This window comes from Meles meles, chromosome 2 (genome assembly GCF_922984935.1).
Source record: "Meles meles chromosome 2, mMelMel3.1 paternal haplotype, whole genome shotgun sequence".
Lineage (NCBI taxonomy): Eukaryota > Metazoa > Chordata > Mammalia > Carnivora > Mustelidae > Meles > Meles meles.
In genome coordinates, this window is record NC_060067.1 from 165,179,760 (window position 1) to 165,249,368 (window position 69,609).

Here is a 69,609-nt window from a genome sequence, read left to right on the forward strand (position 1 = left end):
CAGCATGAAGGAGGCAGACAGCACAATCCACTTCAGGAACTTAATAGCAGAACGTCCTTCCCTGAGACCTGGGCAGGGCATGCACAAGGACCTACTTTGCCCATCCTCAGACCCCTACCAGCAGCCCAGGGGAATTCACTCTGGCCTGCTGATGATTATTGACAGTACATTCTGTCCATGGACAATGCAGCGAGGGCTTGAGACACGCAATGAATGCAGTCCGTTCCCTGCCCTCCGGCAGCTCCCAACTCAAAGGAGAGAGAGGACATCAGATCTATTTTACAGATGAAGAAACTGAAACCATATGTGATAGCATTGAGACACTCATGCGTTCTTCCTCTCAGTCATTCATTCAGAAAATTTTCCTTGAGTCCACATGAGCTGTCGGCCCCGTGCTAAGTGCCGTAGACTGATAGAAAAGTCAGGCGCGTTCCGCCCAGCGATGGGACACCAGCACAGACAGGGATAAATAAATGGAACACTCTGGAATTTGTATTTTGGTTGCACATTGGGGCCTTGTGATTTTATCTGTGTAGCTTCAGTTTGATCATATAAATGCCATTCAGAGGGGGAAATGAGAAAATGCCATGGGGTGTGTTTGCGTGTGTGTGTGTCTGCGTGTGTGTGTGTGTGTGTGTTTGTGTGTGTCTGGGGACACACAAAGGCCACTGAAATTGCTGCCTCAGATCTCAGGGAGTTGAGGGGAGAGGGATGACTGGAGAATGATGTGGGAAAAGACAGTCCAAGCCAGTGTAAGTGGTGGGGAGGCACCTGCGAGAGGAGGGGAGACAGTCTAGCTCAGAGCCTGGGCTGGGGTCCAACCTGCACCAGGATGGTCCAGCACACAGACCACGGACGGTCAAGTAGATCTGCCACTGACTAGCCACGGGATCTTGAGGAAATGGCTAATCTCTCCAAATCTCAGCTTCCTGATCTGCAAAATGAGGAAAAATCTGCGTATCTCTCAAGGGTGTACAGGCTTCACTGTGACGATTCACTTAAATATCACTGGCACGTTCTAGGAGCTCAGTAAGCTACTGTCATTCGTCAGCATCAGCATCGATATCAAAAGTGTCCCATGGGAAAGGAGTTAGGAGAAGGTGAAAATGAATGAACAAGGGGATTTTTCTGGTCAGGGCAGGCCTGAGCGGAGAGAAGGCTCCTCCCTATCTCCCTGGGGGTTTCAAGCACCTGGGGGAGAGACTCGCATCGTGGACCGGAACTTCAGGGCCCAGGCTGCATGAGGCTGGGACGGAGAAGGCTGCATCTGACAACAAGTGAGTGGCTGGGGCCCCGGAGGCCCCCCATCTGGGGTGGGGCCCTGGGGCCCTTGAATAGTCAAGGACAGCAGTTATCAGTCCCGTCTTCCCACAACCCCACAAGGAGGCTCCTCAGAGGGAGATAAGCTCAACCCACCCATCTCCTCCCAAAGAGCAGGTACTTTTTAGTTTTAAGTAATTGTATGTTTCTTTTCTATTTACACAAATGCTTGTCTTTGGAAAGGGTAAGAAAAGTAAAAGTAACATTTTACAACAATCCTGAGCCTCACTATTGAAACAGTCACTCTTCTGCAGTCCAGATTACTTTCAGCACTTTATTTTTTGCCTTTAAAAAAAAAACAAACAATAGAGTTGCAATCAGCATGTAATTCTATTCTGATTTCCCACTTAACATTACTTGGGAAGCTTTTGTTACTACAGACTTTATATACACAATTTCAAGTCTGCCTTTGGTTTTTTTGTTTTGTTTTGTTTTTTTAAAGATTTTATTTATTTATTTGACAGACAGAGATCACAAGTAGGCAGAGAGGCAGGCAGAGAGAGGGAGGAAGAAGCAGGCTGTCCGCAGAGCAGAGAGCCCGATGCGGGGCTCGATCCCAGAACCCTGGGATCATGACCTGAGCCGAAGGCAGAGGCTTTAACCCACTGAGCCACCCAGGCGCCCCTGCCTTTGGTTTTAAGTAGATGATGTGTTTTTATCTAATCACGCCTGCATTGTTAGACTGTTTCCAATGTCATACTTCTATAAATAACATTCATGTCTTTGCAATTATCATATGATCTCCCTGATATGAGGAAGTGGAGATGCAACGTGGGGGGTTTGGGGGGTAGGAAAAGAATAAATGAAACAAGATGGGATCTGGAGGGAGACAAACCATGAGAGATGGTTTAATGTCACAAAACAAACTGAGGGTGGCAGGGGGAGGGGGTAGGGAGAGGGTGGTGGGGTTATGGACATTGGGGAAGGTATATGCTATGGTGAGTGCTGTGAAGTGTGTAAACCTGGCGATTCACAGACCTGTACCCCTGGAGCTAATAATACCTTATATGTTAATAAAAAAATTAAAAATTAAAAAAAATTCACGTCTTTGTAGGCAGCATATTCTGTAACTTGAATTATTTTCTCAAATTGAGTCCTCCAAGTACCATTCATATAGTTAAAGGGCATAAACATTTCAAAAGCCTTTAATGTTTTGGGTATCTCCCTATGTTTCCCATTTTTTTAAAACAGTATATGTAATACATACTTGTGTAAAAATGTTAAAACCTAGAGCTAAATAAAATGAGTGGAAAAAATCATAAATAATCCTACTGCCCCCAAATAACCACTTCTGACACTTTTGTATACTTTCTTCCATGTTGCTCAGGGATCATTTTTTAAAATAAAATCATTATTTTCATGTATTTCTCCACATCATTAGGAATCTGTCTACTACATGAATTGTAATTGCTGCAAAATGGCCCTTTAGGTAACTATGTCATAATTTCTTTTTTTTTTTTTTAAGATTTTATTTATTTATTTGACAGAGAGATCACAAGTAGGCAGAGGCAGGCAGAGGGAGAGAGGGAAGCAGGCTCCCCACTGAGCATAGAGCCCAATGTGGGACTCGATCCCAGGACCCTGAGATCATGACCTGAGCCAAAAGCAGAGGCTTAACCCACTGAGCCACCCAGCTGCTCCACTATGTCATAATTTCTATCTTATTGGTGGTTAACAGGATTTCCCCCGATGTCTAACTATTATAAATAACACTCAAGTGGATGATAAAAGACCACTGCCTTCCTGAGAAGGACCCTACCCTGTGGGAGTCTCAAGCACTTGTATACTTCAAGAGATTCACTCATCCAACACCCTGCAGCTAGACGCAAGACCATGATACCCTCGCCTTACAGATCGAAGATACTGCACACAGAACATTGGAGTGGCCTTCGCAAGTTCATAGATCTGGGAAGCAGCAGAGATGAGAATGGAAACCTAATGTGTCGGGTCCAATGTGCCTTCTGCACATGGATCAATTTGCTTGTATTCATTATTCTGAAACCTTCTTGTTTTTTGAGCAACTTGAGAGCAAGGTGTGCATCAGACGATCATGTGCTAAGGGAAGTCTAATGAAGATTGACTTTTGTTCCCAGCAGCCTAGGGACGGTCTCTACTGGTGTGTCACAGATGTCTATTCTTGACTTTATCCTATTCAGCACTTTTTAAAGATTTTATTTATTTGCTAGAGAGGGAGAGAGAATACAAGCAGTTGGAGGGGCAGAGGGAGAGGGAGAAGCAGACTTCCCACTGAGCAGGGAGCCCAACATGGGACGCAATCCCAGGACTTTGGGATCATGACCTGAGCCAAAGGCAGACATCCAATCAACTGAGCCACCCTGGTGCCCTATCTTGTTCAGCATTTTAATGAAAATGGAGAAAGCAGGCTTATCCAAATTTCAGGTAACCTATAACTAAGATGCTGAGTGACAAGAGCAAGATTCCAAACTCAGTGGACCCAAAGGATGGACCCAACTCTTCCTATGAGGAAGAAGTATAAAGTTTTTTTTTAAAGATTTTATTTATTTATTTGACAGACAGAGATCACAAGTAGGCAGAGAGGCAGGCAGAGAGAGAGAGGGGAAGAGAAGCAGGCTTCCCGCCGAGCACAGAACCCAATGCGGGGCTTGATCCAGGACTCTGGGACCATGACCTGAGCTGAAGGCAGAGGCTTTAACCCACTGAGCCACCCAGGTGCCCCAGGATTTTTTTTCTATCAAGAAAGGGAGGGGCAGGATGGAGAAGAGGAAACTACACAGAGAAAGGAGGAAAACTGACTTACTAGCATGTCTATGTTTGGAAATGCATTTAACTCCTCTAGCTTAGCTCTGACCAACGAGCAACTGTGGGAGCTGCCATGTTGCACAACTCCAGGACCCATTTACATATACTTCAGTGAGATGGCCTTGGATATGGTTCCCAAAAAGCAGCAATGGATTTAGCCTGTCCTAAGAGAACTGTAGGGTCATTAAAGAAATTTTCATGATACTTGTTAAAGACTATAAGGTCAGACTTTCTTCAATGGGGACTTCTACAATGGACTGTTGTAGTAGCGTTGAGAGCTTGGGCTCAACTCCAAATACAACAAGGACAAGCGAAGATTTATAGCCAAGGAGCAAAGGCAGTGGATGGAAAGTTACTAAGATGAAACATGAGGGGTAGAGAGTATTCGGGCTAAACCAACTTGACAGGATTATTGCAGGAGCCAGGCCAGAGTGGTAAGATATTGGGGTGAGGGAGCTAAGGGGGTAAGGAATTTGCCCAGAAATCAAGGGTGGGAGTTTTTGCTCAACTGACCCAGAATTCTTGCTAAAACTTGACTAAGCACAAACAAACACAGGAGCCCAAGATTCAGGGCCTTGTTGAGAAGGGAGTTCAGAATTGGTGATAAAAGGTCTGAGAAACATGTCATGCTTATCTTTCAAAAGACATTGATTGAGTACCTACTATGTGCCAGTTGAACAGTACAGATCACAAACTAAATTCCTGTCCCAAAGAATTTTACATTCTGGTGTGAAAATAGGGAGAGACTAAAAATAAGCTAGTATATGAAAACAAGAAGCAAGATAATTATAGTATGACAAATACTGTGAAAGAAATAAAGGAGGGGAAATGGTAGAGTTGGATACCATCTCTAGAGCAATTAGTGAGGCAGAGGACAACGGAGTATGGGTTGTCAGAGAGATAGAGGAATCTCAGAAAATGGGGGAGGGGCTGATTGTGTTAAGTGCTATGGGGATCACATAAGAGCAGAACAGAGAAGTAGCCACAGAATTTGGCAACATGGAAGTCATTTGTGGCCATAATCCCAGAGCAGCTTTGGCTGGGATATTGAGAATGGAAGCCCAGTTGGAGTGAGCTGATGAGATAACGGGAAGTGAGAAGCCCAGTTGGAGTGAGTTGATGAGATAATGGGAAGTGAGAAGTTTTGTTGTGATGGGGAGCAGAGAATGGGATGTAGCCAGTGGAGGATGTAGAGTGAAGGAAGGATGTACTTGAGAAGATGGAAGGTATGAGAACATAACGGTGTGCAGATGGGAAGGATCCAATAGAGGAAGGGCAAGTGACGGTCAGGAGAGAGGGAGGAGAGCCACATAATCTTTGAGATGGCAAGTGGAGATGGGTCCAGGACACGGGCGGAGGAGTCTGCCTTTGATAGGAGCAGGGAGACAGAATGCTTACAAGGGAAGCACTGTAACTGGAAATAAAATTTCCATATTTTCCATATTTTGGAAAATGGAAAATATGAGGTCAGCTGCCAGTAGGTTTGTAGGCTTGGTGGTAAGAAGATGTTCAATGCTTCCATTTTCTTAATGAAGAACGAGTCTGAAGTTGGGTGGAGCAGAACGCAGGTATAAGTAGGGAAAGTTATGAGATAAGTGTCTTGCAACTGATGGGGTAGGCACAGCAGGGTGCTGGACAGAACAGAGTGCCCCTGTGAGGTTCGTACAAGTCTCAGATACCGACTCTGGCTAAGTTAGGCCACAAATCTGTTGGAAGAATGGAGAGAATTCACATGATCATAGGAAAAGTCGAAGGACCAGAGTACCAGGAACTCCATAGCAAAAACTCATGGACAGCAGCTGTTGGGATGAGTGGGTTCCATCCACCCACTTTCAGATTCCAAGGAGAGAGCATGTAATTGGCCAGACTGAGACAAAGGACAATGATTTTTTCGCAAGTGTCACCAAGACTATGCTCGGTGGGAGAGGAATACTTCATCCAGCAAAACTGTGGTGTTATTACCTGAAAAAGAGGGAATTCTGGACAGACAAAATCAGATGACTGCTATGCAGTCATGAATCAAAGGATAACTAGTTAGTAGGATTGTGTGCTTTCTCCAGCAATATTTCTCTCTGGGGCAAGCTCAAATAAAGTGTGTCATTGGGATTGAACTAAGTAAGCTTTCTGGAATAAGGAACTTATTATAGTAATTAGAGCTTACACAACCGTGGGAGGAGCTGGGGAAATAAAAATCCAAATTTGGAGCTGAAGAATCAGAGAAAAGCCATGAACCAGCTCTGGCATTGTGGAATGAGTGGGCCTCTGGGAATTCTAGAAGCTAGCCACGTCTAGCTGCTGTATTGGGACCACAAAGGGGGCTGGTGTAGAAGTCTACGGATGATTGTTGGTTCTCCTCGGCTACTGTGTCTGTGAGTTCACACCAAAGTGTCTGGAGTGGGACTGGTGTTTTCTGGTCAACGATGCCCATAGGTGGGAAAAGAGAGCCAGACAGAGGAAGATCAAGTACAAACTGGAAACTATGGTCCTTCTGTGTCTGCCTCTTACCAACAACAAGCTTCAGTGCGTGGTGGCTGCTGTCCGACTTTGCCTCCCAAATCTTGCACAACCTCACTTTTGACCAACTCTAACCCTGAACCATTCAGCCAAGGGATTCTGGGAAATATCTCCCAGAAGTAAGTCATTAATTAAAAAATACAACATGGTGAGTGTGATCAAAGGAAAGACCGACAAGGAATTTAGGATTTTTTCAGGGGAGTGATTATAATGATGGACAGAAGGATCCAGAATATGGGGGTCTTGGGAACTGGCAGCCTTAAGGTCAAAGAATTTTGTACCGGGGTCTGCTGGTTGGGTGAGCTGTAAGGATGAAAGATGATAGGAAGTGGGATGTGAATTTGAGATTTTGGACGTGTTGTGGTTATGGTGATAAGAAGGTCGAAGGTGGGCCAAGGTGATGAAGGCCCACATATTGGAGAACTCATTCCTGTGGCTGTTGAAGTGGATGAGAATGGCTGGGAGAGGGCCAGACGGAAGGTCAATGAGATAAGAGGTGAAGTCATCAGTGAGCAGTAAGGACAGGTGGACCCTGGGCTTGAACGAAGCTGGAGAGTTTGGAGTAGAAGGAAAAGAAGTGGTTTTTAAACAGCGCGATGGAGAGAGCAAGAAGAGCTCCTACCCACTCCCTGGCCCTGAGGTACCTACCTGAAGGTGAAGAGAAAAAAATGCACCCGTCTTCTGAGAGTGCTGCAGGGGAAGGAGTGTCCTGAAGGGGGCGCCAGATCTCGCCTACGGAACGGAGGTGACTGGCGCATTCACCGAAGAGGTGAGAATATACAGGGGAACCAGGAAAGCTCTCCACCTGTCTTCTAGAGGGTGCAGTGAAATGGCCTCCCAGAGCGGAGGGGTGGGAGGGCGCGTCAGGTTAGGAATTATATTACGACTTTGCAGTTTCAGGTGTCAGAAATCCAACTCAAATATAATTAAGCAGAAGAAAAGAGAAGTTAATTGCTCACCTACCTGATGTCCTGTGGGACTGCTGGCTTTAGTCGCCGATGCCTCAGGGACCCCAAACGTGGGCTCAGGGTGCTTCCTCTGCGTCGGCTACATTCTCAGGCAGCTTCTCCCCGCAGAGCAGTGAATGGCTGCCCTACAGGTGGACATGGTCTTCAGCCACTGCCTCCCTCCTGAGCACACCAGTGAAATCCCAACCCCAGCCATCCGCTGGGGTTAGTGGGGAGGAGTTCTGATTGGCCAGGCCCGCAGCCCCTGCCCGCTTAATGGTGCACAGCACTCACCAGAACCACATGTTGGCAAGTAAGGAAATGGTTCTTCAAAGGCAAGCTGCAATGTTGTCACCAAGAGGAGGAGGGCCCGGCACCGGGCCGGCAGAACAGGCGATGTCCATGTCAGGTGCACGCAGAGCAGGGTGGGGATGAGAGGGTGATACTGGATCGCTACAGAGGCTGGGATTTGGACGTCTGGTGGTCACCGAGGAAAGCGGGTGTGATGCAAGATGGGGTTGGCGGTGATGACTTGTTAGGGGCCCAGGGCTATCTTCAGAGCAGTCCGAGGGCACTGGAGTGGGGCGTTGGCCATCGCGCCATCTAGCGGCGCGCCGCGGCATAACCGGGATCCCCTCGGAACAAGATGGCCGCCCGGTGGTGGTTCCCTTGCTCTGTGCCAGGTAGTGCGTGGTCTAGGAGAGCCAACAGTCCCTTGAAAAAGTCGGAAAGCAGAGGGAAAGCTGGGGGAGAAAAAGCTGAGAAAGATGTGATTGACAGCAGCTCTTTCAATCTGAAGAACTGACCTCTGGAAGAGGGAGGAGACTTAATTTAAGGGGTCCCAGAGCCGAATCAGCACCAAGGTGTACAGATGAGGGAGAAGTTTTGATCTAATAATTACAATTAGAACTGTCTAATGAAGACAGGGCTTTCTTCCGAGGGCTGAATTCCCTGCCCCTAGACGTGTTTAAGCAATGATTTGAATGCCTCTAGCCAGAGATATTATGTAAAGGCTTCTATTTTGGGTATGAGATGAAACCAGAACACTTTTAAAGTAGCTTCCAGACTTAAATTCTGTGAGTTTATTCACACGAAGGAAGAGGAAGAAATCATCAGCCAAATGGTGCGTTGGCTAAATGTTGTCTTCAATATCCTCTCACTTCCTTTTTTTTTTTTTTTTTAATTCCTTTTTTCTCTCTACAGCACCTCCATCCCATCCCTAGAAGCTTGATGCTCTCCTGCTGTCTGTTGGATTCCCATCCAGCCTGGCCTTGTAGACACAATGTCCCTGCTGTAAAATTTGTCCTCCTTTCTCATCAAAATGTCCAACAATAATATGAATTGTAAACTAACACTGTGAAGGTCAGACTTTGAAAAGCTGAGCCTGTTGAGGAACTATAAACTTAATTATAAAGTCTGTACCATGAATTGTTAATCATTTCTTATATATTGGCTTCTGTGCTCACTTTTTTTTTTTTTTTAAGGTAGGCTCCATGCCCAGCGAGGAGCCCAACATGGGGCTTGAACTCCCAACCCTGAGATCAAGACCTGAGCTGAGATCAAGAGTCAGATGCTTCACCGACTGAGCCACCCAGGTGCCCCTGTGATTACTCTCAACTGTGCCTTGATTCATCTTGTCTGGTCTAATCAGACTGCTAGAAACTTCAGGCAAGAGATACAATCTTCTGAATCCTCCACAAAGCTTGGCATTTCAGTAATAGCAGATTAGTCTATTAAGGTGAGTGAGTTCTGGGGCGCCTGGGTGGCTCAATTGGTTAAGTGACTGCCTTTGGCTCAGATCATGTTCCTAGAGTCCTGGGATCGAGCCTCTCATTGGGCTCCCTGCTCTTCCGGGAGCCTGCTACTCCTTCTTCCTCTGCCTGCCACTCGTCCTGCTCGTGCTCTTTCCCTATGATTGAATCCAGAGAATGAAGCAAAAACTGCCTCGTGTGGACAGGAGTGGCTCTGTCTTACTAAGGAGAACTCGGTGAGCGATCCTGTCCAGTCCTGTGATGGGCCCAGCTCCACGGAGGTGCCTCCTAACAAACGCCAAGTTTCTGGCCTCCTTGCTGCACAGGGAGAGCAGCGGCTCGGCTGCCATCTAGTGGTGAGTCTGCAGCCTCGTTGCAGGGCTTTGAGAAAGGATGCCAATATTGCTTTCACAGGCAAGGAGCTAAGGCTCAGTCCGTTGTTTTGGCTGAGTCTTGAATTTCAGGACCAGAGCCCATCAGACCATCGCCAAAGAAATTCACCCGCTGCCCACGTTGCCATCAGATCTATATCCTTGAACTCAGTGGACTCTCTCAGCCCACACCTTCACCTTCTTGGCTTTCCAGAAAGAAATTTGAATGCCTTTCTATACTCTCCTTTGTACTTCCATTGATGTTAGTGACAGGTGAAAAAAGCAGGACTCAGTTAATCTCTCCTTGCAGCTCCAAACACCGCCCCCCGCCCACACACACACAGGGTCATTCCTCAGAAAGCCTCTCTAAGGGAATTTTCCTAAACATGAGATTGAGGTGGAAAAAAATCAGCAGCAGGAGAAGGCCAAGCGATGAATAACACCAAGGAGGAAAATGCTGTTCTTGCAAAAGGAACCCCCATAAACAGAACCTAGCAAACAGGAGACTCCTCAGCTCTCTCTCGAGGTCCTGGCTACCTTTGGGTCCTCCCTCCAATTCTCCTGTCCTCTCTCTTTGCCTGGATGGCACATTCCAGTTCTGTGACCACCTTCCATAGGACAGACAGTTGTGCGGAGCCTGGACTTGGACCGGTGGGGAGACTGGCGGTTTCAATGGTCCAGAGCCGTGGATTTGGCTTTGGTATAAGAGATGCTGGAAGAATCTACACGGCATCCTAGAGGATTTTCTTGAATACACCCGGGTGAGGAAGAGTTCTCCCCGCTCATTTTGACTTTTGTCCTGATTCACCCAGTGTAATCATTCATGAATAATGTGATATGTTCTGTGAATATATATACTTTAATTTAAAAATGTATTTCCATTTGAGGTTTTCTGGTAGGCAGAATAACCCTCCCTCCAAAAATGTTCATCATTTTCATTCCCAGGACATATCAATGGCTAAGGAGACTTTGCATTTGTCATTAAGGTTAAGGACCTTGAGATGGGGAGAATATCTTGGATTACTGAGGTGGGCCCAATCTAATCCCATCAGCCCCTTAAAAGCAGAAAACCTTTCTAGGCTATGGTTAGAGAGAGAGAGAGAGAGAGAGAGAACAACATGAGGTAAGTTTGAGAGACTTGACACACAAGCTTTGAAGGCAGATAAAGAGGGCCACTATGAACCAAAGAGTGTGGGTGGCCTCTAGAACCTGGAGAAGGCAAGGACGTGGATCCTTCCCTAGAGCCTCCTCCAGAAAAGAATACAGCCCTATAGACATCTTGCTCTTAGCCCAGTGAGACTATGTCAGACCGCCTTCCAGACTTCTGCAAAGCTGGAAGGTAGTTTGCATTGTTGTCAGGCGCTATATTTGTGGTAACTTGTTTGAGGAGACATACAAGCTAACACATGTCTCCTTGGGATTTGAGATCTAGAGTCTCATTCAGCATCAAAGCACGAGCCGCCTGAAGCCAGCTGTCTCTTGGAGACTGTGCTCTGATATGGGCCAGGGTTTTGGGATTTTATTTCGGGACCTGGGGGAAAGGCTTCATTTCTGTTAATAACCTTTTCTTTTATTCAGAAACCAAAAGATCTACTCAGCCGCACCTAGTGGGCCTCCAACAAACATTTTCAGACTCTTCAAAGAGTTTTCAATTAGGGAGTTCTTGGGGATAGCTTCTGTACCCCTCATCATTGACTTGGCCACACTCAAGAAATAGACACGTGAATATATACTGGAGAGCAGGCGTACATGGATTGTCTCTCCCAGAAGCACTGGCTGCTTAAGAAGTCTTTACTGAGGGGCGCCTGGTGGCTCAGTTGGTTAAGCGTCTGCCTTTAGCTCAGGTCATGATCCCAGGGTCCTAGGATTGAGCCCCACTTCAGGCTCCCTGCTCAGCCCGAAGCCTGCTTCTCCCTCTCCCACTGCCCCTGCTTGTGTTCCTGCTCTTGTTGTCTGTCTCTCTGTCAAATAAATAAATAAATTCTTTTAAAAAAGGAAATATTTATTGAACCATAAAGTTGTCCAAAGCTCCTAAACACACAGTAATTCCATTCTTGGGAATTTTTTAATTTGAAACTGATTTCAAAAAAGCTAAATAAAATGTGCTTTAAAAATTTTATGATAAGGGGCGCCTGGGTGACTCAGTGGGTTAAGCCTCTGCCTTTGGCTCAGGTCATGATCTCAAGGTCCTGGGATTGAGGCCCGCATTGGGCTCTCTGCTCAGCAGGTAACCTGCTTCCCCCCCTCTCTCTGCCTGCCTCTCTGCCTACTTGTGATCTCTGTCTGTCAAATAAATAAATAAAATCTTTTTTAAAAATTTTATGATAAGATTATCTAAGAGTAAAAACATTGACAACTGAGGAAACATCAAAATTCCAACATAAGGAAAGCTTTTATGAAATTACTATCCCATGCTATTGTGGAAGCATTAAAGATTGTCATTAGTCATGCTATGAAATACAGGGGAACGCTCTTATGACACTAAATGGAAGCAGCATATTATGAAATAGTATTCATTCAATAACCTCTTATTGGCCCCAGGCTATATATCAGGGATTGTACCAAGCACTAAGCAATTAAGTGAAACCAAAGTAGATAATACTCATGGCCCTTGTGGACTGAGGTATGCCAATATTGCAAAAATGTAAAATGGTCGACACACATGGAAGGAGATATGTCAAAAAAAATGAAGCAAGGTGTTATGCTAGGGCACGGTATATATATGTTTATTAACCTTTTCAAATTATCTTTCCAGCTATAATCATTATATTAAAGGATGGGACAGGACGAAATGTATGCCACTGGACCTAAGTCTCGATGCAAAGCAAGAATGACAGCAGGCTCCTCAAGGAGGAAGTAAGGTCTGGATCTACTGTTTAAAAATACAATAAACAGGGACACCTGAGTGGCTCAGTGGGTTAAGCATCTGCCTTCAGCTCAGGTCACCATCCCAGGGTGCTGGGATCGAGTCCCACATCGGGCTCCCAGCTAAGCTGAGTCTGCTTCTCCCTCTGCCTCTGCCCCTCTCCCTGCCGGTACTCTCTTCATCTCTCTCTCAAATAAATAAAAATCTTTTAAAAAAAATACAGCAAACAACATCATGGCAGGTCAGGAGGCCAGGCTCTTTCCCACCAGGGGAGCAGGAATCCAGCTGTACACACACGTCCTTCCCAAAGGGGTCATCTGAGCCTGACCTGATCCCTCAGTTCTGTGTATTTGGGAAACTTTCACTATACCAGGCGCAGCTCTGAGGGACACCACCTGTCTCTACCTGTCTCCCCAGTGGCTGAGATGTTAACTGTGAAAGCAGATGCTGCATTCCCCATCATTTTTATGCCATTGTCTGTATCTGGCAGGCCACCTACACTGGGCTGAACGAGGAAAGTCAGGGTTGTTCATTTCTAAAGTGCCTTCTAAAGGCTGGGGCACTGGGAGCTGTTCCGGGCTCTGGCCAAGCAAGATGGATCCTGAGTAAGCACAGCTCTGACCATGACTATAATCTAAAGATGCTTTTCTGATGGCACAAGTCGGAAGACCACTTAGATGACTGAACAAGCGCAGAGCTCACGACAAAAGTGAAAGAGAGACTTGTTAGCAATGAACGTTAATTGCACAACATGGATGTGTAGGGCAGGGTGTGGTTAGGAAAAGCATTCATAGAGGTCTCTTCTTCTCTTTGGACTTAACTTCTCCTATCAAGCCCGAAGTTGCTTTTAAGTAAAATGAAAATGACAAGTGTTGGTGAGGATGTGGAGAAAATGGGACCCTTGTGCACTGTTGGTGGGAATGTTTCCTTATGGAAAACAGTAGGGAGGGTCCTCAAAAAATTAACAATAGAATTACTGTATGATCCAGCAATCCCACTTCTGAGTATATATCTAAAAGAACTGAAAGCAGTCTCAAAGCAGTGTCTGTACACTTGTGTTCGTAGCAGAATTACTCACAATAGCTAAAACGTGGTAGCGTCCCAAGTGTCCATCAGTAGATGAGTGGATAAACAAAATACGGTCCATCCATACAAAGGATATTACTCAGCCGGAGAAAAGGAAGGACATTCTGACACAGGCTACAACGTGGATAAACTCTGAGGACATTATGCTAAGTGAAATAGACCACTCCGCCTAAGAAAAATACCAAGGGACTCCCCTTATGTGAAGTATCTAGTGTAGACAAATGCACAGAAACAGGAAGTAAGGTGGTGGTTGCCAAGGGCTGGGGGAGGTGGGACTCAGCAGTTGTTACTTAATGGGTATAGAGTTTCAGTTTTGCAAAACAAAAATGTTCTGGCTATTGGTTACACAACAATGTGAAGATGTTTAACACTACTGAACTGTACACTAAATAATGGTTAAGGTGGTAAATCTTCCGTTGTATATATTTTCCACAATAAAAAAGGGGGGGGAAAGTCTTTCCTGTTCCTCACTCCGATTGCTCCCTTTGTGTCCTCCATCCTCTTTCATGCCACTTTTTTAAGGAGGCGATTCCTTCTGCGTTTGCCCTTCCAGAATGGACACAAACATCTATAGGAAGGGCAGAGTTCACGCACCTATTCAGAGATGCGGAAGATTACAAATCCAGATACCACACGAGTAAATAGCATGCTTGATCACCCTAACTTGGAAGATAGATCTTTGTAACAACAAAATGGGAATGTACTTAAAGCTGTGGTTTCTAGAACACTGGAAGTGGGCCAACTATCAAGGCTCTGGCTCTGTCCTCGGGCCAGGCTCTCCCCCTCTCCTCCAGCCATTTCCTTGCAGTGGGGCAGCCCGGGCCAGTGCACACTCTCGGGCCACAGCAGGGCCAGACAGTACCTTCTGGCAGTTTCTTTGCCACCAACAGGCTATGGCTTCCTGCAGGGGCCACAGAGCTGCACAGACTTAATGGAGTCAGGCCCATCGGCCCGCATCGGAAAACCCCTGCGCTTGCTTTCATATTCTGCCATCACTGACATAAAATTCTTGATAATTCATGAATTTTGAAATTCCTGCACTTTCACTTTGTCCTGAGTGACAAACCCCCCGGGAGAGCGCTAAGCCTCAGCCTTGGGATGGGGACACAAGGGGCTGAGGGACGCTCCCCCGGTCCTCATTTCCTTCCTGTCCACTCTCCCACCTCCCAAAGCCTAGAGGTAGTAGGTGCTTGCTTCTTCTGGACAATTCTATGAAATCTCTCTCTCTCTCTCTCTCTCTCTCTCTCTCTCTCTCTTTTTAACTCTCTTTTAGTTGTAAGCATGTTCTGTTAGGTAACAGTTCTTCATATTAAAATTTTCCTTTGGTATAACATGTATGGTTTCTGCCTCCTGTTTGTGTAGGGAGACAAACCGTAAACTGACAAAATAAGAAAATGGATGGTATTTCAGATAGTGATACGGGCTACAGAGAGAGAGGAAATCGGGAATGAGCAAAGAGTACAGGGTCGAAGGGTGACAGCTGGAGGGCAGAGAAGGCTTCACAGAGAAAGATGCTGTAAATTCGGCCCCAATTCCAGCTGAAATGATGAGACAATGTAAAAATAGGGTTCGACCTGCATCAATCAAGTGGAAAATTTTCTACCCAAGTCTGAAAACTCTAATGAATTCTCTGCTGGGCACACAAGGCGAGTCAGATCCAAATGTTGTGAGAAAAGATATCCAGCTTATCTCTGGGTCACCCAATGCTTTCTCTCCCTATCCTGTTCCCTCACTTCTGGGACTTTGAAGGGTGGTAAGCAGAGAACTGACCTGTTTTGCCAAACTCTGTGCATAAGGAAAATAATATCATTCATTCATTCTCCCATTCATTCATTCATCACTTAGCAAACGTGTTTCGAGCACCTCCTATCTGCCTAGCAGTGTACTAAACACTCTGGAGGGTATAAAGTAGAAGACGTGGTACTGTCATCAAAGGGATTACAGTCTAGTGGGAGAGGATATGAGGACACGTGTGCAAATAAGAATGATTCCAAGCTAAGAAGGATAAGGAGCAAGTTGTATAACAAAATATGAATTCCAGAGACTCTGACAGATGGAACTGTTGGTTTGACTTGAACAAGATGAAATATCCACTTCAGTTTGAGTAGACACTATTGGGCAGCTACCCTAAAAAATAACGTGTGGATCTGAGACAGGGATGAACTTGGAGATCAGGCAAAAGCAGGGCCATTGCAGCAGGAGATGGTGGAATCTATTTCTGCTGTGGAAGGCAAGGTAGCTAGAACCTTAGTTCTGCAAGGCATGGGAGGAACGCATCACAGACACACAAAATGTATTTGTTGAATTGACCTCGTATTTGCTCCAGGCTAGGAATACACAGAGGAGTAAGATAGTAGCAAACACAAAAACAGTTATACCAAATGATGGTGCTGAGCAATAAAGGAGAGAGACTTTCTTGCCTGCGAGGTTAAGAACAACTTGGTAATAACACAGCTGCAGAGGGACAAGCTGAAAGATCAACAGAATTTTTTTCTAGACAATCAAGAAAGAGGAAATTATTCCAGTCCTAGGAAATGTATGTAAGACACAGAGGCATGGAAATAAGGAAGACTGGGAGCAATCAAGCAGTTAAGCATGTTAGAACCAGGGGTTATGGAGAGAAGTTTTCGGACTTGAGGCTTAAAAGCTGGAGAGAACTCAGTCATGACCTTGGGGAGTCATGCTCAGGAGGTAGGCATAAGGCCAACCTGCCAATAACATCCAATCACCCACTGATTCCCAGAGTTGATGGGCTCCAAATTTCAACTCTAACCTCAAGGTGATAAAGAATGAATGAAGGATGCTAAGAAAAGTGGTAGGTTAGCTGGAGTAAGGAAGGAACACAGAAGTGGCAAGATTCAAGGGGCCCAATGAATAACCTGCTACTTCCTGGCCAAGTCTGAATGGTTTGTGAAATGGAACAAAAACCCTGTGAAAACCCAAATCTCCTCCTTTCAGCGGATGAAGCTGATATCAAAGAAGGTGGCTTACATTGATCAGAGTAGAATGATGCATGTGCCAGTCACAGTGATCAGGGGATGAAATTACTCTACTCCACCAGGCCAGGGTCAATGTTTGAACCCAAATGGACCAAGTGTGAGACAGGTATATTCTTTCAGAAATTTGAGGTACTCTTACCAGAAACAGAAGGGTGGGTCCTGAGTAGCAACCAAGTCCATCCCCCGTCTGTGTGTGTGTGTGTGTGTGTGTGTGTGTGTGTAACGACCCACATCCCACATGATCCCTTTACATACAGTTGATCATGTTGTTGTGATGAGACAAAGTTAAAGGAAACCCTGAATTTTGATGTTGCTTTAACCAAGTCCCTTGCTCCTTCTGGGTCACAAGCACTTTCCCTCCAGAACAAAACACCATAAAAATAAGAATTTTCTTGGCCTATTCCCTGCCTTAGGAATGCTGAGCTTATAAATGAGGTCATGTCTGTCAAGTGCTATGATCTCCTCGAAGACAAATTCTGTAAAAGTATATAGGATTATTAGCCAAGTTGCTCAAAACTAGTCTGTGCATGAACGCAGTAGAAAACAAACAGGACCAGAGGAGAATAATATGACTCAGCATTTCCAAGGGCCATTTGATTCTTTTGTTTCTGTGACATCCAAAGCCACACATCCACAGGCCAGGAGGGAGAGCTTAGCCAACTTAGGATCCCTGGGATGGTGGGTTAAACCATTTGAAGAGCAAAACCAGCAGGATGCCAAATAGTTGTCATGTTAGAGGGGTTTTTTTCCAAGAAGATAATTGAAAAGAAATCCTGTTTGCATTTGAAAGATTGATGGTTAAATACTGAGCCATTCATCAAGGTTCCCATAGGCATAAATCGAGAGCAATCCAGAGTTCAATGAAAAAAGGAAAGAGCTCTTTTATGTTTGATTACATAAGGAGGAGAAAGAAGAGTACCTTGTTCCAGTCTTCCCTTGTGCCTCTTAGAAATTATGGGTTTGAGAACTGAAAAGGACCTTAGAGGTCAGCCTAGCCCCCTCCCCTCTCCCTTTTTAAAATAACATATTGATGGTGAGGTAAACTAAATTTTCTGAGCTTACACGATAGATGGGCGACATAGCAGGGGCTAGGACTCAAGTGTCTGCCTTCCAGTTTGGTAGTCTTCATATTCAATATCCTGTCTCCCACTCTTAGGAACTTGTGCAAGCCGATCTGCCTCTGAGAGCCCACCTGTATCATCTATAAAATGTAAATAAATCCTACACCAATCAAAAAAAAAAAAAAAAGGCAGCTGGGGAATAAGACCCTTGAGGAAACTTCTAGTTTTCAATCAACCAGTCCAAAGACCTGACAGCAAATAATGGAATATCCAGCCAAAACTAATTTATACAAACAAAGGCTTTATTTTCCTCCCATTATGGGTAGTCAAGAAGTAGACCCAGTAGCTGGTGGTGTTCAGTGGTGTCTTGATGCCACGATGGACCCAAGCAACTCTTCGTTTCTATTTCATCGTATTTAGTATTGTCTTCTTATTCACATTACTATTGCCTCACGGTTGCAAGATGGCTTCTGCAGACCGGATGTCACATTCTTTTTCAAACTATCATTTAATACTTTTAAAATACCAAACAGGTAGTGAGGTATTTTGTTCTTGCAGCCATATTAGCTATAGTTCTGTAGATGTATAATTCTATAGATCTTGTATCAAACTGAGGAAGATAACTCCCTTTATAGTAGATAAGACCTTTTTGGCTTAAATCATGAATGACTGTTGAGTTTTGTCAAATGTTTTTTCTACATTGACTGAGATCGTGTGAGTCATATGAATTGTCTCCTTTACACGGTTTATGTAATGAATGACATTGACTGATTTTAAAGGGTTGAACCAGCCTTGCATTTCTTGAGGAAATTCCACCTGATTAAGCTATCTTACTCTTTCTAGATATTGCTGAATTTGATTGGTCAATATTTTATTAGAATTTTTGCATCTATGTTGCTAAAGGAACACAATATCCTAAAGGATATTGAGGTGTAATTTTCTTTCCTTTTTGTTTCTTGGTATCAGGATCATTTTGACCTTATATTATAAGTTAGGAATTGTCCCCTCCTCTTCTATTTCTCTGAATTTATATAAGATTGGCATAACATCTTTCTTAAAAGGTTGATAAAATTTGCTTTCCTTATTCTAACTTCTCTCTTTTTTGAAGATTTTATTTATTTATTAGAGAGAGAGAGCACATGAGCTGGGGGAGAAGCAGACAGGATTGGGAGGAAGAATCTTTTTTTTTTAAATATTTTATTTATTTGACAGAGAGAAATCACAACTAGGCAGAGAGGCAGGCAGAAAGAGAGGAGGAAACAGGCTCCCTGTGGAGCAGAGAGCCTGATGCTGGGCTCGATTCCAAGACCCTGGGATCATGACCTGAGCCGAAGGCAGAGGCCCTAAACCACTGAGCCACCCAGGCGCCCCTGGGGGGAAGAATCTTTTTTTTTAATTTTTTTTAATTTTATTTATTTGACAGAGAGAAATCACAACTAGGCAGAGAGGCAGGCAGAGAGAGAGGAGGAAGCAGGCTCCCCGCGGAGCAGAGAGCCTGATGTGGGGCTCGATCCCAGGACCCTGGGATCATGACCTGAGTCGAAGGCAGAGGCTTTAACCCACTGAGCCACCCAGGTGCCCCTGGGGGGAAGAATCTTAAACAGACTCCTCGCTGAGCATGGAGCCCTTTGCAGGGACTGATCCCATGACCCTGAGATCATGATCTGTACTGAAACCAGGTGTCCGACACTTAACTGACTGAGCCACTCCGGCACTCCTCTTATCTTAACTTATTAAGGTGGAAACTTAGATAATTGATTTCAAACATTTATTTTCATTGCCAAAATAAGCTTTTCAAACTATACATTTCTCCCAGGCTGCTAGGAGCATCCCAGATGCTCAACTAACTGAGCCACCCAGGTGCCCCAAGACAGTATTTACCAGGCTTCCTGGTCATTGCTGGCTTGCTTCCATGAACAGTATCAGAGTCTGGGGATGAGTAGATGACCCATGGTGGTGCTGGACCAAGAAGGATTCTGCTTGAAATATGTAACTACTAGTTCTGTCCAAGTTTATTTAACTTGATCAGCTGCATTCCATGAACGTTGATGTATTTTCATTCTCATTCGATTTGAAATGTTCTCTAATGCTCTAGAACTGTGCCTAAAATACTCAGTAAATGTTATCTCCAGTTAGCTTAGTTTTTTCTTTTGTTAACAAGTGAGAATAAATTGCTGAATCATTCTGACTGTTGTGTTCCTTCCCCCTTCAAAGCATCTTCATTGTTTCTACTGCACTGCACTGCTTCCTCATATATAGGCCCAGAATTCATCCTTCTTTTTGTTAATTCTAGCTCACCTGGCAGGTGTGACCTCAAACACCACTTCCTCAAAGAGGTCCTCTCTGACAGCTTAGATTGGGATGGTCCTCTCATGTACTCGTTGAATAGTGTCCCCCAAAAGTTTACATCCACCTTTGAACCTGTGAATTTGACCTTATTTGGGAATAGAGTCTCTGTGGACATAATTACATTAAGAAGACATCAAATTGCATTATGTTGGGCCCTAAATCCATTATGACTGATGTCCTCATAAGAAGAGGGAAATCTGAACACGGACACACAGGAGAACAGCACACAACAACAGAGACGAAGACTGGAGAGATGCATCTACTAACTGAGAAATGCCAAAGAGAGCTGGGAACTACTCGGAACTAAGAAGAGGCAAGGAAAGATCCTCCCCTAGAGTCTTCAGAGAGAGCATGGCCCTGCCAATACCTTGATTTCAGACCTCTGGCCTCTCAAAATATGAAAGGAGAAATTGCTGTCATTTTAAGCCCCCAGTTTGGGGTAATTTGTTAGGGCAGTTCTAGGAAATGAGTACACCATATTACATGTTTTCATATTTCCTTTATGCTTTTCTTTCCTAGATTTGGTCAGATAATCACTATATATGCATTATAAGAAATGCTGATGGACTAATAACACTAGTCTGCCATTTTAGTGGGGGTCTCCTTAATAGAGACCACCATAATCCAAACCAATATCTCAAATGGTAAGGGCTTTGAAGGGCACATCATTTTGAGGGAGAATGACCCTTAAATCACAACATGTTGGTAGCTAACTACTTCAGCTTCTAAAAACTAGACTTAAGTATCATAGAGGTGCTTAATGTGTAAGCTATCCAAACTAGGCATTTAAAAAATAGAAACAGGGGACCCTGGGTGGCTCAGTTGGTTGGATGACTGCCTTTGGCTCAGCTCATGATCCCAGAGTCCCAGGATCGAGTCCCGCATCGGGCTCCCAGCTCCATGGGGAGTCTGCTTCTCTCTCTGACCTTCTCCTTGTTCATGCTCTCTCTCACTGTCTCTCTCTCAAATAAATAAATAAAATCTTAAAAAAAAATAGAAACAGATTGCCACCAAAGGTCACTGACACAGGAGTCAGAACTATCGGTACAGCTTCCCCCCATTGTGTCCAGGGATCCTGGGCAAGTCACTCTATGTCTCTGGGTCCATGTTCCTCAACAGCAAAAGGGGGTAGCTTAGACCAGAAAGTCTGTACATTCCCTCTGGCTTGAACATTCTGTGGCTTTATGATTTTAATGTGAAGCAGTAGTAAAAAGACAGTATGTATTTTCTTTTTTAAAAAGATTTACTTATTTATTTGAAAGCGAGAAAGCAGGAGGAGGGGCAGAAGTAGAGGGAGAGATGGGGTGCCTGGGTGGCTCAGTGGGTTAAAGCCTCCGCCTTTGGCTCAGGTCATGATCCCAGGGTCCTGGGATCGAGCCCCGCATCAGGCTCTCTGCTCCGCGGAGAGCCTGCTTCTTCCTCTCTCTGCCTGCTTCTCTGCTTACTTGTGATCTCTCTCTGTCAAATAAATAAATAAAATCTTTTAAAAATAAAAAATAAAAAAAAAGAAGTAGAGGGAGAGAGAATCCCAAGCAGACTCCCTAAGCACAGAGCCGGACTCAGGGCTCAGTCCCAAGACCTGAGATCATGACTTAAGCTGAAACCGAGAGTCAGATGCTCAACTAACTGAGCCACCCAAGTGCCCCAAGACAGTATTTACCAGACTTCCTGGTCATTGCTGGCTTGCTTCCATGAACAGTATCAGAGTCTGGGGATGAGTAGATGACCCATGGTGGTGCTGGACCAAGAAGGATTCTGCTTGAAATATGTAACTACTAGTTCTGTCCAAGTTTATTTAACTTGATGGAATAATGATGTAAAAATTTTCAGGCTCTCGTTTAAAAAAAAAATTAAGTGGCTAAGTTAGCTGGTCACTTCCTATCTTTGGACAGCAATGTATTCACCTGTAGAAAAAGGGAAAGGGGATGAAAGCTGTGGTTCTCAATGTCTCTTCCAGTGCTGTGACTTCAAGGCAGGTTTTTATCAAGCTAGAGAGATAGAGTGTCAGGACCAGGTCTTCAAGTACCAGGGCATCAGGTCAATCTCAGAAACTGGTGTTCACCCTACTATTTCTTCTCAAAACCATTATGTGTATGTGTGGGGGAGGCAGTCTGTCTCCTCCAGAACATGCTTTTGGCAAGGGTGAAATCATGGTTGAGTAATATTCCATTGTATATGTGATATATGATGTATATATAATGTGATTGTGAGATATATATATATACACACACACAAACACACACATATACATACCACATCTTCTTTATCCATTTATTTGGGCTGTTTCCATAGTTCAGCTATTGTAAACATTGTTCCTATAAACATTGGGGTGGGTGTATCCTCTGGAATTCATATTTTTTTTTATTCTTTGGGTAAATACCTTCTAGTGTGATTGCTGGATAAGGACAGTTCTATTTTTAAGTTTTTAAGAAACCTCCACACTCTTTTCCAGAGTGGCTGCCCCACTTTGCATTCCCACCAACAGTGCATGAAGGTTTCCCCACATCCTCGCCAACACTTGTTGTTTCTTGTGCTGTTGATTTTAGTCATCCTGACAGGTGTGAGGTGGTATCTCATTGTAGTTTTGACTTATATTTCCCAGATGATGAGTGAAATGTTGAGCATCTTTTCATGTGTCTGTTAGCTAGCTGTATGTCTTCTTCGGAAAAAAATGTCTATTCATTTCTTCTGCCTTTTTTAAACTGGATTATTCGCTTTTTGGGTGTCGAGCTTTATAAGTTCTTCATATATTTCAGATACTGACCCTTTATCAGATACGTCATTTGCAAATATCTTCTCTCATTCTGTAGGATGCCTTTTAGTTTCGTTGATTGTTTCCATCACTGTGAAGAAGCTTTTTATCTCGATGAAGTCCAAAGAGTTCATTTTTGCTTTTGTTTCCCTTGCCTCAGGAGACATATCTAGTAACAAGTTGCTATGACTGATGTCAAAGACGTCACTGCTGTGTTCTCTTCTGGGATTTCGATGGTTGAATCACTAAATTGTACACCTGAAACATACTACACTGCATCTTAACTAGAATTTAAATAAAAACTTTCAAAAACCAACACGGATAGCTAGTTGTCAAGTTGTAAACATGCCCAGAGTTGAGCGAAAATGCCTAGGTTTTCAAGCACGATTTTCCATAATCCTTGGGGGCACAAGGAAAGATAACTGCGGTGTCGCAACACATTGCGACAGACCAGCGGCGACTGGCGGTAACCAACCCACACCACCCGTTACTTCTGTGATACCACTGTCACTTTCCGCGTTCACCCACCGCTCCACACCCCACGCCACTCATCCCGGCTCAGGCCCCGCCCCCAGAGCCGCGCTCCACCCGCCCCCTCCCGGCGTGCGCGCTCCCTGCGCCGGCGGTGACGCGCACGGGCCGGAGCCGGGCGGCGGCGCGGCTCCCGGAAAGGAGCGGAGGCTTCAGGAAGCCGGTACCGTGTCGCCGCTGCCACCACCGCCCTGCGGTGGCCGAGATGCCCTCCGCTCACAGTCCGGGAGCGCCGGACGCCGAATGGGGTGCTGCCGAGCAGGTGAGGCGGCCTTACAGGCGCAGACGAGAGGAGGGCGTAGAAGCGGCCGGCAGAGCTGGGACGGTTGAAGTGTGGGGCCCGGCGGGGCGGCGAGGGCCGCGGACGAACCCCTCTGTCGGAGGAGCCCTCCCCGCGCCTGCTGGCGGTCACCCCGGCGTCCGCGCCGCCCCCCGCCGCCCGGCCGCGCGGCCACATCCGGGCGCCCGGGCAGTCAGCCCCCGTGACCCTGGGTGGCAGGTGCTCTCCCCCAGCCCCTGGCGAGAGAAACTGGCGTGGTGCTGCCGCGCCTGCTCTAGTGACCACGCTGGATTTTCCCTCTCTCACACGCTGTGTGGGCGGATCTGGCCTCCACTGGGGAGGATCTGGCCGCGGAGAGGGGATGCTGCACCGACTGCTTCATTCCTGCCCCCTTGTCCCTAACATTGGTACTTTTCAGCCTTGCTTTTGCTTTGCTCTGCTTTTACTAAGTTTTATGCTTTAGGCTGCTCCTTGGAAGAACGGAACTATTCGGGCAATAAAGTGATAGAACACTTCTCTAACTTCAAACTTGAAGAATGCGTGGACATCTTTTAAGGACACAGTTCTCTTTGTGTAGAATATGTCCCAGAACAAGGGTCCCCAGACCCTCGTTAGATAAACACTGGTGCAGAGCATTTTCAGAGAGCACATATCACTATTAGGGAAGAAAAGAGGTGCTTTACAGTTCTGGAACTTCAATGCTAGAAGATAAACTAGGAATTACTAAAGAATTCTAAATTAGAGATCCCTAGTTTGATTTCCCAGGGCAGCCTTTAACCTGTCTTGCTTTGTGTAATGAAATTTTTCCAGTCTTGGAGGCTTGAAAGAATTATATTCTTTGTGTTATTTTGTATTTGATGTTATCTTGTCTTTGTGTTAGGTTTATTCAGTTCAACACATTAGCGCAGTTTTAGAATGGGGTTCATAAGTGGTTTACTGTTTACCTTAACATTGATCACTTGTGTCTGTTACATATTGTAATCTATGACTTACATTCTTCCAGGTATAATAGGAAGGCCTGACCTCAACTCCTGTGTCTATAGTCTAGAAAGAAGGGGGAAAAAAGGTGATCTAAGGACTTACATTCTGTACATATTTACTCAGCATGTTTATTTAAAATAAACTACACTAGGGGCACCTGGCTTACTCATTCAGTAGAGCATGTGACTCTTGATTTCGGGGTCAGCAGTTTAAGCCCCACCCTGGGCACAAAACCTACTAAAATAAATAAAGTAAAACAAACTACACTTGAATAAAGAGAAGATTCAGAATGTGGGAAAACATTAGAAAGTAAAACAGGTTAAATCTTGTCAAAGCAAAGTATTGGACCAGTGCTTTGAAAGAAGTGTAATATTGAGAGTAGGACATGCTGGGAGAAGTAATATTAGTAAAGGCCAGAGGCAAGAATTAGAAGAGTGTATGTGGGCAACAAGAGACCCACCTCACTATAGCAGGGAGATGTTATCTGGGGCTAAGGAGAGAAGAAGTTGATAAAATTAGATGGGACCATTAGATGGATGTTAAGATTTCAGGTGCCACACAGGGAAGTTGGTGTTGACCCGTAGACTCGAGAAGTTTCTTAAGCTGATGATATTTTGAAGGCAGCATTTTACACAGGTGTTTCTGAAGTGTGTCCTTCAGAGTAAAGGCAAAAGCTAGAAGATCTGCCTAGAGTCTGTCTTGAGGTAGTGATGTCTGCTGTGGTCATTTTTGATGTGTGAACTAACTGATACAGATGTGAGTTTGAAAAAGACTTGACAGGACCTAATGAATGATGTAATATGTAGACACACAGATAAGTAGGATTCAAGGTTAAGAACCAGGTGACCCGGGGCGCTTGCGTGGCTCAGTTGGTTGAGCGACTGCCTTCGGCTCAGGTCATGATCCTGGACTTCCAGGATCTCGTCTTGCATTGGGCTCCCAGCTCCTTGGGGGGTCAGCTTCTCCCTCTGACCTTCTCCTCTCTCATACTATCTCTCACGCATTCTCTCTCAAATTAAATAAATAAAATCTTAAAAAAAAAAAAAAAAGAACCAGGTGACCCTGGTCAGTAGTGAAATCTCTCTTAGGCCTAGAAAATTTGGAAGGTGGTCTTAGTTTCTGCCAAAAGATTGTGACCCCAGATTTGGACTAAAGAAGTTGTAGTAACAGGATGTCAGTAAGCTGGGATGTGGAATAGGAACTTGAGGAAGTTCCAGATTTTAGAAATTGCAGAGGTGATTTAAAATGGGACCAGAATTTTGCAAATGAATAGTGAGAGGTAGGAAGAGGTTTGATTAGGACTTGTTATTGAAAAATAGAATTTTTAAAAATAAATATTGGAGAAAATGTAGATCATAAATGCAACTATGAGCATTCTCCTCGAAACAATGAATTAGTTATTTTGATGTCTTTCCCCACAACCTAGTGAGACACAACATCCTAGACTCACTCTTCCAAGGCATTTGTTTCTTTTTCTTTTTAAGATTTATTTGTGAGTGAGAGAGAGGGAGAGAAACACACATGCTCGTGAATAAGGGAGGGGCAGAGTGAGAGAATCTCCAGCAGACCCCGCCAAGCACGAAGCCTGCTGCAGGGCTCCATCCTGCCACCCATGAGATCATGACCTTAGCCCAAACCAAGACTTGGACACAAACTACTGAGCCACCCAGGCACCCTGGCAGGGTTCAGAAAAAGAACTCTGTTCTTTTTCTTGTTTTTTAAGATTGTGTTTTATTTATTTGACAGAGAACAGAAGCAGGGGGAGCAGCAGGTAGAGGGAGAAGCAGGCACCCTGCTGAGCAGGGATCCTGGAGTCATAACTTGAGCCAAAGGCAGACGCTTAACCAACTGAACCACTGGGGTTCCCCCCACCCCACAGTTGTTTCTTTACAAAGTTCTGCCCAAGTGTTTGTGGGCTCCTTTGATTGTTCAAGGTCCTCTTGTAATCCTGTGGTATTTATATCATTCTTTTCTTCGTGTCATCTTACCTTTTGTTATCAGAGGTCTAGCTCTCCCAGAGCTGGTTTGTCTATGATTGTGTTTTCTTGTGATTTGAGAATATGCTAATGTCTGTCTTATTGTATGCTACATTTTTCACCGAAGAGCCCTTTCACTTTGCAATTGATTGATATTGTTTTCACTGTTTTCTTTAGGATTGACAGTGAGAAACTGACAGACATTTAACCATGACCCTATGGACTTCTCTCTACTAGAGAATGTTCAGCTAAGGAGGGCCTCCTCACTAGCTGAAATCATGAGTCTGTGCATCTCGCTGGTGGTAGATCTAACACAGTTTAGGCCTTTTAAAAACATGGCAGTTTTATGTAACATTAGAGTTTGCCTTCCTAAACTCCGGTGCCAAGATTCTTAGCCACAAATACAATTGGAGTTTACATTTTGAGATCAAATTACCATATTGCTGACTGCTGGGTAATACTCATACTTTTTGTCCTAAATAAAAGTAATTACTTCAGCAGTTTATAAGCTGTCCTATTTCTTCTCTGTTTAAACACAGATTGTGTCACTTACAAAAATATCTATTTATCCTTTTTGTTAAAATCCTCACGTATCTCAAAAAAAGTTCTAAGAAAAACACCAGATGAAATAATGTTTACCAAGTTTGCTATGATCATTCTAAACAGTGCAGCTTCCTGAAATGTGTTTTCTTTTCCCTTCTCCCACTGAAAGTGTACCTCTCACCCCCAAGAATCTTTTCCTGTTCCCCAGCCTCCATTGTGCTCTTCTCTGAACTGTTACAGCAGGAGTCTGGATAATTTAACATTGCCTTCTGTTATCTTCTTGATTATTTTATGGGTATTGAATTTTCTCTGTAACCAGTCTGCACAGTCCTTGAAATCTGGAGTTAGGTTTGTTGATCCTCTGTGCCCTTCGTATCCCCTCCAAGTTCGCATCATTGAATCATTAAAGGTCTTTTTCCCCCCAGTACCTTGACTTTAAGCTGTTAACTAAAACGTTCTTTTCTTTTGTTCTTAGTTCAGCTATCATGTAATTATCAATTTTTTAAAATGTTCAGATTCGAATTCCCATGTCATGGTTTTTAAGATAGACTTTCTTGATACATCCAGAAGAAGATTTGATGCTGGAAACTGGAGTGATCGGTGGAAGGTTATTTACTTATTTGGTTAATTTCCAATTATCCTTATGCATTTTTCTATTTCAGTGTTTCTCTTATTTATTTACAAGAACATTTTATATGTCAAGGATGTTTACCTCTTGTTATGTGTTTCAAGTAATTTTCCCAAGCCTTGTATTTGGGAAGGGATTTTCTTAAAAACACGCAGAAGTCTTAAACTCATATGGTCTGTTTTTTTGCATTTATGGATTGAGACATTGATGTCAGTTGTAGAAAAACCTTACTCATTCTGAGTTGGGTACATTTTCATCTTGCATTTTTATGTGTATTTTTAACATTTAAAATTTTGAACCATTGGAATTCTCATAAAAGATGTGATGTTGTAATCTCACCATATTCAAATGCTAAAAGATAGCTGCTTTATAAAAACACATTAAAATTCATTTAAGCAGCTTAGGAATTGACATTTTTTTTCTTTTTTGTGTAAACTTTTAAATCACAAATACTTTTTTTCCCAAGTTTTGGGTACATGGTATGATATAGTTACCACATTGAAACCTGAACGAATTAGAGTGATTTTTCCTGTTTTGTCAAGTGGGCATTATGAGTACTTTTTACTCTAATATCTGTGTGTGTGTAGCATTACAAATTATTTCGGAGCTGGGTCCATACCTGGTTCATCTTTACTTCTCCCATTCTCAGCCATCCAGGAAGCAGACAACACTGTGTGACAGGCACTGGTCACTGGAAAACAGAAGAATAAGAGGCTTGCCATGTAACGAGAAAGTCAACCTCAAGTATACTACAGTAGCCTACTACTGTGCTGAGCAAATGCTCTTGGGATATGAGGACTGGGGACGCCTTCACAGAGGAATCAGGCCTGACTTGTATCGCAGGGAATACATGGGAAGACCAACAGACGGACCCGAAAGAGAGAGACATTCTAAAAAGGCGGAGGAATGTGGGGGCATTTCAGTGACTCGCTGCTTATGTTTAGTATGGCTAAAGCAGAGGGTACATACCTGTCTAGTCTGTCAGGATAGGACTAGAAAGTTCAGTGCTGTCTAATGCAGAAGCTGCATGTGCCTCTTGAGCACTTGAAATGTGGCTGTTGCGGCTCAGGAACCGCATTTTTCATCTTAATTACTGCAAATAGCCACACATGGTAATGGCTACCCTATTGAAAGGCACAAGACTAGACCGGGAGAGCCCTCCTTTACCATCCCAAGGAGTTAGGACTTCTTCCTGAGGGGGAGAGAAGAGAGGTGGGGAAGAAAATGGTGCACCTGGATGGCTCAGTTAAGCATCTGACTTTTGATTACAGCCCAAGTTATGATCTGAGGGTTGTGAGATCAAGCCCCACGTCAGTGCAGAGTCTGCTAGTCCCTCTGCACCTCCCCTTGTTCATGCGTGCTCTCTCTTTCTCTCTCTCTCTCTTCCAAATAAATAAATAAATAAATAAAATCTTTGAAGGAAGGAAGAAAAAAAGTTTGGGAGGTGGGGAGGTGTCAGGATTCCCAGTTGTTTTGGAAAGATCACTCTAGTGTGTAAGTTCTTAACCTTTTTGGGTCCCAGCCAACTTTTTGACAGGCACTTTCCTGGAGTTTTGTGGTACTGGGAATGCAACAGTCAATCAAACCAACAAAAATCCGGCCCATTGTGGAACTTGACCCATGAGCAAGAGAAATGCAAACAAACGTGCACACGCTATGTTAGAGACAAGGATAAGAGTGTGGGTTCTCATGCTGGAATCTCAGCTTTTTTTTTTTTTTTAAGATTTTATTTATTTATTTGACAGAGAGATCACAAGTAGGCAGAGAGGCAGGCAGAGAGAGAGGCAGAGAGAGAGGAGGAAGCAGGCTCCCTGCAGAGCAGAGAGCCCGATGCGGGGCTCGATCCCAGGACCCTGAGATCATGACCGGAGCCGAAGGCAGCAGCTTAATCCACTGAGCCACCCAGGCGCCCCTCTCAGCTTTTTTGTATATAATCATCTTCTGTTAGCTGCATGACCTTGGGCAAGTTACTTAGCCTCTCTGCCTCTCCTGTAAAGTGTTATACAAATAGTGCCTACCTTGTGGGTCATTAAGAGGAATAAATTAATATTTGTAAGTAAGCAGGGCCTGGCACATAATAAGCTCTATATAACTATTTAATAAATAAGTAAAAGCTAAGGGAAAAAATAAAAAAGGTGGGTGGAGAGGACAGCATGATAGATGGATTGGGTGATCAGGAAAGGCCTCACTGAGAAATTGACACTAAGTGAAGACCTGGGGGCAGTGAGAAAGTGAATCACCCAGATGATTTCTAAGCAGAGGGAGCAGCACATTCAGAGGCCAGGACTCCAGAATGGCTGGTGTGGAGTGAAAAGGGAGGGCAGATGATGAGATCAGAGCAGTGACAGGTGGTGGAGTCGTGTGGAGTCAGAATAAAGCCTTCAGCACCTACTCTAAGAGCAGTGGGAGCCACTGGAGGTTCAAGCACGAGAGTAACGGGATCATAGGCCTGAGCAGGGACGGGATGAGTGTCAACTTCAGCTGAAGAGTCTGTGCCTAGAGGTCTTGGATGAAGGATCAGAGAGCCACGGGGTTGACACTACAGGTAGGAGACTAACTTGTTAGTCTGGGCAAGAGATGAGAAAAGGAACAGATTTTAGATAAAGCGAGGTTTAAAAAAAAGGGTGGAGGAAAATAAATAAACAAATAAATGGAAGGTGGAATCTGCTAGAAACTGCCTGTGGAAGGTGAGGGAGAACAAGTGGCCAGGCCTGACTCCCGTGTTTCTGGTTTAAGCAGCTTGGAGGAATTGAGACTGCGACTGCAGGGCAGGGCAGGTTAAGGGAGAAAGGAGTGAGGATTGTGGCACGAGCGTGGGTTTTAGAACTGTTTTTCATGGGCGGGTGCCGTGTGCAGCTGGAGGTATCAGTAAGTGCTTAAGATCTCTGTAGCTGTAGCTCGGAAGAGAAGCCGGGGATGGAAAAAGAAGTTTTTGCGCGATCTGCAGACTGAAGCCGTCAGTGAGGTTGAGCACGAGCAGAGCTCAGATTTGGGGGAGAACGGAGCCAAGCCAGGAAGAAATCCAGGAGAGGGCGAAGCAGCCAGGCCTTTAGGAAGGAGACGTGGGAAATGTCCTGAGAAGTTGCTGCTCAAGGGCTAGGAAGCTGGAAAGGGGAGATGGCTGTCTTGAGAGGCCTGAAAGAGATAAAGCCACAAAACCAAGGAATGGATCCAGTAAGTCAGAAGGAGGTCCTGGCTGCCAGCCCTTGCTAGCCCTTGTTTTCTCTGCGAGTTGGAGCCTGGGGACTGGAGGAGTATGAGGCCCGGGGAAGCACCAGAGTGGATTAGGAGCATGGGACCTTGTGTGGTACCTTGTGCGTAAGCTGACTTCTCTTCTAGGAGTCCCTATTTCAGATTCCCTTTCAGTGAAGCTTTCTACCTACCACCTACTGCCTGGCGCCACCCCAAGTCTCCCTTAATTCAGTACCTATTTGATGAGCTGGTATTTTGGGGTCACTGCTTGGCTTTTAGGTAGAGAGCACTAACTAGTGCCAGACTGTTGCCGTCTCTTGATTTAGGCCTACATCCCTGACAGCATGAAATCGACTTAGAAGTGGGGTGCTCAGAATAGGCCCTTCCAACAGCTTCAGTGCAAGGTTCGTGTACCAGATTATATGTGGTTGGATTTAAACCCATATTGGTAAAAGAACATAGATGTCTTCTTGGACTGTGCCATCTTTGTGACTTTCTCACTTTCTGGAACAGGAGGTTTCTAACTCCGGGAGGACCTTATTATTTCTGTAATGGTGTATGAGGACTGACTCCCAGAACGTCCCCTGGCCTCGGACCTGTCAGCATGGGAAGGTAAGTGATGGTTTCTCATCACCAGTACTTGTAAAACCCGAGGCTCTGGTGCCACAGAGACAGATCTTGAAAGGAATAAAAACAAACAAAAAACTAAATTACAAGTGAGGAGTGTTTAAAGTTATGCTACACTTCTGTTTCACAGCTCTCTTCTTCCAGGCCACCCTGGGGTGCCTGTTATAGAGAGTGGTCATGCCAGGTGGATTCTGTAGGGGTTGGGGTAGCTTGCTGTGAAGGGCAGGTGTGTTGGAATCTGTGAGGGGTTGTACTAAGCATGGGATAACTGTCTGGAAGCCGAGTGGCCCGAGGACCCACATGGAGACTAGACACTGCAGGTGGAGCACCACTGGGTTAGCGGGATGGCTCCTCCTTCTGCGACTTGTTTTAGTCTAGGAAGCACTCTTTAAAGGGAAGAGTATAGAAATTAACCACAAAACATTTATTCTAAAAGTAGCAAGCTTTTCTTCAACCTAATAATAATCTCTTATTCCTGACATACACGGAGAAGAAAAGTTTATTTGCAAAAATGGCTCAGAAATAATTTTAAAAACACAAGACATACAAAACTCATTTATTGACACTTATGCAGATATTTTTAAAGATACTGTTTTTTCTCCCATTTTGTCACTCAGTCACCAGGGAGAAATTTGCCTTGGGATTCAGTGTTAAAATCTTCCTCCTCCTGATCTGTTTATATGTTTCTAATCTAATGGACAAGGTTTTGGCCCCTAGGCCACCTTTATAGGTCTGTCTTATTACATGCATTTCCTTGTTCTGAATTGTTTTTTGGTTTCATTAACCTTAAACCTGCGTTCATTGTAGATTTATATATTTATGGTATTGAACTTCTACTTTTCTCTGATTTTTTGTTTGTTTTTGAAACAAAGCAGGGAACAAATAACCTACACAATATTGTCAAGAAAGGTGGAAAAACACAGAAATGTGATAATCATCAGGGTGTAATTTTCATTCATGTAGTTTTATAATAATGAGTAAAACAGCAAAATAGCAACAGGGAAGGTGCTGGCGTACAGCTACCTCCCAGCGGGAAAACGGGTGGCTTGACCCAAATGTTAACCTTGAGATCAGTTTAGGTAAGGTGAGGCCTCTTTGGAGCAGATTGCTTTAAAATCTGATTGTTGGTTGTTTTTTGTTTTTCGTTTTTTTTAATTTTAGGATTGGCATCTCCTGTCTTTTTCCTGCTTCCTGGCATTTTAGCATCTCTCCAGTGGGATGCCCTCGAATTCTGAATACCAATTTACGCCAGATTATTGTTATTAGCATCCTAGCCGCCGCTGTTTCACTTTTATACTTTTCTGTTGTTATAATCCGAAATAAGTATGGGCGACTATCCAGAGACAAGAAGTTTCACAGGTAAGAGAAGAAAACATTTCTAGATGGGATGCTTCATGGTACAGCTTCAGGACTTTGGGGATTAGGTTGGAATTGAAGGAGCATGTGGCTGCAGGAAACAGAATCTGTATAGAATACAGTGTGGCAGGAAAAATTAAACTGTCGGAAGCTGTTTAATCATTAACCACCAAATCCACATAGTAAGAGGATTTAAACATAAGCTTCTCCTGTGATATCTTCTAAGCTGATTTTTCAGTTAATGTCAATAGTTTGGGAATAGTTTTGCTTCTCAGAACTTGTTTGAACTTCTTAAAAGAAGTAATGACTGTATATCTGATTTAGATTATCTTTATCGCTATTACTTGGTTCTGTTTTGACTCTTTAATCATTTGGCCGTTGTAAAAATGCGATTATGGATCAGCTCAAAATTCACGGACCTGGTGTTTGTTTATTGCATTTGTTGTGTTCGGATTCAGGATGATAGTCTCTGTTTCAGTAAAAGCATATGTTCGTTTTTCTGAACAAGGTACTTGACACGAGTTACTGACATTGAAGCTACAGACACCAATAACCCCAATGTGAACTACGGTATCGTGGTGGACTGTGGTAGCAGTGGGTCTCGAATATTCGTCTATTGCTGGCCAAGGCACAATGGCAATCCTCATGATCTGTTGGATATCAGACAAATGAGGGATAAAAACCGAAAGCCAGTGGTTATGAAAATAAAACCCGGTATGTAAAAGATAAATATCTGATTGGTAACCAGGTTCTGTCCTTTATTCTCTGTGAGGTCTTTCATGTTCTTCTCTCCCTCTCCCCGTAGTAATCGCCCTGGTTCAGAGCTCACGCCAGGACCTGATTGTTTCACTTTCTTTCCCATCTTTCTATCCCACATGAGGTGACTACTCCTTGATAAAATATACAAAACCATGTCTTTCTTGTGTCTCCTGCAGCATTTATCACAGTGCCTTACTCATGTGCCTACTCAGGTGTTTGCTAGTTGACATTAATTATGGAGGGATTTTTTTTTTTCTATTTGGTGGCCATCGGTCGCTATCCCTGAAAACAGGGCAATTTCAGATAACTCATGGATATCTGTAGTCTAATACATTGATACATATTTCTCTTTTTCCCCCTCATTTTAAAAAAGTGCCCCAATGTATTTTTTTTTAAGATTATATTGTATTTATTTATTTATTAGAGAGAGAGCTCGTGCTAGTGCAGGTGGGGGTAGGGGCAAAGGGCGAGAGAGAATCTCAAGCAGACTCTGTGCTGAGTGCAGAGGAGCCCTGAGATCATGACCTGAGCCCAAACCAAGAGTCCTACATTTAACCGACTGACCCTGGTGCCCCAGTGCCCCCCACCCAGTGTATTTCTGATCATCTAGATTATTTAGTAAGAGTGACTGCAGAACTTAGAAGAGCCAGTGTTGTTATGTCCAGTTTTTGAAGATATCACAGTTTCTAAGTCAGTGTGTTGTGTAAAAATTGGGATTTGCTTTTTCCATTAAATAATTTAAATCTGTCGTTCTCAACTTTTTTCTGTATGTATAGTTTCCATGGGCATCGCCCTTCTGTCAGAAGTATTAGGAATGAAAGATGTCCAGGAGTACCTTGCAATAGGCATTTTATGTCTTGATAGTTGATAATCACTGATTTAAACAGTGCACCACAGGGGTTCCTGGCTGGCTTATTTGGAAGAGCATGTGACTCTTGATCTCAGCTCACCCCACGTTGGATGTAGAGATTACTAAAACATAAAATAAACTTAAAAAAATAAAACACTGGACCACAGATCTTAATAGAGATTCACCACTTTTATTTCATCTTGCTAGTGGGTTAAATAGTAAAATATTAAACCCAAATAATCCCAGGAATTTGTCTTGTAAAATATTAGATAATGTTGAAAAAAATAATTAGCTTATTCTCTCCTGTTTCAAATATGTAAATGTAAAGGAAGTTCAGTTTTAATGATAAAGTACCTTTCCTCATAAATGACATTGACTCATAAATTGACTCAAATGACATCCCTCGTAATGGCATTGACTGTGGGTTCTTTGAGAGCCCCCCATTCGTCATTGAATAATTTAGGCCCCACTTCCTTCTTCAGGCAACCCTTAACAAGGTGATTGTTCTTTGATATTTTGGCATCTGGGCACCAGCATATTGCTCCAAAATCCAAAACCTCTACCTTGTTTCTTAGGTTAAAGAGAGAGAATTTAATTGGAGTCTCTCATATAAGCATTATTTTAATATGAAAGTAAATTTCCATGAACAATGATCATTTTTTTTCTCTAACTCTTAATGAATGATTGTGAATTTTCAGTTTTCTGTTATCCCATTCCTTGAATTTTGATGTATTCCTAATCTAGAAACATTTTCAGGGTTAAAGTAATGTTGATCAAATAAAAAATTCACCAGAAGACTGAAAAATAAAGCTCTATAAAGCACATTGCATTTCATCTAGCTTCACATATCAGGTTCCATCAGCGATTAAACTGCTCACATGAAATAAGATAAAACCTGTCATGCCTTGCAGTTGTCCTTTGGGACATCATAGGCTTAACATGGTTCTTTCTGATGCTACAGGAATTATTTGAAGTAGAAATTCAAATACCTTTTTATAGCTCTATTTGGTCCTGAAGCAGGGACTCTCATATATAGCATTTTGGCAAAGCTCTAGAAATTTCCTTACTTAATAGATTCTGGATCAGTTGGGGCTTGGTGTCTGTTAAAACAGCATTGTTGCTGGAGTAAAAAAAAGAAAAAAAAAATCTTTTTGTCTGTTTTCTCCTCACTGCTCTGACAAATCACTTAAATCTTTCTGGATCCAGAGTTTCCTAATCTGTGAAATGAGAAATTTGGAGACTTTTAAAATTTGAAGTCAGGAAGATACTCTTTGCATAGGGAATGATCGAGGGATTGCCAAGACTGAAGCGGAGCCTGTGTTGCTTCAGGCTGCCAGAAGAGATGAGGAGAAATGAAATAATGTGAGAGGAACCAGGGAGATGTGATCAGGGACACCCAGAACACATATTGGGGGAGGGAGAGGGATTTATCCAGAATCCTGGCTTGGGCTGCTGGCTGGCTAGTGACGGTGGTCACTGGGGTAGGTAACAAGCAGTAAGAGCAGATTCGTAGTGGACGTTCAATTCAGGTTTGTATATGTGTGTGTGTTGAGTTTGGGGTCTGTAAGGACCAGCATCTGGCCATGTCTAGGGGACAGTTCCCACATGCTTTTTTGGAGGTTGGGAACATGATCTGGTGGCTACTGGTGAGATTTGGAGAACTGAGACTCAAAGGTGATGGTGGCAGCCAAAGGAGTGAGTGAGCTTGCCTGAACAAAGCGGAAACATGTTCTGGAGGGCAGGTGCGTGAGCTCATGTGCTGTCAATCCCAGTGTCTGACACATAGTCGTGGCCCAATCAGGTCTCAGTTTCTTGGAGACTAAGAAGAGAGGGCAAGACTGAACATTTAGTACCACCACCACGTAAGGAAGAGAGGCTGTGAAGGTTGTTGCTAGGGATAGGGAAAGACTAGGGGAGTGTGGTATAGAACCAGAATTTCTCTCAAATATGTCCCGTTGAAGAAACATAGCATATTAATTAACTATCTACTTATTAACAGAAGTACTTTTTTTTCTGTAGGCATTTCAGAATTTGCTACCTCTCCAGAGAAAGTCAGTGATTACATTTCTCCACTCTTGAACTTTGCTGCAGAGCATGTACCACGGGCAAAACACAAAGAGACGCCTCTCTACATTCTCTGCACTGCTGGAATGAGAATTCTTCCTGAAAGGTGATCCTCCACATGGAGCCAGGGCAGGCCAGGCCCTGAGGGTGGGGGAGAGAGTGGGGTGGGCCGTGGTGGTGGTGTATTCCCCACCTCCCCTCCTGTCCCTTTTCCTTCCCTTCCTCCTCATCCATTATCATCACCAAAAGGAAGACAGTAAAAATTCTTTGTTCAGATTTGGAATAGAGCCTGAACTATTCCCTTAGCCAGAGTGCACCAAAAATCTTCTCATGTATTTGATTGTAATTATAAATAGTGAACTATAAAGTAAACAGTAAACCGTAACCTATAAAGTGGTCATATAAAAAAACCCTGATTTTCTATGTTATTAATTTAAGGATTACAGTCGTAGTTTCATATCTGGGAATCACAGAATTCACACAACTCACGAGATTCCTTCCTAAAATAGTTTTAGTCAGTGAATTACTTTGGCTTTAAAATTTACTGTTTTTGTGCAGGACATACCAGAGCCATAGTTTTTGTTTTGTTGTGTTTTGTTTTCTCTTTTTAAAACAGAGAAATGTAGGCTCCATTTTGATGTGTCATTTTTGGGGTTGTCTTCCAGCCAGCAGAAAGCCATCCTGGAGGACCTCCTGACTGATATTCCTGTGCACTTTGACTTCTTGTTTTCTGACTCTCACGCAGAAGTGATTTCAGGGAAACAAGAAGGTTGGTATATTGGTCTTCAACTTGAAATTTGGGAAGTTATTCCTTTAAATCCTCCCCATTTTTTTTTTCCAGTGTACGCTTTATTAAATTACTTTTACTATCTTAAAATTTAGGAAATCATAGCTTGAAATATTATTTTTAAATAGGAAAGTTAGTTTGTTATATGAGTGGCCTTTATTCTCCAAACATTAAGCCATTAAAAAAATAACTTAGTTTGTCTTTACCACATTTAGGAGACATACATTGGATTCATTTGGATAGGAAAGATTTGTGTTCCTTGCCTAAGGTATACACCTTTTTGTAATTATGATAATTACTGCGTTATTGGCATCTTCTGTCAACTTATTTGCTACAAAGGGGAAATTCTTGACTTTGATACACTGAGGAAAATATTAGTTCTGCTTTCAAGTAAATGATTCTACTTGAGAATGAAGTGATAAATCAGTGGGATATTATTTGGGGACTAGTTTGCTAGAAATGAAGACCAAAAGCACCTATTTCAAAATCATCTATCATTTGGGCAAATACCTCCTCTGGGAAGGACATTGTAGAAAATACAAACTGGGTGAAATTCAAATACTGCCATTGAGCTGTTCACAGACAAGTGAGGTACACAGTTCGCTGCCACATGAGATAGAGTGTTAGGTGCCATAAGGAAGGTAAGCAAGAAGTACCGTGGGAGTTTGCAAAAGGGAGTTTTGCTTTGTTTTTTCCTTGCTAGGGACATCATAGAGCAAGTGACAGTTTAAACTGTGCCCCAGGGGATAACTAGCTATAAGCATGCTGGAGCCTGGTAAGGGTAGGGCTCTGAGAGAAGGATAGGAAGTACATTCCAAGCAGAAGAAATTATTTGAGTTAGCATAGGTTAGAAAAGCTGCACTGTGGACAGAGGAACAAAAATAGTTTGAGTGGCATATGGCCCATTTGAAAAGTGGTAGTAAGATGAAAAGTTGGACAGGTCTTGGTGATGTCCATGTTGTGGTAGCGTTAGTTGTCCCTTTTCCCCCTCCCTTTTGATTTATAAGTAATCAGACATCTATAACCCAGAGAAAGCAACTCTGCATAGGACACTCAAAAGATTCACCCATCTGAAAATGGGTGGCTTGAACCTCAGAGGAGGTCATGGAGCCAGGCAAGTGGCAGCAGGGGCAGCAGGGGACCAACACGATTTTTCTAGCAGAGGAGGCAGAGGGTGAAGGTGGTGAGTAAGGGGTTTACCCGACAGTGCGTGCCAGCTGATCTCTCTGAGCAGAGATCGCAGTGACTGAGAGGAGGGAAAGGAAAAGGGAAGAAGGCTCAGAGAACTGAAGGAATGTGTTTCCTGCTCTCTGCCCCAGGGTTCTGGCAAGAGGATCACCCATGGACCTCTGGATCCCCCACCCCCACTTAAGGATCCCCTACCAGGCTGTGGTAACCCCAAGTACTAAACACAGTTCCATGAACTCTGCAGTCATCCTTTTTTTTTTTTTTTTTTAAATTACCGACCTTGTTAGAGCCAAAATAAATTATTAGAATTGAAAGCCTTCCCTAATAAGAAAGGTGTCCATGACTTGAAATGCAGCAGAAAGAGCACTTTTTATCAAACACTGAAAAATGTTAATATGGTATCATAAAAAGAACATGGCAGTTTTCCAGTAATTGAGCCCAAAGACATGGAATATTTAAAATCTAACTGGTAAAGAATTTAAAATACTATTATAAAGAAATTCAGTGAGCTGATACACTGATCTCCAGAATAAAATTAATGAAAAGAAGGAGTACTTACCAAAGAGATTAAACTTCTAAAAAACCAAACATTCTGGAGCTGAGGAAGTCAATACATGAGATGAGGAATGCACTAGAATGCATTGGAAATAGAGCAGATGGAGGAAAGAATAATCAAGCTTGATGATAGGAATATAAAAATGGTTCCCGTAAAAAAGGAGCAAAAACTAAGATTCTTAAAAAGTGAAGAAACCCTGTGAAAACTATCAGACTCCTTTAGCAGAACCAACATAAGATTAGAGGTTATCCCAAAAGGAGAAGAGAGCATATTTAAAGAGGTAATAGAGAACTTCCCAAACCCAGGGAAGGAACTAGGTTCGTTCTGGTCTATGAAGCTAACAGACCACTTTATCTCAGTGCAAAAAGACCTTCTCTGAGACACATTACATTAAAACTGTCAAAAGTCAGTGATAAATTGTTTTGAAGTAAACTAGGAGGAAAAAAGATAGTAACCTACAAAAGAAGTTCCATCATTATCAGCATATTTCTCAGTGGAAGCTCTATAGGCCAGGAGAGAGTGGAATGACACTTTAAAGTATTGAAAAATACAAATTGCCAGCTGAGAATACTCTATCTGACAAAGTTATCCTTGGGATATAAAGGGGAAATGAAGGCTTTCCCAGACAAACAGAAGCTAAAGGAGTTCACCACCCCCAAACAACTTATAAGAAATGTTGAAAGGAGCTTTTCAAGCTGGAATGAAAAGAGGAAGGTACACAAAATCTGATTAAGGTGATAAATAGAGAAACTAACATTTTTAGAATAGTATATTAAACAAGTATAAAGGTTAAAGGAAAAAGAGCATTAAAAGTAAACATAGCTACTATAACTTGGTCACAACATCACAACATAAAAAGATAACTTGTGACATCAAAAACATAAAAGGGGAAGAGTAGAAGGGGATAGAAACTTTATAAGTGAACAATAAGTTGCTATCAGCAGAAAAACAACTTCTGCTTCTGAGATGTTTTATGTAAACCACAAAGCAAACATCAGAGCAGAGAGACACAAAACATTAAAAGAGGGGAACACTAAGCAAACCGGAAACCTTGGAGGACCACAAACTTACAAGAGTAAAAGAAGGAAGGGTAAAGAAGGAAGAAAACAAGGGAGAGACAAAATAACGAGAAGGCAAAACATAAAATGGCAGTAGTAAATCCTTACAGATCAGTAATCACTCTAAATGTAAACATCGAATTTACCAATCAAAAGTCACAGAATCGCTGGATAGATTTAAAAAAACAAGATCCAACTATATGCCACCTATAGGAGACTCGTTTCAGCTCTAAGACACAGATAGACTTCCAAGCAAATGGAAACCAAAAGAAGGCAGGTATAGCCATATATATATCAGACAAAATAGACTGGAAAGCTAAAAGGGTAATGAGATAAAGCAGGTCATGTTATGATGATAAACAGGCCAGTACATCAAGAAGAACATAAGTATATATGCTCCCAACACCGAAACATTGAGATATATTAAGCAAATACTAACAGGTCTTAAAGGAGAAATAGAGAACAATACAATATAGCTGGGAACTTCAGAATCCCGCTATCAGCAATGGATGAATCACCCAAACAGAAAATCAGCAAGGCAAAATATTGGAATTGAACCACATGTTAGCACAGATGGACTTAACAGATATATACAGGACATCCCATCCAATAGCAACAGAGTATACATCTTTTCAAGTGTACATGAAACTTTCTCCAGGTTAGATCATATGATGAGATACAGAGGAAGTCTTAGCAAGTTGAGGAAGGTTGAAGTCATGGCAGCCATCATTTCTGAACACAATGGTATGAAACTAGAAATCAACAAGAGGAAGGTGAGAAAATCTACAAATATGTGGAAATGAAACAGCATACTTCTAAACCAGTGGGTCAAAGAAGAATTCAAAAGGAAATAAATTATCTCAAAACAAATGAAAATGGAAATAGAACATAGCAAATATTGCAGAATGTAGCAAGAGCAGTTCTGAGGAGAAAATTTACAGCAATAGAAGCATACATTGAGAAATTGGATCTCAAATAAACAGTACATTACACCTCAAGTAACTAGAAGAACAAATGAAGCTCAAAGTTAGCAGAAGGAAGGAAATAATAAAGAGCAGAGTGGAAATAAAATAGTCATGTGATCATCTCAAAAAAGCATTATAGAACAAGCACTTGACAAAATATAACATCTTTTCATGATAAAAATTCTTAACAGTGGGTATAGAAGAAATAACAATAAAAACCACGTATAACAAACTCACAGCTAACATTAGACTCAATGGAGAGAAATTGAAAGCATTTCCTTTAAGATCCGGAATAAAACAAGGATACCTGCTCTCATCACTCCTGTTCAATATGGTACTGGAAGTCTTAGCTGGAGTAACTAGGCAAGACAAAAGACATCCAGATCAGAAAGGAAAAAGTAAAACTGTTATTATCTATTGATAATATGATCTTATTTATAGAAAATCCTAAAGAGTCCATCAAAAAGCTGTCAGTCATTGAATTAATCAGCAGTTTCAGTAAAGAGGCAAAATAGAAAACCAACATACAGAAATCAGTTACATTCCTTTACCCTAAGGATGAAGCATCTGAAAAAGAAAACTATCTCATTCACAATGGTATCAAGTTTTTGATAAGAATAAAATAAGAATAAACTTAAGCAAGAAAGTGGAAGATCTTTACAATAAAAACTGTAAGACTTGACTGTAAGAAATGGAAGAAGACAAATTGAAAGACAAGCCATGTTCCTGGACTGGAAGAATTAATTTTGTTAAAATTGCCATACTAGTCAAGGCCATCTACAGATTTTTTTTAAAGACTTTATTCATTTATTTGACACAGAGAGAGAGATCACAAGTAGGCAGAGAGAGAAGAGGAAACAGGCTCCCCGCTGAGCAGAGAGCCCGACTCGGGGCTTGATCCCAGGACACTGGGATCACGACCTGAGCCAAAGGCAGAGGCTTTAACCCACTGAGCCACCCAGGCACCCCGCCATCTACAGATTTAATGCAGACCCCATCAAAATACCAAAAGCACTTTTCACAGAAACAGAAGAAACAATCCTAAAATTTGTGTGGATCACAAAAGACCCGTAATAGCCAAAACAATCCTGAAAAAAAAAGAACAAAGTTGGAGGTATCATGTTTCAATTTCAAACCATTCTACAAAGCAATGTTAATAGAAACAATATGGTACTGGCATTAAAAAAAAAAAAAAAAGGGACACATCAATCAGTGGAACAGAATAGAGAACCCAGGATTAAATCCCAGCATATATGGCCAACTAATACCCAGTATGGAAGCCAGGAATACCCAGTGGGGGAAGGATAGTCTCTTCAACAATGGTTCTGGGAAAACTGAGGAAACACATGCTGAACAATGAAATTAGACCCTTGTCTCACACCACTTGCAAAACCTAATTCAAAAAGGATCAGAGTTAAACATGAAACCTGATATCATAAACTCTTAGAAGAAAACATAGGGAGGAAGCTCATCAGTATTAGTCATGGCAATGATTTTTTGGACATGACACCCAACAGCACAAATAACAAAAGCAAAAACCAACAAATAGGACTATATCAAACTCAAAAGCATCTACGCAGTAAAACAATTAACAAAATGAAAAAACAACCTACAGAATAGGAGAAAATTTTTGTAAGCCGTATATTGGCCAAAGGGTTAGTATCCAAAATATATAAAGATCTCATATGACTTATTAAGACACAATTTGATTAAAAACTAAACAGACACAGGGCGCCTGGGTGGCTCAGTCAGTTGAGCATCAGACTCTTGGTTTCAGCTCAGGTCGTGATCTCGGGATGTGAGATGGAGCCCCACATTGGGCTCTGTGCTCAGCAGGGAGTCTACTTGAGACTCTCCCTCTCCCTCTGCTCCTCCCCCCATGCTTGCTCACTCGCTCTCAAATAAATCTTTAAAACAAACAAACAAACAACAAAAAAAACCTAAATAGACATTTTCCAAAAAGGACAGCAAAATGGCCAATGACACATAAAAAGATGCTCAGCATCACTAATCATCAAGGAAATGCAAAGCAAAACCATAGTGAGATTTTATCTCATACCTGTTAGAATGGCTGTCATTGAGAAAACAAGGTAGAAGGTGCTTGCAAAAATGTGGTGAAAAGGCCTTATACGTTGTAAGTGGGAGTGTAAATTGGTCCAGGCACTACAGAGAACAATGTGGAGGCCCCTCAAAAAATTGGTTAGGTGTATCATACAATCCAGTAATTACATTTCCAGGTATGTACCCAAAGAAAATGAAAACGGGATTTCAACAGGATGTCTGCACTCTCATGTTTATCACAGTGTTAGTTACAAGAACCAAGACAGAGAAACAACCCAAGGGTCCATCAATGGATGAACAGTTTAAAAAAAGATGTGGTACATATACGCAATGTAATATTCAGCCATGAGAAAGGAGGATATCCTGCCATTGGTGACAAGACGGATAGACCTTGAGCACATGATCCTAAGTGAGCTAAGTCCAACGGAGAAAGACAGTACTGTTTGATGTCACTTACTTGTGGAATCTGAAAAAGTCAAACCTATGAAAAAAAACGGAATAAAATGGTGTTCACCAGGGAACGGGGGTTGATAAGATGGATGGTGTTTAAAGGTGCAAACTTGGAATGAGTAACAAGCCATAGAGTTCTAGTGGACAGTATAATGAGTATAGGCAGTAATACTGTATGTAACGTGGCAAGGGCAATCATACCACAGTGTATAGACCTATCAAAGTAATACAATGTACACCTTAAAGTTACACAGTGTTACATGTCTGATTTATTCAAGAAAAACAAAAAGATTTTATCCAAGAGGTTTTGGATTGTCAGGCTGTGGGGTTTGGCCTTTGTTCTGGAGGTCAGGCCAATAGCAGAGAATAGCATGGGTTGGAGTGGGGGAGGAGGACAGGGAGATTGACTTGGTCTCTGTAACAGCTTGAATCAAGGTGGAAATGAAGTGGGTAAAGACTGGATAGAGGAAAGGTAGCAGGGGAATGAGGCTCGGCAACTGCGTGAAAGCAAGGGATGAAGGAACTGGAAGAGTCAGAGTTAATTTGTTTTTTCAAGCTTGCGGTTGATAGGCTTAACTTCATGAAGTAAAAACTCCATTATTTCAAAAAAGTTCCAAATGAAAGCTGGCATTGAGGGAATTCTATTTTTACCAATGTGAATGATAAGAATTACACATTTTAAAGTTGAGAGTTCTTGGAAAGCCACTAGGAGAATACAAAATACATTATCAGGGATGCTTTATTTCAGACAATGTGTTCACAGGTTGTCAGGGAGTACATGAGTTGTTTGTGCTAACTGCATGGATAAGAGTTATAAAAAGTATCTTAGAACTTTATCCTTCTTATCTTCCCCCTGTGAAATGTCTGTAGGTGTGTATGCTTGGATTGGCATTAATTTTGTCCTTGGACGATTCGAGCATATTGAGGATGGTAAGTATCATGTTTCCAACCAACTTGTCTGACTGGAAATGAGGCTGTTCTGTCTAATCCCAAAGGATAAAAAGGGGGCTAAGTTTTGTTTTTTAAAGATTTTATTTGCTTGAGGGCGCCTGGGTGGCTCAGTGGGTTAAAGCCTCTGCCTTCGGCTCAGGTCATGATCTCAGGGTTCTGGGATCGAGTCCCGCATCGGGCTCTCTGCTCAGCGGGGAGCCTGCTTCCTCCTCTCTCTCTCTCTCTGCCTGCCTCTCTGCCTACGTGTGATCTCCCTCTCTGTCAAATAAATAAATAAATAATCTTAAAAAAAAAAAGATTTTACTTATTTGAGACAACATGAGTGGGGGACAGAGGGAGTGAGTGGAAGGAGCAGACTTCCTGCTGAGCAAGCAGCCTGATGTGGGACTCGATCCCAGGACCCTGGGATCACGACCTGAGCTCAAGGCAGACGTGCTTAACCAACTGAGCCACCCAGGCACCCCCAGGAGCCAAGTTTTGTGACACAGCTAAGTGGGTAAGAGTAGAGAGAGGAGCTGCTCTTTCCCACTATGAACTTGACTAAAGGTGGGAGGAGTAGGCTGAGTTTGCCCAGATGGGCTTAAGAGTACCATGGAAACAAGGGGACTTATGAGAAGATCCCCATTTTCCAGGTTGGTTCTGTTCCAACGGATATTTCTTGTTATCTGCAGATGAGGAGGCAGTTGTGGAGGTTAACATTCCTGGTAGTGAAAGCAAGGAAGCTATTCTCCGTAAAAGGACAGCCGGTATTCTGGACATGGGCGGCGTGTCGACTCAGATAGCGTACGAAGTTCCCAAAACTGTAAGCTTTGCCTCCTCACAGCAGGTTACTATCCGTACAAATTTTCTTCTGTTTGGTTTGGTTTTCCTTTAACATGTCTCCATCCATTTTTGTCTTGTTTTCTGAGTCTGAACACATCTTTACTATGCTTGCTGAGGCCCTACCTTCCCAACCCAGGAGAACGGAATCAGGAGAAAGCCACGCAAACCTCTGCTAAGCTGTTTGTGTTTGTTCATTGAAGTCAGCTGGTTTGTTTTCCGAACTGGGCGTTTTTGTTTGGTATAAATTTTAGTCACATGCTTGAATTTTAGTTTGTATTTTCTCTTCAGTCACTTCTTTTCTCAACAGATACTGTAAAACTTAATGTAATAGCATCATGTTTCTTAAGTTATAGTTGGGGAATGTTCTGGGGTTTTTTTCAAGGCTCAGACAGCTTTTGACTTTTCTAGAAATGATTGAGGTTTGTATGCACTGTTTGCACATTTCTGAACTTAGGGTTTCCACTGTTTTCTCTGGTGCCCCTCAGGGCCCGCAGTCACTGCCTATAGTTTCCCAGTAGGCCGGGCAGCCTTGTCTAGAGAGCACCAGGAAGGTTTCCGGATGTGTTCCTAAACTGCTACACATCTTTATGACTCTCTTTCCACTCAGCTATAAATTCCTACTAAAGCCTGGTTTCCTGCACTTCCCCCTAGCGTGGTGTAGTGGTTAAAAAAGCCTGGCCTCCATCGCCATGTGAGCCTCACTAGATGCGACCTTAAGCACATTGCTTAATTCTTGGGAGGCAGGTTCTTCATCTGTAGAGGTCCATGCAGGCAGCTCTCACACGGGGCTTTTATAAGGCTGAGATGAGATAGTGCATATAACATAGCTGATGTACTGCCAGCCGCCTAGCATTCGCTGTTACTGGTGTATTTATTAAGCTCTTTACAGAATTGCTTTGTAAATTCAAATACAACGATTTGTGTGTCCTGCTTCTCGTTCCAGCATGCCTCTAGAAACTATTATACCTTTTGTTAAAAGTCGTGTTTTCCCCCTCAAGACAAAGTAAAAAATACATAGAAAGCAAGTTTCAAAAAAATACTGAAAAATCAGGGTTAAAACTTTTCTATGGGTGTGTCATCCAAAAAAATCATTGTTAGCATTTTGATGTATTTCTTTTCATTCATTTTTCCGTATTTATAGTTTTTTTTTCAATTATGGTTGTTGTAATCTTACTGTTTATACAGTTTTGTGTCCCTCATTTAATAGTGCATAAGCATGTCCTTCCACATACTATTGATTACCATAATTAACTAAGCCCTCCTTGGAGTTGTAGATTTTTTTAATCTTTAAAAAAAAATTTTTTTAAAGATTTTATTATTTATTTGAGAAAGAGAGCAAGAGAGAGAGCGCAGGAGCAGGGGTGGAGGGGTGGAGGGACAGGGAGAAGCAGACCCCGCACTGAACAGAGAACCTGATGCAGGCTCGATCCCAAGATCCCAAAGTCATGATCTGAGCCAAAGATAGACACTTAACCAACTGAACCACCCAGGTGCCCCAGAGTTGTAGGTTTAGATGACACTTGGTTTTTTTCTCTCACAGAACACAGAGGTCATCTTTGTATGTAGAGACTTTTCAATGTTTAGAATTATTTCTAAAACATAGGCTTCCATAAGTGCATATACTACATCGGAGGGTATGAACTATGTCTCTAACTTCCCTTTCCAAAAAGCAACAGTATCACAGCCGTGCAGCACATCTGGAATTTCTCAAGTCAGAAGTGTCATATTGAATTCGGAAGGATGCTTGGAAGGATCCTTGGGAAATGCAGAAGCAGACATTTTTGCTGCTTTTAGATGGGAATCTTTTTAGATCCTTTTCCACAGGAGGTTATTGTTTTTATATTGCTTTAAATATTGAAGTCTTTTTTCCTTGCACCTGCAGGAAGAAGTAGCTAAGAACTTGTTAGCTGAATTTAACTTGGGCTGTGATGTTCACCAAACTGAGCATGTGTACCGAGTCTATGTGGCCACATTTCTTGGGTTTGGTGGCAATGCTGCTCGACAGAGGTACGAAGACCGAATATTTGCCAGCACCGTTCAAAAGAACAGGTAAAGCAGCTTCCACTTCCCAGCATTCGCTTTCAGACCTTGGTATCTCCTCAAGGAAAACATACCCAGGCAAAGCAGGGAGACCTCAAGCAATAGAAGTATATCAGCACTGTCAGCTTTTGACTCCCCTGGTAGCTGAGAAATGAAGGGACAGCAGATATCTTTGGCTCTGAACCCTTCCAGCCTCCAGAGGAAGAGCTCTCCCTCAGACCCACACCTCCGTAGATTAGAGATTTCACTGTTAATGTATTGAGGCAGTTTTTAGCCCCAGGTAGTGTATTTCACATTGCAGAACCCTTGGGAAACTCAGCACCTGGGCCTCTGTAGATGTCCCGGAGGCCTGCAGTGATGATCAAATTGTCATTGATGTTGGAAGGAGATTACCTGATGTTCTTGTGGTGTTCTGGAAAACCAGCCTGTGCAGTCATTTAGTGGATAAGACCATAGAGAAGTTATTCAAGAGAAAGAAGTGATCTACAAGTCTAAGTTAGTGATTTTAAACATTTTTAGCAGTGAAACTTTAAAAAAATGAGTTTATGAGGGGCCCAAAATGGTGACCAGCTGCTATGAGCATTTCCTTAAGTAGATGAGAGCAAATGGGGCTGGGACTTGGGCACTTACCTGCCGCACAGCGTAACACAGGCCTTTCAGGAGGGAGAGAACACCAGATTCCAGAGCCTAAGGCCTGTGGTCAGATGTATGAGAGCTTAGCACAACTCCATTTGAACTATTAGAAACACAAGTACCCTCGTCCCAGAAACACAGCTTTAGCAGCCTGTTCATGGAAGAGTACAAGCTGATCCTGTCCACAGACAACTTGAGAGAGTTTAAGGAAATGAATAAAGACATATGGAAGACACTGTAAGAGAAGTTTGCCCCCAGGAATCCCAAGGAGAAGCAGAAGGCCTGGGCTCAGTCCTTATCTCACCCATGCTTCTAAACGTGGAGTGTTACGTATTTACGTCATCATAAATTTACATCATCATAAATAAAACTGCCCTGATTTTTACTGAAAAAAAAAAAAAAAAAAAACCCCAAAAAACTGAGTTTATAAAAAATTCTGCTATAGAAAATATATAAAACAAATAAAAGCAACACTATTGTATTGTATTGTATTGTATTTATTTGTCAGAGAGAGAGTAAAGGCAGAGGGAGAGGGAGAAACAGGCTCCCCACCAAGCAAGAAAGCCTGAGGCAGGACTCAATCCCAGCATCCTGGGATCATGACCTGAGCTGAAGGCAGACACTTCACTGACTGAGCCACTCAGGTGTCCCTAAATCAGCACTTTAATTAGTTTAAATTTATAAGTTTAAGTATATAGCAATTATTTATTTGAAATTTGGGCATAAGAAAATCAAAGCTGTTTGGATGAATAAAAATACCTGAAATGTGGAGTTATATAAAATATCCTTTTAATTACTGTGTTTAGTTTTCCTTGTTTTGATGATTGGTTTTGAAGGGAAAAAAATCCCAATTTGTAGAGATTGGTAGTATATAGTTCCATGATCAGTTTAATCTTAACAAACCTGTGGAGGCCTGAACTTTAAGAAAGACCAGGACACAGCCACTCAGTACCACATTTTCCAGAAATTCACATATGTGAATAGGAAGAGCCGTAAAAACTTGTTCTTTTTCTGCTCCAGACAATAATTGAATGGTGTTAGTTAAGAGATTGGTAGTCCCACAGTTTCTTTTAAATGTAGTATATTATACACTACATTTTGGTATAATTATTTTTTATAATAGTCTTATATAGGAATACTTCTTTATGATGTTTCAGTTAGAACTTCAGAGAAACACCTGCAATGCTAATTTTTAGTAATTGGCTTTAATGTTAGACTTGTTCTAACATTAATGTAATGTGTAATTACATTATTATAATGTGTAATGTCATGTAATGACAGTTCAGTGGCCCTTCTTAATTTAGTTGTAGGGCAACTAAAAACAGTAGTGTTGAAGTACATTTGACTAGTCTCGGACTTATTTTTTTAAGATTTTATTTATGTATTTAGAGCAAGTGTGTGTGAGCAGGGGGAGGGACAGAGGGAGAGAGAATCTCAAGCAGACTCTGCACGGAGTGTGGAGGCTGATGAGGGGCTCGATCTTACAACCCCTTCAGCTCAGGTCATGAGCTGAAATCAGGAGTCGGACACTTAGCTGACTGAGCCATCTTGGACTTTTATAATGATTATAAACATTAGTCATCATTTTTTACATATGTGAAGAATTGAGCCTTGAAAGGTATAGTTATCTCTTCGCCATCAGTAGCAACTGAGTTTTTAAAATCAGACATTTTTAATTAATGGCAAAGACCTTAATTTATTACATTGAAGTGCATTTTGAGTTGCCTTGATCTTGGGAATAAATAACTTGTCATTCGAATGATGGATAGTAAAATTTAAACACCTTTTTAGGCCCACGTGATGTCACAGTATCAAACACTAAAGTAAGCCTGGTGGTTGTAAGCTCTTTCCGGTTCCTCAGTGTCTTAGCAGTGAGTACGTACAGGGGAGGACAGATCTTAGTGCAGGGAAATCGCATCGGGAAGTCAGTCCTAAGCGCAGTGTATTTCAGAGGACAGTTAAGATACCTTGTCCGTGGAATGTCTCAGAACCTTGAATTAACAATAGAAACTCTTATCTGTAGCAATTGGGATCAATAGTTGATTAATTTTTAAAAATCAGTTAAAATAGAATCCAAAATGGAATGTAACTGTAGGCACTTTGTTTTAGCTTAGGTATTCATGGGCCAGTCTTTTGTTCCGGACTGAGGTCTTTTCTTAGGCTGCCACCGTCATAGCTCTTTTTCTTAGGCTACCACCATCATAGCTCTGGCCTACCCTGCATCTGCTCATCTCAGTGTCATTTGGCTTCTTTAAAGACTACCAAGAGCTTAACAAACATTTGTGAAGCAACTTGATACCAGTTCTTCTAGATTTTCCCAATTTTTTTCAACTTTGCTAGTACTGAGTTTGACAGTAATTTTCAAGTAAGCACCTTGCCTCCAAGGCATGGAGCCTGGGGCCAATGACCTTTTTCCACAGTCACATTTCATCTCTATACACTGAAACCCATGGGCTCTAGTGGCAGAACAGGATTGGGAATGACACAGTTGGTAGGCATTCGGCTGCAGTGAACTTGAAACCAAGAGGAGCGTAGGCACCCAGACACTCAGGCTGAGAGCGCCAGGCCATGTTCCTGGGTACTGAAAGCACTGGTCATCTCACCAGGAAGCTGTTTCACTGGACCCTGGTACAGTGACTGCCCTACACGCATGTGCATGGATGGTGAATCTCTAAGAGGGGTTCAAGAACCTGTTTCCCTAACCTCATGACCCCAGAACCCATTTTCCTTCCCACAGAACACCTCGCTGAGCTCACAGTCCACAGAATGTCTTGAGAAACACTGACCTGAAGCTGCTTCTTCAAAAAAACAGTTTTCTGTCAGTCTCAAATCAAATTTCTCTTTGTCCTGTAGACTCCTGGGGAAACAGACCGGTCTGGCTCCTGATACTCCATACCTGGACCCCTGCTTACCCCTAGACATTAAAGATGAAATCCAGCAAAATGGACAGACCATGTACCTCCGGGGAACAGGAGACTTTGACCTATGTCGAGAGACCATCCAGCCTTTCATGAATAAAACGAATGAGACACAGACTTCCCTCAACGGTGTCTACCAGCCCCCGATTCACTTCCAAAACAGTGAATTCTATGGCTTTTCGGAGTTCTACTATTGCACTGAAGATGTGTTACGAATGGGGGGGGATTACAATGCTGCTACGTTTACTAAAGCTGCAAAGGTAACCTTCAAAGACATCCTCTTCCTCTACATGCTTTTGAGAGACTCATGTGGACAGTGGCAGCTTATGTCCCTCCTGCACTTTGAGAGGCCTGGGTCAAGAGAAGAGAAGGTGGAGGATGGAAGGATGTAGGGCAGCCTGCTGGGGACCCTGTTCCCTTGGTTGAGCAAGAGATGCAGTCCCAGTAGAAATGAGAAGTCCACTGACTTCTGCCCATCACTCCATGAGCCGCTCTGAGCATCAGTGGCTTCCAGGTGACAGACTTGTGTACTTCGGGGTGATAATGTAGCCATGATCTGGCCACACTCCCAGCAGCCTTCCTGTCACTTAGCTGCCAGGACCCCTGTTCTCTCGCTGGCTTCTCCCTTTCTGATGGTTGCTTAGGCTCTTTCAAGGGTTCCCCACCTTTATACCCCTTAACCCTAGGTGATTCTTGACAGCCACCTTTGGCCCTTGGACCTTCAGGCTCCTTGATGCTCTCATCCATGCTCATGAGTTGCTGCCACTGCCTCTCAAGAAGAGGCTCCAGGCCTGACCCCTGCCTACTAGATTTCATGACCCAAAACAGACCCACCATTTTCTCTCTGTTCCCTCATTCTGTGATGTTGTCTGGGTTAATGGCATCCCTGACCATTCAGTCCACCTCCCAAAACTCGAGTTCTAGGCTTCTCCCTGCCATTCATTCCAGCCTCGCCGCACACACCCCAGAATCAGTCAACAAGCACATTACTTCATGCATATCATCTCTCAAAACCTTTTCTACTTTGCGTCCTGCTCTCACTGCCCTAGTGAGGCCTGCGGCTGTCACCTGCAGGAACCTCCCAGTCGGTCTTCTTGCCTCTGGTCTCCCTCCATCGTTCATGCCTCATGCCGCTCCCAGAGAGTTCTGTCTAAGACACAAGGGCTGTCCCCTCACCTTTTTACAGTCTTTAGCAGCTTCCCTTCGTACCAGGATAAATTGCAGATGCTTTCGGATATCTTCTCCTCCCGGGGGCCTCCCCTCCCCACCCAGCACGCCCTTACTCTCATCACTGCGGACAGCTCTTAGTTTCCCTGGCATCTAAGCTACTTGCCCTCTTGTCTTCGTTCACGGTGTTTGCTCTGCCCTAAATGCCTGTCCTTGCCTCACCCCAGACTGAGTGTTGTTATGTGTCCCCTTTCGCACGTTTCACCATCTCTCAGAGCCTCCGTTTCTTCGTCCTTGAAATAGAGGTTGGAGTCCTAGCCATGCCAAGGAATGGCTTTAAGTATTGCGTTCAGAAAAGGCACTTAGTGCTTCGTAACTGTTAGCTATCAGTATTATTATAAATAACTTCAGGAAAAGATGGCACATCTTTCCCTTCTAAAGGCAGGCCTTTTGGAATCCTGTTGGTGTTCCCAGAGCCTTGCACTGTGGCGCCACAGAAACAGGTACCCATTCTGACTTAGCTAAAGTACCACTTTACCGTTCCAAAAGTTTGTGCCTGTCACAGGCAGTCACACGGGGAAATGTAAGCAGTTCTGAAGAGTTTGGTTATGGGCAGTGAAATTCTCTGTCACAGTAACTTCAGCAGCATTTTAAGACAGAACAAGCACTCTCCGCTAATCAGTATCTGCTGGAAGCTTGTACATCTAGTCTTCCCGTTACGTGTAGAAATTAAGCTTGTGTTGCCTGATTGGAAGTATCTGTTGGTTAGGAGTATGAATTTGGTAAACCCTTTTGAAAATGAAGAAACTGTTACACTTTTACCAATGATTTATTTGGGATGAAATTTCTTCCAGGATTATTGTGCAACAAAGTGGTCGATCTTGCGGGAACGCTTTGACCGCGGACTCTACGCTTCCCATGCTGACCTCCACAGGCTGAAGTAAGCAATGGGCGGCTGAGCCACGCGCTTTCCAGAAACCATGCTGCAGTGTTAGCCCCTGGCTTGCCACACCCTGGCCCCAACTTACTTTTGCGTCCTCATTGATCCCGGTTTCTCCTCATCTACCCTGGGCTCCTTTCAAACAGGACAGCGGATACTTGTGTCCAAATGTATCTGACAGTTTTTATTCAGTTTTACTATTCCTTCCACCTAGAATTCCACTGTTTAACCCCTGCTTTGTTGAAGTCCTGGCCAGACCTCAGAGTCAGGTCAGACACTGTCCTTGTCGAGTCTCCCTCTGCCCATTCAAGCAGACTTTATCCCTCTCTTGGTGTCCAGAGGACACAGTATGTCTCCCTAGTGGCATTTATCAGGTTCTGCCTTATTTCATAATCATTTGTTGCTTTTTAATATTCTGTCATCATAAGTCATTTAAGTGACGTGGGCTATCTTATTATTTGCTATTATATCTTATTATAACTTAGCCCAGCACTTTGCAATAGGTAAGCCTCTGATAAATATTTAGAATCCTACACTATCAGAGCTGAAAAGGACCCTTCTGCCTTCTGATTTTAGAATAAAGAACAGGTCCAAAGAAGTTGGAACTTGCTCAGTATTTATCAGAGAGTAAATGAGGGAATGCCTGAGGAGAAAAAAATCTGGCATGGCAAGGTGTGAAATCCTACTGAGACCAAGTTCCATGCACTAAGCGATTCTGGCAGGTGAATTGTTTCGGGTTGTGGGACAAAGGGTCCAAACCAAGTCCGTCAACTAGAAGTGCACACAGTTGGTTTGTCTGCTCAGAGCAGCGGCCTAGTGAGGCTTTTGCACCCACCGTGGTCGCGGGGGAAGGCCATCCCAGCGAACGGATCGTGTTGACAAGTAAGTGAATCCCACTTAGGTTTGTGCTTGGTGTTTCTAGGTATCAGTGCTTCAAGTCGGCCTGGATGTTCGAGGTGTTTCACAGGGGCTTTTCGTTTCCTGTCAACTATAAAAATTTAAAGACAGCCTTACAAGTTTATGACAAGGAGGTTCAGTGGACACTCGGAGCAATCCTTTACAGGACGCGTTTTTTACCATTAAGGTATGGCTGCAAATCTGGTAACAAGAGTCAAACAAAACAGGCTTTTCTGCATTATGTAGTGCATGGCAGCTGGGGTTGGCGGGTGTTTGGGGAGCATGCTGGCCGCGGGCAGGACGGCAGACCAGAGTTTGACTTTGGTCTTCCACACCCGAGCTTCCTTCCCACCCCGGCCATCCCATCGCATGCCGCACAGAAGTGTTTGGTTATGTCAAGCGTCTTTCCCCAACCCCTGCACAGAAGGGCTAATGCTGGGGCTCTTCCTCTTTATGGCTTCAGACTCCGCCTCAAAATATTGCTCCTAAGGTATGTAAATAAATAACAGGGTATAGAGGAAACCACCAAATTACAGAAGACATATCCGTGGTACAGTAATATGTGTTCTGGCTGCAGAGCTAATACTTTCCGTAATTCCCGTACAGTGACGTATGTCGATATTTTGAGGTGTTTGCAAACCACCACAGTGTGGTATAAGAGCTCTCCGAGCTTCCCCACGATCCAAGTCACAAGTACTGCAGACACTGCGTAGTTTGTGTCTGCGTTCATGGCCAGTGGAAATGCCAGTCAGAGACTGGCAAGTGAAGAAGGACGTTTTCCCGGTCCCGTTCACAGACCAGCTGCCTGTTGCCCGCTGACCCCAGGGCACTGAGAAATGAGAAATGTGCTTCCTGGGGGATCCCCCCCTTCTTCCAGTGAAGCATGTGCCGGCAGTCCGTTTTGCTGGGCTGTCTGCAGACATTGTGGGTGGTGGGTATTGCTGCTCACAGACGGGGGCCCTCATTCCACAGTGGCTCCTGTGTGTCAGGGAGACTGTCACCGTTCCTTTAAAATTCTGGGTTTTATTTCCCAAATGACAGTGACGGTAACTGCTGCAGACGTACAAATGCGCTGTCACGCGTTCTCTTGTCACTTCTTACAACCGCCCTCTATTAGGCCACGTTGGCCTACCTTTCAGAGGTGAGGAAAGTCCCAGAGACCCCATACCTGTTCCACCGCGTGGCTTGGCCTGGTCAGTCCTGGTCTCGCTTACGTGTGGTGTTTGCTTTTGTTTCCACACGGGCAGGGACATCCAGCAGGAGACCTTCCGGGCCAGTCACGCTCACTGGCGGGGCTTCTCCTTCGTCTACAATCACTACCTGTTCTCGGGCTGCTTCCTGGTGGTCGTGCTCTCCATCCTCCTGTACCTGCTGCGGCTGCGGCGCATTCACCGGCGGACGCCCCGCAGCGCCTCGACCGCTGCCCTCTGGCTGGAGGAAGGCCTCCCGTCCCAGAAGATTGCTGGCGCCCTGTGAAGGGGGTTCGAGAGCCCAGGAAGACTTTCTGAAGGAAAAGCCATTTTTGCCTCAGGGTTTCTCCCCTTTATTCTCACTTGGTTTTGTTTCTCCTTTGCCCTTTTGTTCCTTGAAACAGAAACAAAATCCATTTTTTGTAAGCTCCACTGTTTTGTCTACAGCTTTAAACTGAGGAGCAGGGAAAAGGGAAAATCACTTCATTCTTGCTGCACAGGATAGCAACCTAAGACTGTCTGTTTTTCTTTGAGGTGTGTTACATTTGAAACAGATGCACTTGGATAGTGAAGGGAATGGCAAAGCTGTTCTCCATCAGAGAAGGTAGTGCTGGTGACTGATGCTTTCTCCAAACCAGAACCCAACGGGCTGAATCATAGTCCTCTTTTTGTCTATCTCAAAAGCTCTGACCTACACAGGGTGATGCATTGTTTTTATTGTTCAGGTCTGTCCCTATATAGTTTCTTCATAGACTTAAAAAATCAAAACCATTTATATCCAAGATAGAAATATAGGCACCAGGAGGTACTATTTTTAAAACTGATAGTCCTGGAAGACGTGAAATAATGACTAGAGCAGTGTGTGTGTGTGTGTGTAAGAGAGAAAGAATGTGTATGAGAGAATATGTGTGAGTGAGAGTATGTGTGAACATGTGTGAGAAACTGTGTGAGATGTTTGTGTGAGAGAGAGAATGGGAGAGTATGTGAGAGAGAAAAATGATAAAGAGGATGAGAGAATGCAGTACTCTTTCAAAAACACACACTTTAGAATTTATTGTTTCAATTCTTTTTATGTAGAGAAATCCCCATTACCATGGTCTTTCCTGACACAGATAATGACTTTCTCAGTCCCACCTTTCAGACTAGAATAGTATGTCTTTGAGTGAGTTGGAAAATTCATCAAGTACAGTTTTGAGGTCATTAGAAGTGGAGCTAGTGTCTACTGACAGGCAGACACGTCACTGTTTCTTAGTGGTACACTTTTGCTGATTTAATCGCACTCCAGTTTCTTCCAACTCAAGTTGGTGTCCCCTCCTTTATGAAAAATGGTCTCAGAGATTTTATCTTGGAGACCCCATACTTAGCTTGACCGGTTGTCTTTATTACTGTCATGGTTGAGGCTATGGTTGTAGTTCCACTGTAAATCCAGACTAAGAGAAGGCTCTGGCTTTAATACAAGAAATAAACTCACATTTTGAGAAAACAGGTTCAACATCTTAAACAAAAACTGAAAGAGAGCAACTAGATTTGCTTACATGAGATCAGTTGTTTTTCACCTGTTTTCATTTAGTTTAGAGGCTTTGAGAATTCTCATACCTAGTTTTTTCAGACGAAGTTCTTTTTGTGAGTGTGTGTGTATGTATGTATGCTATTTCCTAATCCCAGAACAGTTAAATTGGCCTGGTTGGTAGCAAATGTGTATTTTGCGAACCAAGAGCTTCTTCTCCAGACATCATTTGTTAGAGAAAGGTTTCAGATCCTGAAGCCTTTATTTAACTTAAAAAAAATTGGACTTTTATCTTGTTTATTAACTATTTAAAATGGCATATATCATAAGTATATTGATGACTTGAAAAGATCACAAATACAGAAAAGAGAGCAAATTCTCTTACTGTGCTCTTCAAAATGAATATTCTAACAGTGAGAAAGTTATTGTTAGAATCTTTGTCTCACGAATACCCAGAAGGTCGGAGGAGCTCCGTGGTGGTACAGCCTCTTGTGTCAGAGAGGAGGGAGGTCAATGTCCCTGTGGGAGATCTGGCTTCCGAAACACTGGTCTGCAGCTCTTGACGTGCTTGGTCCCTGGTAAACACTGTTGTTCCTTATCAAGACCCAGCCTCAGACAGGCTGTGTTTTAGATACCCACAGAAGTAGAGTGAGCTGGCGTGCTTCCCCTTGACTCGTCGGATGGGGTTTGTTCTATGGGTGGCATCAGTGGTGAAGAGGAAGCGTGTTCACACTTGAGCTTTTCTACCACCAACCATTGGCGGTAGTAAGTAACCTGGAAATGAAACTCTTCAGACACTGGAGTATGTGATCTTGCCTTTAAAACAAGGCAAGGATTAGCCAGCCCAGGCCCAGATTTAAATGGACCTAAATTAAGACTTCCCACCGTAAGTTGCCACCTTTTAAATAAAGGGTGCCAATTTGGGCCCGGTCAGTACCATTCGGGGAGCAGAATCAAGACAAATGGGAGTTTTGCTTTATGCATGCTCTAAGGATCCCTCAGCAAGGACCTACCTCACTGTCTAAAAGAAATCCCCAAATCAGGGTTCTGAGGCCCAAACAGCCTTACGCTTTACATAGTGAAGTGCCCGTGTTTCCCTGCCAAAGAACTCCCTAGAGCCAGGACTTGGCAAATTTATTGGCCACAGGGAGAATTTAGAAGAGCCTTGAGCTGCGAATGGTTTTTCAGTTTTGAAAGGTCTGTTAAAGGAAAAAAAGGGGGGGGGGCTAGAATAATGCAACAGAGACTGTATGTGACCCGTAGAGCCTAAATATCTACTAAATGTCCCTTTATGGACAGATGTCCCTTTAAAATGTTCACTGACCCCTGCACGAACAACCCCATTCAAGAAAGGATATGCATTGGCATTCTCTCTTAATTCAGGAAGCTAGTTGCCATTTGTGGACATGGAAAGACGGGCAAGGGAAGGGACCAAACTTCAACCTTAAAATATTTGAGTATGCACCAGAATTCCACTTCTTCATCTTTCCCTCTAGATTATTTTCAAGATCCGTTTTCTCATAAGCCAGCAAACAGGCCCTTCCCCACAGACTGAAAAAGTGCTGTTCTGGCGGGCCCACCGCATGGTGCTGAGAAGCCTGCGGTCTCAGGAAGATTGCATAGGGGTCTTTCTGATACCAGGGAGGGCCAGGCTCCGAGGCAGGCCCGGGAGGAGCTTAATTCAGGAGAGTAATTCATATCAGTTAAGGGCTGGCCAAGAAGGCAGGGAACTCGGAATACTTGGAATAGGAAGCAAAAGAAGTTGAACCGGTAGAAACTTGCTAAGAGCCTTGTGGAAGAAAAATGCTCTGTGTTGAGCTTTGCTGGAAGCACTATGGGAAATGCTGTTGTCCCCTCCTCATACCGTGCAGTGCTTCTTTCTAAACCTTCCGAGGATGCTAGCAAAGATTTTATAGTCCATTGAAGGGCATCACAGCAAAAGTACAAGCATACCCACTTGTACCAGTGCTTTTTGCATACTTTCACCCTAAACTGCTGGCCATAGGCCTGGGGGTAAGCTGGAGAGGCTGCAGGCTGCTAGGTCTGGGCTCCCACAAGGCTGGGAAGGCCGCTTGTTCACCACCCATTGTCCACACCTGCGTGCCCAGGTAGACAAGCTCTAGACTGACAGGTATTTACATTTTAAATATCAGGCCTGCATAGTTTTCCTTAGAAGAAGCATGCATCACTTAGCAAGAAACTCGGAAAGGCAAATGTGTTTTCTGAGTTTTAAAAAAAAATCAGCTTTAGGATTTTGTGTGGTTATGTGCAATGCAGCAAAACTACCTACACGTAAATTATTTCGTTATTTATTTCTACTTCAGTGTTTCAATTTGTATGATACTGATTTTCCTGGTCAGTAATGAATGATGTGACCAACCCAGGAGGATTCTTTGTTCGGTTACTGAGATGATACTTTACAGTTAGGAATTACAAACACCGAGGGAGAACTTTTAAATGTTTTTTTTGTTGTTGTTTGTTTTTTAATTTAAGTGATGTTTTCTGTTCAAGGTAAGAATAATCATCTTTGGGGTGTTGTGGTGTCGTATCATTTTCCGTGTTCGGCCACCTCACGTTGCCACACTTAACACACAGATGGGTGTTGAGAGCCAATGAGATGAAAGCTCAGCCACTGGCCCATAGGCTCTTGGTTTCTTATGACTGACATGGATTTTTCTCCAACGTTCGAATCTTGTTATCTGTTAGAAAGCTTAGTTGAACTTGAATCTGAATTCAGTAAAATAAATCGTCTGAGTCTAACTGAACACCTCGCATTTGCCATATTTATGTGCATGTAACAAAGCCCTGCTGTCTGGGTTCTGGAGGGAGGGTTCTGTGCGTCCTGCAGCCCCAAAGCCGAGTGGTTCCCAAGGAGAAGCATTTCCCGCCGTGTCATTTCCACCCAGGTGTCAACAATAGAGGCCATTCTGAGGCAACTCTTGACAGGGTTACCATTTTAAGATACCGAGAACTATGAACATAGCCCCCACAACTGGAATTAGCCAACTTTTTATGCATGTTTTCTCACGAATAGTAATTACAATGCTAACTTGATATGACATGATTCTGCAGTTAGATCTAGGCTTAAAGTCATCAGCTCATTTCCAGAGAAATGTGAATCTCACTATCATTCCTAGTAACTGTTGGAAACTACAGCTTTTATCCAGCAACTTGAGAATATATAAAATAGAGGTTTCCCTGGGACGGGGCGAGGTGGGCCTGAGACATAAGCCAAAAAACGGATGACAGACACAGATGCAGAAGGAAGGCACCTGCTGTTGCAACAAACAGAAGAGCCTTGGAGAGACGTCTGGGATGGCCTGAGGGACTCACAGAGTGAAACGGGAGTGCGGGGGAGCCCAGAGGTCCTGGGCTTGGAGGGCAGGAGGAATGAGATGACAATGCTGAGAGAGAAGTTACTTCAGTGATTTCTGAGGTAATGTGGTGAATGCAGGTCTTTGGGCCTGAGGGTAAACACACGAAATACTTAAGTCACCTGAACATGTCTAAATTTTCCTCCACTTGATTGAAGAGAAGTAAGTACATTTCCGACGGTTGCCCATGTTACTTGGGCCGAAAGGCAGTGGCTTGGGATTTTTGTTCCTTATCTGTTTTGCATTTGTGCCACGAGTCTGGAATGCACTGGCGGCTCTTTTTTTTTTTTTCAAGATCCTGAAATGCTAATGGTTTGCACAGGTTTTGGCGCTCACACTGGTCTGGAAGCAGAGACACAAACGTCATCTCTATCAGAGTCAGGCTGTCTTCTCGCAGAAGGGTCACCAGAGGACAAAGGAGTGTCCTTTTCTCCCAGAGGCCTGCATGGCAGATTGGGCTGTTTGCCTGGAGCACCAGTGCCTGCATGAAACCAAATACCTTGAGGTGTCCCCCCGGCCCCTCCTTGTCTGGGAGCCCTATGGCTCCCGTAACAAAAGGAGAGTTGACCTGTCAAGGCATTTTCCTTTGTTCTTAACAAGCCCTTCTTTCCTCCGGCCCGGTGCAGGGTTGCCTCTCTCTCTGAATGTGTCCATTAAGTGGGACTAAGCCATGCCACAGCCCAGACGGGGGCCGCTCCGGCCTCCTACCTTTGCCCTTCGAGCTTGATCCTGGTTGGCAGGTGAATTACCTCTGGGCTCCAGACGTCACGGCCACTTGACCGTTTCTGTCAACAGCCTGATGCGTGTGAGAGACCCAAAAAAGCAGCCTAAACAAGAACACCCAGCCTTCAGAGGGATCTCTGCCCTGAGAAAAATACCGAAGTCTCCTCACAGAGCATAATGGTGATGGCCACAAAAGACGGGCATCTTGTCTAAATACATATAAACAACTAAATGGAGGGGAAAAGGGGCTTTTTTTTTTTTTTTTTCCCTGAAAAAAAGGAGAAGGAGAAAGAGTTGGTCTGTGGCCAGGTCATTGGAAGACAAAGAGTGCCCTCCTCCTTCCAGGTGTGGGACTAACTCTGTCCCCGTATTATTTCTGGAAAGTAGCCAGGCCAGCTCTTCTCGCCGTTCTCACAGGCTTATAATTGGTAGTTTTGATTCCACCTTTCACCTTTTTTTGGCCGGCCTCCATGGTAATCAGGGTTTGGCGTGGGCAATTTTGGAAAGAGGAATCATGCCCTTTTTTGCCAGTGACTTCACAGATTCCAATCCAGGAACTACGCCTGCGCTTTCTCCTAAAATTCCAGCTTTTCCACCCGGCACAAGCTTTATTTGTTACCTGGATCTGAGATTCAAAAAGACAGACACGTAAATATTTAATGGGTTCTACTTAGCCTTGTGCAGTTTTTTATTCTGGTCATGGCAGCGTAAGAGGACTTCCTGGAATTTCCTGGCCTTTCTCCATTCTATTCCAATTACACGCTTAAATCGCTGTCAGCCTTCGGGGACCCTGTGACACATCAGTGTGGCTGTCCGCCCTGAAGCTCCTTGCACGTGGGTCATGATGTGCTCACTTCCTGGTTTGTATATTTATAACTAAGCCGGTGAAGGAATACTTTGTAGCATATAGTTCTTCCTAAAGATTTGTCCTAATCAAAATCTGGTTTCTTTGACACATCACCACTTTAGGTTCCTAGGGTTTCCAAAGCGGATCTTTTTACACATGTCTCATTCTCCGTCATCGGCTTTCTTCTTTTGGGATTGCCAAGGTTTGTGCCCTTTTAGCGTGATGAGCAGGGGGACACAGGCTCCAGGCCCCTCAGCATTCCCCCCGGCCCCTGCTTCCTCCTCCCACTGAGTGATGTTCACTCAGGCAGGGAGCAGTGCATTTTAGAGCTCTGTTTAGAAAAACTTGGGAAAATCAAGTGGCTTCCTTTCTTCTTCACCCACTCAGTCCTGAGAAAAGGAGAAAGAAACACTGGAATCAGGTAGAAACGAGCAGCAGCAAAGATGGATGTTTCCCAAAGCCAGCTTAGAGGAAATGATTTCTGTGTATTGATTTTATTCTAAACATAACTTCAGAATTTTTTTTTACTCTAAATTATCCTTAAAAGCCAGTCACTTTTTAAACCCCCCCCCCCCCCACACACATCCTAAAGCACCAAATGTAAGGGAGAAAGATGAATAAGGCAATACCAGAAGAGGGTGCCTGGGTGGCTCAGCTGGTTAAGCCGCAAGTCATGATCTCAGGGTCCTGGGGTCGAGTCTGCTCAGCGGGGAGTCTGCTGCTCCCTCTGCCTGCTGCTCCCCTGCCCATGGTCTCCCTCTCAGACTCTTGCTCTTTCTCAAATAAAAATCTTTAAAGAAAAGAAATAAAGAAACAGCAGAAGTAAGGATTTCTGTTCAACAGCCACCATAGTCAAAGTGAACAGACAGACCGAGCAGGTATTTGCAGTGACTACAATGGACAAGGGATTAGTACATATTTACAAGGTTTCTTACAAATCAACAAGGAAAAGGAAGTCGTAAGAAAAATGGGTTATGCTCCAGCCCCCCTGGCCTTAGGACCATCAATGACTTGCTGGCCCAAGAAAGCTCACCAGCTACCTACTTAAAACTGATCTTTCTTCCTCTCCCCAGCACTTTCCAGCCTCCTTACACTGCTTTCCTTTCCCCCTACCCCATGGTACCACCTTCTAGCATACTCTACATTATGTTCATCATGAAGCTCTCTACTAGAATGTAATCCATGGGGACAGAGGGCTTCTGTGTTCATCTCAGTGTTCTATCCTAGCGCCTGGCCCAGGATCTGATACACCATAAAGGCTCAATAAATACTTGTGGAAAGAAAGGAAAAAAGATCCTTGTGGAAGGGGGAACTGTGGGCTGAGAACTGAGGAATATACTTACCTCCACCTTCTGCCACTGGGACGTGAGGCAGGAAGCAGAGTTCAGTCTCCTTCCTTTATTGGGAGGGAAAGAAACTGCTTGCTGTACAGAATCATTCCAATGGTGTAAGAGTGGTCTACAATATGCCCAACAGGCTGCTTAGACACTTTATTAATTTACGTGATCCTGAACACAACATCATGAGAAGGGGCATTTACGATGCTCATTGTATGGCGGAGAAACTGACATGGGCAAGTTATGTAATTTGCCTGTAGGTACACAGCTAGTAAGATAGGGGTCTGCGATTGGCCACCAGGCAGCCTGGCTACCCCAGAGCTACACTGGCCAGTATGGCACATGAAATGTGGCCAGTCCTAATTGAGATGGGCTATACATGCAAAATATACACCAGATTTCAAAGACTTAGCACACAGAATTCCATAAAGTATCTCAATTTGTTTATACTGGCTACCTAAAACATGATAATATTTTGGCTATATCAAGTCAAACAAGTTAAATAAAAAATTACTGCCACCTATTTTTACTTTTTTCATGGGGACAACTAGAAACTTAAGTGACTTGTGTACTTGTGTTTCTATTGGACAGCACTGGTCTAGGCACTTCTCAAAGCATGGTTTCAGGACCAGTGGCGTCAAAATCACAGAAGCCTGATAGATGGGCTGGTCTCAGACCTCCTGAACAAGTTTCTCCATTTGCAAGGTCCCCAGGTCATTCATAATGCACAGTGAAGGTGGAGAAATGCTGCTCTAGACCAGGAGTCAGCAAAATTTTTGACCAAAGGGCCAGGTAGTAAATACTTTGGCTTTGCAGACCATCTGATTTCTGGCCAAAAATTACTTCACTGCTTTTGTAGTGTGAAAGGTTTCATAGACCATACCTAAATGAGTGGGCGTGGCTTTCTGCCAATAAAACTTTTTTTTCCTTCACAAAAAGCAGGAGTGGGCCAATTCTTCCCACCGGCAGTAGCTTTCCAGCCCCTACTCTAGATCCTACACTATGCTGGGGCTAATTTTAAGAAAACATATCCTGCCTCCAAGATCCCATTCTCTGCCTTTCATTTCCTTCCAGACCCTGATTTCTGTTTCCTACTGGACGTTACTTAGGTGTCCCACGGGATCCTGAAAATCACGTTCAAATAGGCACCCCTCCTCCCGCCATACCTCCTCTCTATGCACCAGCTGGCAACTCAGACTAGAAACCTGGAAACATTCTAGATGATTTCTTACCACGCTCTCTCTCCATCAAATCAGTATCAAGTATCAAGTATCTCCACCAATCAAGTACCAGATCCACCATTTTTCTTGGATATGTTTCAAGGGGAAGCTTCAGCCAGACTATCTGGAGAGTTTTCCCTGAGAACCGGACCAGGGCCCTGAGTGGCGGGGCAGCACTTGGTCAGGGACCGATTCCGCCCACAGATTAACTACGGAAAGAAATGTTGCCACCTAGTGGCTGCTCTAACTCCCATGCGCTCTTGCTCTCTGTGAGAACCTGAACCGCCCTACTGTTGAAGCATTGTGTCCTTTGCAAAATAATCCCAACCTAGGAGTTACTCACGTTATGGGTGGAAACCCAGAAATGCTGTGTAAATTGTTCAAGGTGATAGAGATAGTGAATATGACAGCTTCCAGGCCCCCATCTTCACATGGCCTTCTTCTCTGGATCTCTTCTGTGTCTTCCTATCTCTCCTTACAAGGACACTCATCATTTAGGACCTGTCCTAATCCAGTACAGTCTCATTTTTAGTCCGTTCCATCAGCCAATCCTGATTTCCAAACAAGATCAGATTCACAGGTCCTGGTGTTAAGATGTCATCCAATCTTTTCCGGGGACAGAACTTAACCCACAACAACGGGGGGGGGGGGGGGGGAGGTGTCATTTACTAAGCATCTTCTAGAAAGTAATGGTTCTTGAGATGACATGGTTAATCGGACAAATGCAGGGAATCCAGTGAGAGAAATGAGCAAATTCACTATGGCAGAAGGTTTTAACATTTTTCCTAGTTATTAATAGATCAAACAGCAAAAATCAGTTTATCACCCTTGAATAACATGCCAAGCAAACCTAATACATGAACGTTTATAGAACACACACTTTTCAAGCCCATATGGAACATTTACAGAATTCAAGCTTAACAAATTTTGTGCAATTCATTTCACACCAGCCACGTTTTCTGACCACGATATCTTTGTGTCAGAAATTACTAACAAAAGATAATTTTTAAACTCTTAACATTTGAAAAATTAAAACAATTCTAGGCAATCTGTGTACCAAAAAAGAAACCTTACTGAGAATTAGAGAATAATTAGAACTAACCGTTAATGAAATACATCTGAAAACTTGCTGGGTGGGACTAATGTTCTGCTTAGTAAGAACATTTTTAGCCTTAAAATGTATACACTAGAAAGACATACATAATAAAATTTAATAAACTAAGTAGAAAAAAGGCTAACAATGAAAAAATAGGATAAAACAAACAATGTGTGGAAATAGATCAGGAAAGCCAAAAGTTCATACTTTAAAAAGACTGATACAATGAACAAATTTACGGCAAAATTGTTCAAGAAAAAAAAGAAGGCACAAATAAACAATTTTATGATAAACGAGAGCTATAACTACAAATAAAACAGATTAAAACGAAAAGAGAAAATTATGACTATATTAATGCCACTAGGTTTAAAACTTGGATGAAACAAACAAAATCCCATACAGTTACCACTTTTCCAAAATGGATTCAAGAAGAAATAAGGAATCTGAATAGTCCTACATTCATAAAAGAATGGATTAGTAATTTGAAATCTTCTCAATGGGCCCGGTACTTTCATAGGAAAATTCTACCAATATTCAAAGAACAGATCATTCCTGTCTTTTGCAAACTTTTCCAGATAATATGAAATAGAGGAAACACTTGCCAGTTCCTTCTGTGAGGTTAGCCTAATGCTAAAACTAGAAGAGGACTGGAGGAAAAGGAAAAAACCAGGAAACGTGGTTCTGTAATTCCAATGCCTTAATTAAAGACAAAGATCACATCAATATGTGATAAAATTCAACGTATCTGTAATTAAAAAAAAAAATCTTTGGACAAACAGAACAGAAGGGAGCTCCCTGACGGTGTTCAAAGTCATGTGCCCCAGCCTGCAGGCAGCCTGATTTGTAATGGTGAAAAGTTACACTTTCTCTCTACAATCAGGAATAAAACTAGGATTCCCACTACAACCACCTCTATTTAGCCTCTCACTGAATGACCAGGTCTGTTCATGAGGCCAAAGAAAACAAACAAAATTATAAGAACTGGAAAGGAAGAAACAAAAGCATAATTTTCCACAAATAATATGCTTGCCTACATGGATTCTAATAAAAGAGTATTTATTAGAATTCATAAAAGAGCTAGCAAGGTTTTAATATCCAAAGAGCAACTGTATTTCTATACATTGGCAACAGAATTGGGAAATATAATTTAGAGGCGCCTGGGTGGCTCAGTCGGTTAAGTGTCTGCCTTTAGCTTAGGTCATGATCTTGGAGTCCCGGGATTGAGTCCCACATTGGGCTCCCTGGTCCGTGGGGAGCCTACTTCTCCCTCTGTACTCTCCCTCTCCCTCTCTCTCCTTCAAATAAATAAATAAAATACTTTTTTAAAAAGACTTTCCTTTTGCTCCTCCCCTCTGTGTGTTCACATGCGTGCAAGAATGTGTTCCCTCTCACTCGCTCGCTCTCTCTCTTAAATAAATAAACCTTTTTTAAAACTGTGTGTACATTGCAGGATATATAGCTGACATTCCTGAGCTTTTGTGATGTAACCAGACAAGGTTCTATACTCCTCCTTATGTCCATAACCTCATTTAATCCCTACAACAACCCCACAAAGTGAGAGTTCCTACTCTCTCCCCTTATTTCACATAAGGAATGAAAGTCAAGTCCAGCAGCTTGGTAAAGCAGACAGCTAGGGTGAAACTAGGATTCCAGCCTAGGCAATCCGTCTCCCTAGCAAACAATCCTAAACACAGAATTGCTTGTGATCACAAAAATGGAGTCACCTGAATATCCTTCCCCAGTGGAAGGAATGGTCGAATAAATCACGAAACCTCCATGCTACAAAATATTACAGTTCTTAAAAGGAGTCAGTTGGGTCTAAATGTATTATTTAGACCTTAGAAAGCTGTCTTTGATATACTTTTTAAGTAGATGAGCAATTTTCTGGTAATTCCTATGTTATTAAATCATTTCAAAAGTATATTATCTGTTTTTATGTATTTGTATAACAGATTAAACAGTGAAGTTATTAATATCAATATTTGGGGCTGTATTTGTTACAAGTATCTTCTGGTTTGTGACTTATATTCTCACTTTCTTAAAGTTGTATTTTGATGGACAGGAGTTCTTAATTTTAACACAATGAAATGTATCAATTATTTTTGTGGTTTCTGCTTGAGGTTTTCAGTTTAAGAAATTCTTTCTCACCCCAAGGTTAGATCCCCTTTACCGTCTTCTAAATTTTTTAACCTTTGACTTTGACATTTATGTTATTAATACCCTAGGATTGCTCTTATGTATGGTGATAACTGGGAATCTGATTCCATTCCTTTCACATATATAGATAACTACATTTTCCAGCTACACTCGTTCAATAGTTCCTTTTCCCTCAGTCATCTGCCTTGACTCTTGTCGCAAATCAAAAATCTATATATGAGTGAGATTGTCTGCAGCCTCTCCGTTCAGCCCTTGTCAACTTGGCCTACCCCATGTCAATACCGCCAATTCCTTAAAAAATGTCCTTTACGTTACAGTACATTTTTCAGTCTGGTGAGTCAATTTGCCCCATTTCATTCGTTTTGTTTAGCGGTATCTGCGCTATGCCTAATCTGTTGCTTTTCCATGTCATCTTGTAAAATTCCTGGTAGGATTTTTTACTCAAGTTGAAATAAACTTCCAGAGCAACTTGGGGGGAGAATTGGCATCTTTATGAGATTATCCTCTTAATTCATGAACATAGGATGTCTCAGAAATGACATACAGCTCAGAGAAAATATGGGCCCAGCAGCCCGAAGGGAAAAATGAATAGGCACAGGAGAAAAACCCGTCTGGCCAACAAGCATACGGAGAAACACTCAGCCTCACTAGCAGTCAGGGAAATGCAAATCAAGGTCACAATGAGATACCATTCTACCCTCGTTCAAATGATATTTAAGATGCCGGATAGATTTTGGTGAAGAAATGGATTATGCCTAACTTGCTGGTGGGAGGGAAGTTGGCAAACATCCTGATATTATTATAGAGAGTTGATATTCCCACAATCTCGGATCCAGAAAGGGCAGTCTAGTTCTCCATACACACTAGAGATAGGCATAAGAATGTTCCCGATAGCACTGCTTTTTCATTGTATTAAACTAGAAACAATTCAGACCCATTGAAAGTCTAGAAAAATAAATTGTGATGTAGTCACATAATTGAATATTATACTACAGTGAGAATAAATATACTTCAACTACTCTCAACAGGATGAATGTCGGTAACATAAAACCGAATGAATAAAGAAAGTTCCAGAAGATTGTATACAGTAGTGTACACTATGGAGAAACACAAAAATCAATCAAAACGAAAGAGAGACAGATAGATATTGAACAAGCAGAACAAAAGTTATAAGCTAACAAATACAGACTTCAGGAGAGAGGTTGCTTCTGTGGAGTTCTGGAGCAGGACATATGAGAGGGGTGTGTAGGTAAATGTAATTTATCGATAATGCTCCAGTTTTTTGGCCGGATGTTGTACTCATGAGTGTTCCTTTTATTAATAAATAAACAAATGAAACAAAATACATCCGGCCATGCACAATGGATCAAGGATGTATGTCATGGTATGACATGGTATGACCAAGGCATGTCATGAACCAGGGCTGAGGAAGAGTTTGACTCCAGACCTCCGGATTCCAGATTAAAGTACACACATGGGAGGATGCATACCTTTTACACTGTTTGCTTCAGGGAAGGATTTTTGGGGAAGAGGACTAATCTCGTTATCTACCCTCATAAAGTTCAGACTGTTAAAATGAGCTCCATGCGCCAATAAAATGCAGCAAAAGGGTCCATTTGGGTTCCTCCTGTCCCTTTGGGAGTAACTAAGCCACAGTGGTGAGGGTCTCTCACACCTGTCCTTTCTGGAGTGCCTTCCTATGGTCTTTTGCAGAGCTTCCAATCCGTTCCACACCCTATCCAGACGCCAAGGCACGACCTGTGAAGTTCTTATCAAGAAATCCGTGTCTCCTAGCATTTTCATGGATCAGAACCTCTCCCAGAGACATTGGGTTACCCCCAGAGAGAGAGCCTACAGCTCTGTGCCCTCACCACAAAACCACCTTCTCACACTGTATGGGCTCCAAAGCCTGCACTGGCAGCACGCCCCTCCTGGCCTCAGGGGGCCTCTGGGGAACTGCCACCCCAGCTCCCCCTCCCCCTGCCGCTGCTCCTCTGATATAGGGGAGGCCACCAAGCAGTTTGGGTATTTCCAAACTACACCTCCCTCCACCTGAAACTTGGTTGAAGAGAAATTTCTCCACCCTATTACATTTTATTTTTAAAATGGGAATAATGAGACCTGCTCTATGCACCTCATGG

General features: G+C 43.1%; 1 protein-coding gene across 3 annotated transcripts; it reads left to right on the forward strand.

Annotated features, from left to right (window-relative positions):
- Positions 1-23,442: 23,442 nt before the first annotated feature.
- On the forward strand, positions 23,443-59,472 carry ENTPD4 (ectonucleoside triphosphate diphosphohydrolase 4). 3 transcript variants are annotated; one of them, XM_045997039.1, is made up of 14 exons: positions 23,443-23,590; positions 31,255-31,332; positions 31,442-31,540; positions 32,717-32,914; positions 33,420-33,625; positions 36,540-36,690; positions 37,250-37,353; positions 44,520-44,579; positions 45,272-45,426; positions 47,305-47,471; positions 50,949-51,273; positions 53,035-53,120; positions 54,043-54,204; positions 55,265-59,472. In XM_045997039.1, the coding sequence occupies exons 3-14, from the start codon at positions 31,533-31,535 to the stop codon at positions 55,491-55,493; spliced, it is 1,851 nt and encodes a 616-aa protein (XP_045852995.1). In that variant the 5' UTR covers positions 23,443-23,590; positions 31,255-31,332; positions 31,442-31,532; the 3' UTR covers positions 55,494-59,472. The 3 variants fall into 3 exon arrangements, with proteins under 3 accessions (XP_045852995.1, XP_045852994.1, XP_045852996.1); XM_045997038.1 differs by lacking the exon at positions 31,255-31,332; XM_045997040.1 differs by lacking the exon at positions 31,255-31,332 and having other exon boundaries at positions 45,272-45,402.
- The last annotated feature ends 10,137 nt before the right edge of the window (positions 59,473-69,609 follow it).

What these genes read in the sequence shown, in the direction of transcription:
- ENTPD4 (XM_045997039.1), top strand. An exon ending in AGAGACAAGAAGTTTCACAG is followed by an intron (nt 32,915 to 33,419) that starts GTAAGAGAAGAA and finishes TTTCTGAACAAG; the next exon opens with GTACTTGACACGAGTTACTG. An exon ending in GCTGACCTCCACAGGCTGAA is followed by an intron (nt 53,121 to 54,042) that starts GTAAGCAATGGG and finishes TGGTGTTTCTAG; the next exon opens with GTATCAGTGCTTCAAGTCGG.